The 72,089-nt window shown below is 43.1% G+C and overlaps 1 protein-coding gene and 1 long non-coding RNA gene across 2 annotated transcripts; both read right to left on the bottom strand.

The window, feature by feature from the left end:
- Window positions 1-505: 505 nt before the first annotated feature.
- LOC142498563 (uncharacterized) lies at window positions 506-1,978 on the bottom strand. The gene is made up of 3 exons (XR_012802477.1): window positions 1,879-1,978; window positions 1,034-1,079; window positions 506-884 (listed from the first exon to the last, which is right to left on the bottom strand). It is a non-coding gene; the product is annotated as an uncharacterized LOC142498563 (long non-coding RNA).
- Window positions 1,979-15,912: 13,934 nt separating this feature from the next.
- Window positions 15,913-34,126, bottom strand: LOC142499621 (pro-glucagon-like). The gene is made up of 4 exons (XM_075609230.1): window positions 34,011-34,126; window positions 29,891-30,019; window positions 17,420-17,568; window positions 15,913-16,494 (listed from the first exon to the last, which is right to left on the bottom strand). The coding sequence occupies exons 1-3, from the start codon at window positions 34,100-34,102 to the stop codon at window positions 17,451-17,453; spliced, it is 339 nt and encodes a 112-aa protein (XP_075465345.1). The 5' UTR covers window positions 34,103-34,126; the 3' UTR covers window positions 15,913-16,494; window positions 17,420-17,450.
- Between the last annotated feature and the right edge of the window lie 37,963 nt (window positions 34,127-72,089).

Genomic DNA, 72,089 nt, shown 5'->3' with positions numbered 1-72,089 from the left:
GAGCCGGAGGCGGGGCAGTTTCCCAGCTGCAACATGGACGCACCCCCGGCTATTTTTTCAGATTGAGCAGGGAAAATTAAACAGCAGCACATGCACTGCTTGGGACAATCGCTAGCGGGCAATTTCGGGTCGCTCCTGGCGACTGTCGACCACTGTATATAAGTGTCAAAAGGATTGCTACTGAATGTGGCACTGTATACTAAAAAAACAAAACACAAAGGGAGCCCAGAGCTACATCCAATACGACAGTGAAATATATATATATATATATATATATATATATATATATATATATATATATATATATATATATATATATATAATATATATATTTATATATAATATAATATATATATATACAACATTACCATTCTCTTGTCCAGTAAAGAAAGACTGCACTCGGTTCAGTAATCATGAAAATGTGTATTGGGCATCTGAATAGAAAAGATTAATCACCCAATCCGACATTTCGGTCATGGAATAGGACCTTTCTCAAGTGTGGCACTGTATACTACAAAAAACAACACAAAGGAGCCCAGAGCTACATCCATCTCTCTGTCTCCAGGTGGGACCCATAGGTGTCCGTGGCCTCCAGGTTGTGTTCACGGGTGTCTGGGGGCCTTCAGGTGGTCCAGACGGGTGGTCTAGGGGTCCTCAAGTGGTTCCCATGGGTGTCTGGGGGCCTCCATGTTGTTCCCGCAGATGTCCGAGGGCCTCCATGTGGTCCACGTGGGTGTCTGGAATTCCTCACGGGGTACCTACAGGTGTCCGGGGGCCTCCTGTGGTTCACACGGGTGTCTGTGGGTCCTTGATGGGTTCCCATGGGTGTCCTCGGGTGGTTCCTGCAGGTGTCCAGGGGTGTCCGCCAGCCTGCTGTATCAATCCTGTACATTAAAAAAATGCTATACATTCAAATAAATACACCACCCCCATACATACAGTACAGTAATGGGCAAACTTACTATTATCCAGATATGGATATTTAAAATAAAACATAAATCAGCAGCATAACTAAAATTAAACTGGCACTTACCCTTGCAAGGATGAAGGCTGTCCTCATCTTCATGACCGTCTTTGTCCTCGAAGGCAACAACAGCACAGTCAAAAAAATACAAAATAATGGCCTCAAACCCCAATATAATAAAATATCCCCACTCTGCATTGGCAGGGTAGCATTAGCATCTTAAGAGTGATGCATTTAAAGTGATCATTTAAGTGACAATATATAGTTAGACTATAGTTTATATATCTACTTTTCTTCATGCAAGACCTTTAACCTCAGCTGATATGACATGGATCTAATTGCATTCTCTCCACAGGTATGTCCCTGATCTGCAAGTCCTGTTTTAAAAGAATTACCCACCCGGCTTGTACTATTGATCTCTCTTTGTATGTTTGAATATCAAAAGGTGGATTTTTTTTCCCCTCTTAACTGTGTGCTGCTAATTGACCAACTGGAACAAGCTGATTTATGGTGGCGGGGGGAGGGTCATGTGACTGCTTTAGATGTATAAAACAAATATCCCCCTGCATTGGCAGGGTAGCATTGGCATCTTAAGAGTGAGGCTTTTAAAGTGATCATTTTAAGTGACAATATATAGTTAGACTATAGTTTGACTAGAGGTGACTGGGGACTTCATCTTTCTGCAAACTCTCTTACTCAAGGCAAAAAATGGTGAGCGTATATGACCACACTATGATCCCATGCTTGTTAGCCTGCATATTTTAACCCCCCACCTCTTTACAACTTATTTTACTTCAGCCTCTCCCAAAACTGACTGCACAAAATTACCTCCCACACCCACTCAGTCCACTGAAACCCTGAATTGACCTAGCATTACAATGCAGCAAAACATTTGACAAGGAACAGGCACATACCTGCTGTTTAGCCTGCACACACTCACTTTGCTCACAATAGCTCCATGCAGCACTGCCTGCCTCTGTCATAAGGAATCTGCTATGTATCTTAACTTCTTTCTTTCTCCTGTCCTCATGGAGATGTTACTCCCTCTATCCACTACAAGCTCCTCCCTCCTGGTCCACACCCAATATTACCATACACCCTGGACTACTCAAAAGCCTTGCACTATCTACTGAATGTTGGTGGAGAACTCTAAAAACCAGCATACCAACCACCTCTCACTCAAATGGCAAACATCACAAATTTACAACTTGCAAACAATTACCCAATTTTCTACTCATACTATTACTCTCTTTAGCAGGTGATATTGAACCTAACCCAGGTCCTACCATTTCAACTCTGTCCCATACCCTTGAGAATTCCACCTTTAAATTCCAAAAAGGGCTATCTGTCGTCCATATAAATATCCGGAGCCTGCTGCCCAAACTGGATGAACTAAGAGCATGGTGCCTTATGCATAAACCCAAAGCCGTCATTCTTACAGAAACTTGGCTAACACCTAAAACCCCTAATGCAAATATCACCATTCAGGGATACTCCATTTCTAGGAGAGATAGGTCAAAGAGAGGAGGAGGGGTGTTATTTTATATTGCAGACACCTTACAATTTACACTGTTAAATTGTCCCCCAAGCCACCCACTTTTGAAATTTTAGTTGGCAAAATCTGCCTCCCCTTTTCTAAGCCCATTTTGCTTCATGGCATATACCGCCCCCCTAAAGCCGCTCTACAATCCCTGACTGATATCACCCAGTTTCTTGGCTCCATTTCCTCTTTGAATGAGAAGAGTGAGCTGCTAGTTCTTGGGGATTTCAACTTCAATTGGCTTGACCCTAAAAAAACACAAAATCCAGATACAACTCAAGTCACTTAACCTGTCGCAATTCATTTCCCAACCCACACGGACAAACCTGAAATCGCATAACCATTCCTTGCTAGTCTGGATTCTCTCCCCAAACCCCAGCAGAATCCAATCCTCTGGCATCCTTCCTGATATTTTCAGTGACCATGCAATAGTGTACTGTGTAAGGAAAATTAAACCGCTCCATTCAAGCCCTAAAGTTCTCCTCACTAGAACATTTAGAAACTTTAACCCACAACAGTTTCTGGATGACCTTACCAACTGCCCATGGCACAGAATCGACTTTATTCCCGACCCTGATTCTACGCTCGACTATTTCCAATCCGAGTTCTTAAAACTCTGCGATACCCATGCTCCACTACGCAGAATAAGAGTACGGGGGCCCACCTTCCATGGGTTACAACTGACCTTATAGCACTCTACCAGTTCAGGGATACCTTGTGGAAAAGCTACAAAGTAACTGGCACTAACAAGGATCTCAATCACTACTGATGCCTGTGGAACATGTGCACAAGGCAAACAAGGCACGCAAAAGCACAATATTTCTCTGACAATCTCCACCAGAATACATCAAACCCAGCTAACTTCTGGAAGGTTATCAACAATATATTCCAGCATTCTAACCATCAACAACCAAGTAATATCACTAAGGGGGATATTACTCTGACAAACCACACTGACATTGCAAAGGCATTCATTGATTACTTTGTGGGGTGTGCCACTAACTTATTAGCGAAATGCAGCCCAAACCACAAACCTGAATCTCATCCTGGGAGTACCCACATAGCCCCACCACCTCCCAACACTGCCCACAATTTTCAATTTGGCCCAGTATCTGAAGAAGAGATTACACAAGCGCTCCTCAAATTAAAACTAAGCTGCCAATGTGGACCTGACTTACTAAAATCTAGGTTCCTACGACTTGGTACCCCAGCCATTGACAAACCAATTGCTTTCATAGTCAACTCTATCCTGTCTGCAGACATATCCATAAGATATGGAAAACTGCCAGAGTTGGCCCAATCTTCAAAAGTGGGGACAAAAACACTGTCTCAAACTACAGCCAATCTCACTTCTCCCAATTCTATCCAAAGTCATGGAAAAACGTGTCCACTCCCAATTAAGCGATTTCTATACCAAAAAAAACAGAAAAACAAATAAGGAAGCGATAATTTCTAGAAAATAATGGCTGGCTGCCTATGATATAACTCTGACCCCAGGTCAGAAAGATAGAGTGGAAAGAGTGTTACAGTATATCCCTGGCGCTCGGCACATATATCAAAACATATATAAAGGATATATACATTCAGAATCGACATCTGCAGATCTTTGGCTCCAACCACTGTAACACGAAACGCCTGTAAATGTATAACCACAGCTGCAGATTCGTTTCTCCAAAACCTAGTTTCTGTGTCTGCTCCTCCTTCAGCTGCTGCTTCAACACAACACTGAGCTCTGTACTCCTGCAGATGGCGGGGGCTCAGCTTTGCTATTACTATACCAAGACAAATTTCCCTTGCCAATTCCAATCTGGCTTTCGCCCCAAACACTCCACCGTAACTACCCTGCTAAAAGTTTGCAATGAAATCCAATGTGGAATGGAACGGGGACAACACACTGTTGCAGTATTCCTAGATTTTGCAAAGGCTTTTGATACTGGTGATCATGTTATCCTGCTTAACAAACTCCAGAGCTCTGGAATAGGGAAGCATGCTTTAAACTGGTTTCAGTCCTACCTATCAGGTAGATCCCAACATGTGTCCATCTCAGGCTCTAACACCAACCCCCTGGATATCACCTGTGATGTCCCGCAAGGCTCTGTTCAGGGGTCCCTACTCTTCTCAGTGTTCATCAATGATCTTCCCACAGCTTGTAAGTAAGCCTCAATACACATGTATGCAGATGACACAATCCTATATGCACACAGCCATAGCCTCTTTGACCTTCAATACATACTTCAGTCTGACGTTTTGAGACTCGAAAACTGGATTTCCCACAACAAACTGTTTTTAAACACTGACAAGACTGTAACAATGGTATTTGGGACCAAGAATAAATTTTTAAAGCTTCCAGTGACTGAGCTCCAGATTAGAACCAACGCTAACACCACCCTAATCCCTGTCACTAGTTGTAAATGGGGTAATACAATACCGTGGCTGATGCAGGTATTATAATAACATTTATATACAATACGTAGGATTAGCTAGCGGTCAAGCCCTTAGTATCAGTGCAACTTACTGACTCCAATATAGATTCTTAGATTGTACACATAGAAAATATAAAATAATAAATATACCATACAATATGGTCAAAGTCCAGTCCATTCACAAATTAGGAAATGCAACTCCTTCTTGTTGGATCCAACCCTCGGGTCCAAGATACTAAAAGGATAAGAACGAACAAAAAAAGGGTGCAAGATCCATAGTGCAACACGTAATATTTAATGATATAAAACAACTGTTAAAAACACTTGTAAAATGTAAGTAGGTTACAGGCACATCTAGAAGGAATCTAGTGCTGTGGACTGTGGACTAAATATCTCCATCATCAAGGCTATGGGACTGCATCCATTTTGCCAGGTTTAATATCTGACAGTGCGCCAAGGAAGTACTGTTTTGTTATATCTGTTTTTTTGTCATCTGTATTTTCACATCTAGAAGGTCACTTCAAAGTTTCAGCCAGCTGGGAGAACCTCAGTTTCCGTCTTCTTGAGGGGGAAAGCCTCTGCTCCAAACATCCTCCTCCTGGGTTTGGCGCTGCGCCACTCCTGCTTCCGCGTCACGTGGGCTCGTGACGACACCGCACTCGTATTCTCGCGATGTTACACCAGGGGGCCGGGCTAGGGGCCGATATGCTGTCTCCACCAGTCTTGTGCCACCTAGTGGTTTTTCAGACCAAGTACACCCTAGTTGTATTTAACAGCTAAGAGAGAATAAGGGAACTGTACTTATTGGTCAAACAAACGTTAGAATTTCTATAAATAGTTAGAGCAGCAGCCTTGTGGATACAGAGCCCTGACGACGAGATTGACTCTCGAAACGCGTAGGGCTGTATCCACTAAGCCTGCTGAATTACGGAGCACAGTAGGAGATCCAAAGTCTGATCTGTCAGACTGGTGGAGACTAGTTTTAAATACCTGGGCATATGGTTTGACTCCCACTTAATATTTGCGATTCACATTGATACCCTGACAATTAAGACCTATGCCAAACTAGGGGTACTTTACAGGAACAAATCCTCCCTACGTCTCCTGGTCAGAATGCGTATGCTAATGCCAATTATTGACTATGGAGACATAGTATATGGCTCGGCACCTCAAACTCACCTTAGCAAACTTGACACCCTCTACAATTCAATTTGTCATTTTGTTCTCCAATGCAACTACAACACACATCACTGCGAAATGCTCAAAGAACTAGATTGGTCATCACTCGAGTCTAGGCGCAAAGTTCACCTTTCCTGTCTTGCCTTTAAATTCTTTATGGGCAAGCTACCCAGCTATCTGAACAAGCTCCTCACCCCTACCACATGCAACACTTTCATCACTGATCTGACTCCAAAAGACTGTTCATGATTAGAAGGCTCAACAAAGTATCCGGCTGTTCCTCCTTCTCTTACCGTGCACCCCAAAACTGGAACAACCTACCAGAGACTCTCACATGCAGCTCCAGTTTAAGTTCTTTCAAATCTAAGACTGTCTCACATTTTAATCTGGTCTGTAACTGTTTCATACGCCCATAGTATATAAATATTTTCTTTAAATGTGCATGCAATGTCTTATATATAATATATACCCTGTTCATTTATGTAGCTGTATTTGTAACTATGTATTATTTGTCTTAACTCTGTGCCCAGGACATACTTGAAAACGAGAGGTAACTCTCAATGTATTACTTACTGGTAAAATATTTTATAAATAAATAAATAAAACCCCTTCATCAACTTAGCGGTTAGTTATCGCTACAGTAATTAAGGGGTTAACCCACCCTCCACCCTACCCGGGGACACAACCCCTGCTACCCATTGAGTGGCACAGTGTTAAAGAATGCCCATATACTATATATGTACCCCTTGTGATATGAATAAATGTGTTCTACTAATGTAAGTGTCAATAAATATAATTATCAAAAATACTAGTGTTACTATTTATATAGACAAATATAATAGGGGAAGTTAAAGTGATATAATATTAATTGAAATAAGGAGGAGAAGTATAGAGATATACTCCCAAGATAATTATAAATCAATAAACATAAATAACAAAGCAATTCAGTGTTACTCTTCAGTTTGTTGCAGGTTCATATTTTTTGTTGCTCTTCAACTTATTTACCCAGTTCTGGGTCTCTTTGAACCTAGCACAATTGATCATTATTTTCTCTGTTTATTCTATGGATTTTTCTAGTTGTGAGCAGAGCTGGATTCTCAACGCTGATGACATATTCTCAGCAACAAATATCATTGACGTAGAGGAAGAGATATCATCTTCCGCTCCACCGGGTGATCTCATTAAATCTCTCAAATTTATTTTAGAAGAGAGAGATAAAACCTGGTGGAACAGAATCTCTTTATTACGTTATTTGGAATTACATTTAATACCCAGAGGGCTGAGGATTCAAGTCTTCCCCTCATTTGAGTTTTGTGATTCTGCCCTTAAAATAAGATGGGAGGAGACCTTAAATCAGTGTTCAGCTGAGCTGATGCAGATTTTGATTGCCAATGACAGTACCACTATTCAGTCACTAACTAATCAAATTGATGCTCTAAAAACCACTCTTGATTCTACAGCTAATGCAAGTGTTATGCAAATTGAGCAGGATCTGGAGGCGTATACCACAGAATTGATTTCATTTAAAAAAAAGAAATTCTTTAGGGATTCACAAGATTTTAAACAAAATAAAGTCTATAGATGGACACATAACCGTCAAAATAGACGCAGAAAGAAGTTCACTAGAATCCCCACAAACGCCTCAGATCCTACATCGGGATTTTTAACATCTGATGTGGAATCTTCAGATGGTAACAGCAAAGGTCTGGAGATTAGTGATCAAGATCACCAGTCTTTTTTAGGACCAGATCACACAACAAGGGACATCGTGATGTGGACATCGCAAGCTCTTTGGTGATAACTGGGCTAATGCAGATCAAGCAAGGCTTTGTTTACATTCTGAATAGAAACCTCCCTTGGAAAAAAAATGCCATCGGGCATGTCGCGTATGGGATGCTATAAGGATGACGGCGACACTGGCACCCGATGCCCCATACCGGGCTCAGTAACTCGGGAACCAGGGGGTCCCTGAGCCAGAAATCAATGCGGTTCCGCTCAGGGGACCTTCTGCTCACAGTACACTATTATTAAAAATACATTAATGCTGCTTCATTACCATAGCAGATAGCCGCAAAGGTAAGGAATTATTCTTAATTGATATGTATGTTTTTCTCATAGTGTAGATGTGCAGAGCGTCTCTGGAGCTGAATTGCTTTGGTTTTAGGTCCGGGGACCCCCTGCCACCCGAGATACAGACCCCTTTATGGGGTGCCGGTATACCTCTGCTTTGTTTACATTCCGCGGTCACATAATCGGGACATTTAAATGCAGAGGGATACCGGCACCTCATAAAGGGGCCTGTATCTCGGGAAGCAGAGGGTCCCCGGACCTAAAACCAATGCGGTTCAGCTCCGGAGACCCCCTGCACATGTACACTATGAATAAAAATTGATTGCAAATATTTTTTATTTTACCGATGTTTGCACAGAGAAAGTGGCGGATCTCTCTCTGCTGCAGACACATCTCGGCAGGGGACGGCGTATCACCAGTTTATCGGCAGACAGACTGTCTCGCGACCGGCTACTCGGCGTGTTACTTTCGCAGTGATTCGCCAGGGATTCGGCCCTTCATGCATACTGCGAGAGCAACACGCCAAAATCATGACAATATTGAACCCCTGCCGAGAGTGCTTTTTCAGTGCTTACTGCATCAAGCCCATAGTGCATATATGCTGCTTGAATATACTGTTACGTTACTTAAGTTTAACTTATTCAATTGGACTTTTCCACACTGCAGCAAGTATGCGTTGCTGTCCGTGTGTGTTTCTCTATTTGTTATTGTTTTCTCCAGGTGGCCTAGCGACGTGCTGTCATTGCGTCATTGCGCCATGACGTCATCAGCGGCACATGACCTTGCGAAGCGCGATGACGTCAGATGTCAACCAGGAAATAATGAGGCTGCAGTAGCTGCCCGGCTGTGAACAGAGGAGATGGTATAAGGTTATTTTGTAACCCTTAGGGTTATATAATCTTGTTATTTTCACTTATGCAGTAAGGTGTATGGTCTGAGGAAAGGACTTGCCGGTCCTGAAATCCCACATTATGCTTATACATGCTCTGATGCTTTAAATACAGAGTAAGTTAACTTACAGAAAGTTGCACTAAAAAATATGGGAGTGAACCCAAAATAACTGATGCTGCCAAAGTCAAGTATATGAAGTGTAAAGAAAAAAACTCAATCCACTAGAAGTATGTGGCAATTCACCATTAGGACACAATGAAATCTTCAGATTATAAATTTTTGACTCACCCAGGGCGGGGGGCCCGTTGTGCCGATAGTGGCCGGGTGCAGGAAATGAAGTGTCCAGGGACACCTCACTCTTGAACCTCCTGAGGCCACTAGCTGCTGCCCTTACCCTGCCCGGTGTCTTCGGTATCCTGCGTGCGGTTGCGGTGAGCTGTTCCGCACTGCTGAAGATTTTCCTCTGTCTTGGCTTTCCCCGTGATACGGATGGCTGCAGCGTCTTCCTTCTTTGGTAACCACCGACGCGATGTCTGCGTAGGGGGACCGCTGCCTGCTCGTCCGTGCACGCCGTTTCCTGCAGTGAGGAGGAGCGGTGTTGCCTCTCAGCTGATGATGCGCTCCAGCGAGTCCACACGTGTGGAGGGGGGAAATGACGTCAGTCCTTCTTAGGAGTCCGTGGTGAATGCCTGCGTGCGCCAGCCATAGCAGATACAGGTATAGAAGGGGTGAAGGCGGTCACAGCAAGGGAAGTCCAGCCCAGGAACAAGTGAAATTAAAATCAGCTTTAATATTACATGCTGTACATCACAGAAGGGGCACTCTGACGCGTTTCGTCCTTCTCCAGAACTTTATCAAAGAGTATACTCTTTGATAAAGTTCTGGAGAAGGACGAAACGCGTCAGAGTGCCCCTTCTGTGATGTACAGCATGTAATATTAAAGCTGATTTTAATTTCACTTGTTCCTGGGCTGGACTTCCCTTGCTGTGACCGCCTTCACCCCTTCTATAACTTACAGAAAGGCTTCTGTGTGCTTCTTCCACCACTTAAATCTCTTCAATTAAAAAAAGTGTTAGAAAAGGCATAGATCCACTTCCGATTAGTACCCAGCCCCATTACCAAGGTGTTCCCCCAAATAGTCCTGTATATTGAGTGAAAATTTAACTTCTATTACTGCATATTTACAAGCCTATTTATGCTTTTTAAAACAATTTACAATGCTTTCTTTTTATGATATAGCATCTCAGAGTGATCTTCATGTACATAATACAAATAAGCTGCCATTTGTTGCATAAGAAAAAGTGCCAAGTTCTTGTAGCCATATGGTTCAGAGGAAGCATCTGTGAAACCTTTTAAGGCCTCGGACATGGTGCCGCAGACCACCAGACACGTCCGCACGCTGAGCAAACAGACTGCCTTAAGGCAGTGTTTTCGTCCATGCGGCATGTGGGTGCGTGCGCACGGAAGCGGGTTGGGGCGCGACAGACAGGTCACGTGAGAGGTTCGTCCAATGAGGGCGAACCAGCTCCGTGATGTCGTTAGAAACACCCCCAGGAACACCCCCCACGGCCCGTCTGGCATGGCCAGGGAAAGCATCCGCTTTCCCTCAGCCTCTGCGTGCCTCTGTATGGGAGAAGGCACTGTGATGGTGAAGGGGTCCCCAGGCCATTAATAAAGGCATGTGGCCCGGCTGGGTGCCCCTGAACAGGTTGGGAATTGTAGAGTGTCAGCTCTGCAACCCAACCAGGATAATAATACTGTCCATATATTTGAAATGCCTGTGTCCCTTCCCCAGGAATAAGGGGGTGAGATTAATATTGTGTAATAACTGTAATTATGTTAGAACAGTCTGTGTGTATCCCGTCAAGTATAAGGGGCACCCAAGTTTAGATTATGTGACAGGATTCCCCTGAGTCATAAAAGGTATTTTTAGAGTGTCAGTTCTGCAGCCCAGAACTGACTGTAGTCCAAAAAATATAGGTTAAACTGTGTAAAATGTTCCCAGGGTGAATAAGGGCCTGCTAGCCTGTGTTTAAGGGGTTAATTGGAGAAGTGCGCCTGTGGTTTGCGGTCAGCAGTGGAGGATACAACATTGTATCACTGACTCACCACAAGACAAGCAGGGAAAAAGCCTTAACTAACCACAAGTCAAGTATCCACTTGACTCTGTGGTTAAGTGTATCCGAATTGCAACAATGTATGCTGTGGTTTGTGGCAATTCAGTGCAATTGGATAAGTATGTCTGTGGTTGGATTGCTACATTGAGTTCCAACCGCAGACAGGGAAATGTAAGGTCTTAACACCTCCACTTCAAAGCCTTACACAAATAAAGGTATAACTTTAGTTAGGAATATCCTAGCTTTCTAATTTTTTGTATGAAAAGGGTTAGAAGGGAATCATGCAGATTGATATGATTTTATTAATTGTACCGTGTGTATAAATACATAAACGGACATTACCCTGGTGTAGATACATTTAAAACTACTGCACCGACACACTTTATTCGAGCAAATACCCAGTATGTACCTGGCAGATACCTGGAATGCGCCGCTCCTCACCTCTGACAAGCCCCGTTGCGTTTGCCTTCCCAGCCTGGGTTCATGCCTGGCTGACGGGCGGCTGATCTGTTAAATGATAATGATTAGGATTTAATAGGCTGCAATGCTTCGCGTGTCTACCAGATGGCATAAATTCATGAATTGTAATGCAGTATATATATATATACTGTGCAGTATTGCAGCCAGCGGGAATAAAATGCTTCAATCCCTGCCTGGAAAATACCTCAATGCACTCGGGCAGAAAACAGTCACAAACCTCAATACACCCGGGTATACCCGAATTCGTGGGACTAGCCGAGCTCGAATAAAGTGTGTCGCCAGTGTATGTGAGCTGGGGTAGTTACAGGGCATTCAAAGGGACAGTGGATACATTAAAGATTCACCCAGATAATTTGTGTTTAGCCAGTCCAGGGGAAGTCATAAATATAATGAATGTCCGGGCTTCTAAGAGACAGTGGGGAGAGGCCGCTCGAATGTCTATAGAAGTCCAGAGCTTCAAAGAATGTAACCCGATATAATGGTGAAGTGCCGGTAAATGAATTCAAGTCATTTGCCTAGCAAATGGTGGGGTATCTCAAGGCAGGTAGACTTTCTGTCACCGGGGCAAGGGGGTTTGGTCAGGTATGCTAAGCAGGTTAAGTGAGAAATTAGTGCATTACCCTTAGCTTGGCGTGACGCCCTTTGCCCGGCTACAGGAACTATTGGCAACCTTGTGATAGGGCAGAATTTGGCTCCCACACCAAAGATTGGTTGCCCATTGCCCAGATAGGCTTGTGAGGGTATTATACGCCCATGCATGCTGTCGGGAAGGTGTTCTCTACTTTTACATCAGAAAGGATAGCGTGCGGGACCAAGAGACGTTTTCATCATCACCATGGATTTGTGTCTCGCAAGGGCAGAACAAAATTATTTCATTTGATGAATATACTGTATAGGCTTGGCAAGTTGTACCCCTAGCCAAAGGACTGCATCTTGTTTCCTGCTTGCGTATCAACCCCGCTTCTGGGAAATGATACCTGGAGACCGGATTGCATGAACTTTTGTTCCAGAAACCTTTTATTTTGTTCCTGGGTTTATTTGTGATAATTTTGTAATTCAAGCTTTGTGTGTTCTTTATGTGAATAAATACAATTTATTTTATTTCATGCTTCATTCAATCAAAGGATCCAGATGGTAAAGTGTTAATAAACTTGGTCTCCTGTGACAGGCACCATGGCCCCAGCCTAATAGTCTAACTAGAGAGTTGTCCATAGATACAAATGTAGCTAACTAAACGGTCCTTGGTTGGCGCTTTCTCTCGTGGTCATACGACCACAATGGTCGCAGCACCAGAGGAGTAACACTGTGGGGGATCCCATTTGGAAGCAGGGAACCTCCCCCCTCCCCCTACGTAACGCGACAGATACAGTCTCTGGACTTCTACGTTTGAGGACGCATACTGGACACAACATCTGTATCATAATGCATGCACATTTTTCGAAAACTTAACAAGCCTCTTTGGCATGTGCATTCTCATGGGAAGTATTATTTCTATTAGCTGTTGATTAAATTCATGCCATGTAGAGATGGGCAATTTTATTTTACAGGTTTGGATCGCTGATTCCTTTGGTCAGTGGATTTTCATGTATTAGTCTCAAAAAGGCAAATCAGCCATTTCGGATATGTTTTTTCAAAGACAGAGAGAAATCCGAAATCCATTGCCGTATTGTTAAAAATCTGCACTCGGAAAGGAGGGGTGAAACGCTTTTAATTTAGTAGTGTCTCCAGTTGTATATATATATATATAACCTCAGACATCTCTCCAAAAAAATCAACGATATATGCCTGTGGTGAAAAAGGAGCACACCTAAGGTACCTGGCTGGGAGATATGCTAATGCATAGGCAAAATATATTTAAATGAGTTACATTCCACACTTCCTAAATGTATTTCCATACCAACTAAATAGAGATAGGCATCAACCTAATAACTGCAATAGTGTCAGACGCAACAGGACCTGAACCCACAACTACTGCTTTTTGAGGCCACAGCTCAGTAGTAGAGCACCACTGTCTACTACTACTATAGGGAGAACTATTTAGTTGGTTGTAACTTTGAAAGAACACACACACAAGTAAAAACAAGGGGAAGCACAGCAAATAAAGAAGATGCAGAGAGAAAGTAATATAAGAAAGTGAGCTGATGACTAGAGTTAATGTTACTTCTAATATTATAAAAGATAAAGACAGTGGGTCATATTTACTAAGCAGTGTTCTGCCATAGGGCACCTTCGATGCTGGAATACATTACCGCCTATTCAAATAAATGAACTGTAAGGTGTCTTCCCACGCCAGAAGGTGTGTCATGGCAGAAGAATGCTTTTTAGAAATGCTTCTCTAGCCCTGAAGAGGGTAACGTGCTTTGTAAAAGTTGGAGGACTCAATGAGAAGTAGAACTCAAAACTAATTATACATGGGTAGTGGTGCTGGCCATCAGCTGGTTTAGAGCTGTTAGAGCTGTTGTCCTGAATAACAGAGGTTGTGTGGGTTTGACTTCTGATCCTGTTGGGTCTGACACCATATCCTATTCCTCATAAGGTGGCTGAGACTTAGTCAACCCATAAATATTTGTGCGCTGTAGGAAGCCAGCGGACTCACTTCCTGCAGTTTGTAGAGTTGTATTTATATGACAATAAAGTATTTGGATTCAGTACATTATGTGTCTGGCTCTCTGGCAGATGGCACAGTGAATATTTATATCCCTGTTCTGTTATACTGCAGTCACCTTTGTGCATATCCATCATGTAGCACCAAAATGAGTGTATATACCTGTAGTAGCTCCCTCCCTCGGCTTCCTTTAAAAGCAAACAACTTTCACTTCCTGGTTGACAGTTTAATGTTCTTTGTGATTCTTCTGAGATACCTGTGAAATAAGCTAATAGCTAGAATAGCTACATGAGTGAGCAGTGATCAGTAATCAGCTCAAAAGTAAGTTGTGATTGTGATCGTGATCTTGATAATAACCAAAAGCTGGTTTAGCTCACATGGCTAGTGCTGTGGTCTAGAAAAGCAGTGATTATGGGCTCTAATCCTGGTGGGTCTGATACTTTCTTGAGATCTTCCTTAAAATAGGAAATAAAACGGTTTTGTAAATATTTTTTAACGTACGTCTTTATGAAATGAATGGGCACTGTAACTTTGAGTGTGTATATAAATGTGTTACAATTAGAACTCTATTTATAAATAAAGATATACAGTACATACATTTGATAAAGTTGCAGTTTGCTTATGAATACTGTAATGTCGTTTGTATGTCATCAATCTTATAGTATCCCGTGCTCTACTTTGAAATTACATTTATACTTTGTTGAAATTATTTGACCGTCTTGTCAGACATTTTATATAATTGTTTTAAAAATGTGAACTTTGATTGAAGATCTCCCAAAGTATTCCCAAACTTTTAAAATCTGCTCTTAATCTGCCACTGTCATGTTCTTCCTCGGTTATTTCAACTGAAATTCAAATGATAATTAAGATAAATGTAAAGATTAAAAGCAATGAATAATTAAGGCGAGATATGTAACCAGAACTGAACTGTATTGACACTTTGGATTACCCCCTTTGTGCTGGTTGGTCCAGCAATCTCCTACTTCATAGATGACATACTATAGCTACTAAAGGTTATATGACTTTTCCTCCATTGCTATCAAACTATTGTATACATTTTTTTTTTACGTAAATGGCCTGTGATTCCCTATTCTCTTTTGCTGTATAAATAAATGTTTCTGTAAATAAAGTCAGGAAAACTAACAATTCTTTCCTTTCGGTGAGTGGATACATTTGGTGAAAAGATTAAGACATGTATTTACTAAGCAGAGCTATTAAACAAGACATATGAAACAGTTTGTTTTCAATAGTGTTAGTGTTTTTACAGTGGCACGATGCCAGGCTAAATATTTAAATTGATTAAAAAAAATTTTTTACATTGGATATCATTGATTCTCTTTAATTTCATGAATCACAACACTATCCAAACCTTGTCAATTACCCATAGCTGGCTATAGAATATTGTATTGGTCGCATGTAAGAAATGTGGTAATACCTTGAAGTTAACCCTAGTCGCTTGGTCTCCCCAAAAAAATCCATTCTTCTAAGAATCTCAGAAGTTGTCTGCAGTTTAAATACTGTATGTAGCCAGTTCACTTAGCAGACACAATGTATTTCAGACACAGCAAGGCGTTTAGGGTGCAGTTAGCATCAAACATTCAGTGCAGATGGATTTTAAATTAGTCAACAGGCAACAATGATAATGAAGCTTGAAAAACTTTATTTAAGGCTACTAGTTAATATTCTGAAAGCTTAGCATATTTATACTAAATGTTTCAAACAGGGTGATCCGACCGTTATGTTTTTCTGACACCTTTAAAACAATATTGATTGGCATAACTTCTATGTACAATTCAACCTTAGAAAAATAAGTTATTTTCTCTTAAATTTAAACAAGTTATTCTTTATCGTACTTATACCCTTTTTTCATATTTTGCTCAAAATAATTGGGCGAGAAAATGGCACTTTTGGATTGAAGTCCTTTCAGTGCTGGAAGGACCCAGAATGCATTGTTCTACAATGTGTTGCGAGGCCTGTCATTACTGAAAGAGTTAAACCATCATGTTAGATGTGCATTTGAAAATAGTCAATTGTTTGTGTAATCCTCTGGCAAGTAAACACTATTGTAAATGTCATTGACTGTGCATGCAGAGCTATACTGTTTTGGCTTTATGATACACCTGCTGGAATTTACAGAACACAAATTCAACATTTCCAAGTGAGAGTCGGGGGATTCCTTGTAGAAGACATATTCTGTACTAGTTTGTTATTCCTCCAACAGGGACCTATAATAAAGAAAGAGATAAAACTCAGATACACAATTATGATATGGCTAGTCTAAGATAGGAAGCAGTTTTGATTTTACATTCTATTTTAATTCATTTGTCTCAATGCAAAATTCAATGTAATTGTCCAAATCTTGATATATAAGCATATATTTGGGGGGTCAAAGGATTGTTTATTTAAAGCTGCAGTTCAGTCAATATCCTGCATGTGTGTTTTTTTTAATAAATCAGTTCTGTAGTAAGAAAAAATACTTTTGCATTTTCTGTTTTAAAAAAAACAACTTTGAAAGACCAATTTTCTTGTATTCTATTTTAACAACCATTTGCTAAGGCACTGCCCCTTCATGTCCTGTCACAAGCTCTGGCACACCCCTTTGTCAGCCCTGCCCTCCCTCTAGCACATGTCAGTGCAGGAGTGCTCATGAATATTCATGAGCTTCCACTGAGAGAAAGAAGCAGAAGAAAAACAGATCCCTTCACTAATGATGTCACCAAATTTCGCCGATCAATACATGGAGAATGAATTGAGCTGCAGCTAAACAGTTCTTTAGTAATTAGAGATTGCACACATGAAACTATTGATGTAAAAAAATTAATAAAAAAAAAAAAACTGAACTGCAGCTTTAACTGCAAAAAACTGAACTGCAAACTTGAATTTTGTAGTAATTTCTAACTTTCTATAACAGGTATGGACATCTGCTATAGGTTGTAAATATTCACAACAATTAGATTCACATGTAGTCAAAGTCAGATCACAATGATTTCAATTTATTGAAGGATACATTCATTAGGATTAGGGTATCATATTAGTACAACTGCAAGATTCTCCATTTCCTATCAAAATTAAATTCATCTTGAATTGTTGGTTTTAAGAAAATGTTCTCAAATAATTTAAATTCAGAGCATTTCTATTACAACACTTTACCTCTCAGTAACCTTGGCATTAACTAACCAATCTACTGTAAGAACTCTTTAGCAGCCATAGTATCTAGGACTTTGTTCATATCATTGGTAAAACGGCCATCAGCGGGTCTTCTGTTCAATTTTTCAGCTGGCTTGGTCACTTCGTTGAATCTTTTAAAGGAAAAATGTTGCAACAGCGTCATACAAGCGTCCAAAGTGTCAACAGATATTTCAGAGAGCACCAAGGTGCCGTCCATATTCAGTATCATCGGGAGAGCTTAAAATCCAAAGATTTTGTAGCGGAGCACAGCTGAGGAATGGGGCCAGCACCAGCAGTAGAGAGGTAAAAAATATATTTATTTAAAGCATGGTTTTAACACAGAGGGGAGACAAAACAAACTCTGACGCGTTTCAGGCTATGCAGCCCTTTGTCAAAGAGTACAATCGCGTCTCACGCTCCCGCAGCTATGAAGGGGATTCCCCGCCTACATTACCCAGTGGTGCCGCGCGGTTTTGGCGCGAACACCATCGTGCATAGCTATGGGTTGAATTCAACTTCCAATCAGACTACTGATGCGGAAGGTGCGTCTGGGAAGAGGGGAGGAACCAGGGAGTCCCGTTCAGCTGCGAGAGTGGAAGAAATGACAGGGGATAAGACACAACAATAAAATAAACAGAGCAAAAAAACATATAACATAACTATTACAATTATATGCGCAATTGATTCGTAGCATTGATTCATTATCATCATCCGAAGAAAAGCAATCACTTTATAAAAAACTTTAAAACAGAAGTGCAGTCTCTCACTAGTATTATGACTGGGCACAGACTGGGTATAAAAAAACTTAAAATATAGTTAATGTCAATCATTATTTTAAAATGCATAAAATGTCAAATAAGGGCACTTGACTGTAAAAATTTTACCCTGACCTCGGATTGTACCTGACTTCTGCCTTCCCTGACCCTTGACTTCGGCTTGCATTTGGACTCCCACCTTCTCTACTCCTGGACCCCGGCTTAGCACAACGACCATCCGACTTCTCCTATCCTAGACAACGGCAAGTATCACGACCATCCTGACCTATATCACCCTGACGAATACCACTCTGCACACCGGACACAGTTTCGCAATTGTAGTTCGGTGTATACCAACATCCCCACTTCAGCCTCGTGGTCCCATCCTGTTTGTGGTGAGCACCCGTTATAATGATATGGGTATGATGTAGCACTATGCCAATCAATGGGTACCGGGTGGGTACAGTGGGTTCGAAGTGGGTGGTTAGACCTCCAGGGTGGCTACCAGGGGACAGTGGTTAACCCTTAATTACCATCGCGGTTATTAACCGCTACAGTGATTAAGTGGTTAGGGGCCATTAGATTGTATTGACGAGGACGCCCTTCATGATGGCAGGGGTAAGTAGAACGGTTTAGTTACTTTATTTATGCTGGCTGGCTAATTTTTGATTTACTAATGGGCAAATGAGCTATTATCCATTTCTGGATAATAGTTATTTCGCCCATTACTGTACTGTATGTGTTTAGTGGGGGGGGGGGAGTATTTATTGAAATGAATGTCATATTATTTTTTTTACAACAGGATTGGTGCTGCAGGCCAGCGGGGACATGTGAGGACCCCCGGCAACCCACGGGGACACCCAGGGATCTCTGTGGGGCTTCTGGACACCCATGGGAACCACCCAGGGCCCCCAGACACCTGTGGTACCACATGAGGGCCCCCGGACACCCGTCGGAACCACCCGAGGGCCTCCAGACACTTGCAGGGACAACCCGAGGTCCCACAGACACCTTCGGGGATGACCTGAGGACCCCCTGACACCCACCGGCCTCTGGGATCAAATATTTGTGTTAAAATAAATAAAAATGCTTTTTTGTGGGGGCACAGGGGGTGGGTTGTGTATTGGTCGTTATTACTTATTGTAATGTTTATTGGGGCAGAGGGGGTGAATGAAGGGACAAGTACTCGCTTCAATCACCCCCTCTGCCCTCAATAAAGCTACTATTGTGCCTTTACCCCTTTCATTGCCTCAGGCGGCTGTCCGCTAAGGTAATGAAGCTGCTTTAATATTATTTTTATTATTAGTGTACGGGAGCATGGGGTCTCCTGAGCTGAACCGCATTGATTTCTGCCTCGGGGACCCCCTGCTTCCCGAGATTTAGGCCCCGGGATGCCAGTATCTCCAATGCATTAAAATGTCCCACGTCATGTGAACGGGGGAATGAAATACATAGGAGATACTGGCACCCCATAACAGGGCCTGTATCTCAGGAAGCAGGGGGTCCCCGAACCTCAAATCAACGCGATTCTGCTCCAGAGACCCCATGCTTATCTAAACTAGTAATAAATTGTAAATTAAAAAACATTAATTGTAGACAAGATTTGTGCAGGGAGAGGCATCTCTCTCTCTCTGTAGCAGAAATAACTCATCAGGTGAGCCGTTTTCAGAGGGGCGATCATCTCGTTTCCAGCTACTCGCCATTTTTGCAAATGTTGCTATCAATGGTATTCAGGCCTATCTGGAGGGGGCATAGGCCCCTAAGTCTCAAAATTTATTCTACTGCGATCCTTGAAATGTGAAATCAGTGTGGTTTAAAGATTAGTTGTTTGTGATTTTTTTCTGGATATTTCTGCATTCTTTAAAGGGCTAAAACAAATTGCGATATCAGCCTTAGATCCTACAGGATTCTGCAAAACAGTGACAGATCCAGCCCCTAAACCAAAGCAAAAGTCCTATTTCAGGGTCTGGATCAATGTTGGAGGTGCTTACGAAATCTCACAAATCTCTACTGTGCTTCAATAGCTGCTTATAAGAAAAAAATGCATGGAAATATCATAGTTGAAACCTAAAAGAGATATCAATTATAACATGTCTAAAGATGGGCGAATATGTCCAAATCTATTTCCCAGAAATTCCAGAGTTTGTCATTCAAAATCCGTACCGCAGTGTCAAATGCGCTGATGGATTGTTACAGTTTCAATCCGCGTGAATTAATCCAAAACTGCCACTGGTTACATTCCGTTGGTGGATTTTCACAATCTACACGTGGATTCCACCCTCCACTGAGGGATTTTAATAATCCAATCCCCGTATTAAGCAATTCATGGATTGGATTCTTAAAACCTGTCAAGGGATTGCGGAATCCGTGAATGAATTGCAAAAGACGAATCACCATTTTTGATACTGATCCGCAGAAATCCACAGACCAAAGGAATTGGTCGATCTGAATCCGCAAAAAAAAATGTGTCCATCTCTATCAGTGATCACCATGATTCTCCTGTTCTCAGAAAGTAGTCTATTGCCATGAAACACCTTCTACTGGCAGAAGGTATATTATGGTAGATGGCTGCTTTTTTAATATGGGCCAATATATCTCAACCACGCTTTCACCACTTGGACTCAACATGAAATAGTGAACACTGTAGATTATTTTTTCTTAGACCTATAAAAATGGCATCAAACATAAATAATAATAATTATAAAAAGATTAATAATTTCAAAAAAGCACCCTTACTTCCTTTTTGGTCTTCCTTTAATTAACCAATCAATAAATTCCTTGACTGCCTGGGCTTCCAAGTAATTGCTAATGTCACTGGTGTAAGTGCCTTCTGCGTGTCTCTCAAAAACAGCATTGCGCCTTGAAACACTCATGTTCCAAGAAAGAGCATTTAAATGACAAAATCGTTTAAATTAGATAATAATAAATAATAAATAAAAATCTGTAAAGACGGATATCAGGCAGTATAGTGGGTTCCTGAGCCTGTGAGGGGACTGAGCACATACTGTAGTAAGGCTCCAAACTGCACCTTAACATTGAGGGTATAGCTGTCAATTACAGCAGGAGCTTCTGAAGTGTGTTCTCCCCCAAACATGCTCAGGACGCTGCCTGGGATCAGTCACACAGTTTTGTTAGCAATAGTCTGATGAGTAGGCAATAAGGTTTATTAATTAGGGGCTCGAAGAAAAAATATTTTCTAGCAAGGGGTGGACATTGAGTTTGGGAACCACTGCTATATTCAAACTTTAAATAATATTTAAATATAAAATAATATTATAAATAAATATAATGAAATCAAATGTCTACTTAACTCAAGAGTGAGTGCACTGGATTATCTTTCTCTCTATTTCATTAATTATTATGAGTGAATGGATCACCCCATACCTCCTTTCTGTACTGGAGCATCAGACAAATAAAAATATAAAGTCCTATATAAAGAATATATTCAAACGTTCCCATCTATGCGGAACATGCGGAACATGGTTTTATACACAGTCCAAAAGAATATACCCCACATTGTCTCAGTTTAAAGGAACTTTGGTGTTGTAGTTTGTGTTCAGTTGTTTGAATAATACAGAATTCTTGTAAAAGGTCATTGCAATGTAGCCCCCTGTAAACAGCATGGGCTATAACATCTTCCTACTTCTGTGATAAGTCCTGTTAATGACAGGCCCCAGTAGTAATCATGGGTTTTCCCCCCTTGTAAGCCCTGCCTGATTGATAGATACAAGCCTGACTCTGCTGTAGGCCTGATGCAGAGGGGAGGTTCTGTTGATGTCATGAGGGGCGGGCTGACCAAACTTAGTTGCAGTGCCTGTGCGCTCTCAGTCAGAGTCGGTCTGTTGGTGTTGGAGTGTCTGACTGGACAGTCAGACGGTGTGAGCTAGATCATAGGTTCCAGAGGAGTAGGGGCTAGTGAGTTATAGGTGGACCAGTGCCCCTCGCCCAGCTTAGGGGGTGAGGGAAGAGCTAGCCCCACCCTGAGTGCCCTGGGCTGAGGGTGGAGGCAGGGAGCAAAGACCCCCCCTTCAGACCATCCTGAGGAGAACTATTTTGAGGGAAGGAGAGGAGAAGGAGACAGATCCGGTACACTGTGAAGGAAGTGTTTTGCTGTATGCTATTACTGCTGTGTGCTGTTCTAACAAGCTGTGAGTACAATAAAGACCTTGTAGCTTTTACCAAAGACTGTGTGATTTGGAGCATTCACCCCTGGACCAGGGTGGTTCTTCTATACGGGTCCTCTCCCATATCCCTGGGAGCTATAGAAGATGGAGGCGCTGCACCCCCACTAAGATACCATGGAGGCCAACACCCAGAAGCCTGGTCCTGTCTCCCCCATAACACCGCGGGAAGCTCAGGCCCTCCTGTTCCACGCATGTATGCACCACCACTATGCATGTAATCTGCCCTCACGCACCCTAGACACCGCAGATGAGTCTGGGGGGGGGGGGGGGAGGTGGGGAACAAGCGTTACAGCAATATTAGATTCCGCCAATTTTTTATAATGCTATTGTTGGTAGATTTACAATTTGTGTAATCCTGAAAACAGGAAGTAGCTTTAGTTTGTCAAAGCTAAAAGCTTCCAAATAAAATAAATTGTATTAGCACAGTCCATTTTAGCAGCGACCAAATGAGTTGCATTGTAGTTTAAAACATTCAACCATGTAACACCCTCTTTATCATTTTACCTGCACATATAATTGTAGAAATATTATTGAAATAGGATCAACAACAATGAGAAGTTTGTACCGTGTAGAAGAGCGGTAATCAACTCCAGTCATCAAGAGACACCAATAGGTCAAGTTTTTCAGGATATCCCTGCTTCAGCACAGGTGGCTCAATCAGTGGCTCAGTATTTGACTGTGCCACTGATTGAGCCACCTGTGCTGAAGCAGGAATATCCTGAAAACTTAACCAGTTATTGGCTCTTGAGGACAGGAGTTGGCTACCCCGGTGTAGAATAGCTGCTAAACTGAATTTGTTCTCACTAAAGGGGTAATTTAATATGCTCTAAAAGGGCTGATTGCCATTTGAAATATTAAGTGGAGCTCAACAGAGCCCAGCACTTTGGCTGCTTAAGCTTCCAAGTTAGTGGTTCGTTCACAGGTGTATGTACCTTCTACATGTGTCTCATAGTTAGCATTGTGCCTTGAAACTCAAAACAAATACAGCTGTTAAAACTCAAGTGTTACTTAGAATCCCTTTGCTGTCAAAGGACCTGGCAATGTTAGAAAAGCCTTAAGTATCACTTCATTATATCAATACAAATGCTGCTACTCACTTCTTTGGCCTATGCTTCAAGCTCCTGGCAAGTGCAACTAGATGGTGGCGTAGAAGGGGTGAAGAGCTATAGCTGTTCGAGTCCCTTGAGGCAGATAGCGTGAGGCAACTGGGGGGGGGGGGTGAGCCTGTTAACTAGTCCAGGGACCATGGCCCAGGGCCCGTGCCAAAAGTAGGAGACGCCCGTACCTAGGGAGATGCCCGGTACACTAGCTGTCATCCACACAAACGCACCACAGAGCACTTGCACCGTAGACACCGAGTACAGTGCATGGAGGAGAGGAGTTCCGCTGAGCCTGGGGTAAAGCCACCTCATATTAGTGGGATACAGAAACAGAATGCAGAGCACACATTTGGAGGTTAGTCAGTGTTTAGGTACGAGATACCCAGTAGACACTGAGAATAGGGCACGTGTACATTTGGAGGGCTCATCCAAGATGGCGTCCATCCCGACATATGCCCCGCGGAGCAATAGAGCCGATCTAAAATGGTGGTTCCCGCCAATCCTGGAGCAAGCACGTGAATCGTGCAAAGAGACAGTGAGAACAATGTGGCGGGAAATGTGCAAGAGTCTTGCGCCAAACCCAGATTCCTTGCAAGAGGAGCGGAGCGGAGCGGCATGAAAGCCCATCCACCTGTGCAGTGGCTGGTCAGAAAGCCAGGCCACGTCACACTGATGGAGAGAAGGCCCCGCCTCTGGATTCCACCAGAGGGAAGAGGCACCAGGAGAGCCAATCAGGAGAGTCCTCTCCAGCGAAGGGAGGGACCGGAAGCCAGAGCGAAGAGCTTCACTTTTGTCTGGCATTCGAGGAGCAAGGAGCTGAGACACTGACCTGTTCCAACCCTGAGCGAACCATGATCGATCTTCCAAGTACCAGGCGGCTTGCTGGTAATAGAGATCGTGGAGCAAGAATACCTGAGGTGCCTGTGCGTCCACTGCGGGGTACCCGGTGAGGTACCCAGCACCAAGGAACGATGCTTACAGTGTGGCACGTTCTACTTGTGGCCTAACGAGCCGGGGCCACTGACCGAGACCCCATGGAGTGCCTCTCCAGGAACGATAGCGGAGGTGGCGGAAAGCACCGAGAGAACGGCCTTGGTTCCCCGTTACAAGCAGGCAGGGAGAACCCAGGCCAGACCGGCTGTCGAGCCAAAAGAGCCATCGACGGAGAAGAGCGCGACCCCAGTAGAGGTACCAGAGCCCGCCAGCTTCGTACCTATACCCACTGGTTGTATCGCAGAAGCACCCGGTGACTCCCGAGTGGAGGATCCGATTATGATATCCTCAGAAAAAGAGGCGGGTTTACCAATGGTAGCGATGCGCCTAACGGCGAACCACCAACGCAGCATCAAGGAGGAACAGACGAGCGCGGACACCATCCGATAGCAAGCGCTGGTGTGACCTGAGGCTCATAAAAGTCCCACGGCCGTGGTGACTCCCAGTGCGGAGGAGATGGCGATCGAGACGACCCAAGAGGAACCCGATATCATCAAACAGCAGCGGAGCGGTAAGGAGACTCTGCCATCCCCTTTCTCCCGCCAGGCGAAGACCGTAACTACGGAGGACGAGAAGGAGAGGCTTGAGGCCTACTTGTCTGGCCGTGCACCGGTTGCTGCGCCACCGCCCATGCCGGTCCTCGACGAACTTCCGGTGCGTGACCACGGAGCGGATGGAGATTCTGCGGGCAACCCTGATGACGTCGTTTCCGGTCCCACCGGAAAGAGAAGGCCGGGAGCGCTGTTCTCCGCACGAAGCATAGATACGGCCCTTGCCCTTGCTACCCTAAGGAGTCAAGGCCCCACCAGAGAAGCCAGAAGCATGGCGGAGAGCAAGTCTAAGAAAGCATTCATTGGTCACGGAATTGCCTGCTTACTGGACATTGAGTTGGACGTTCCCCCAGCCCCAGCCCATAGCTCCATTGCCCCGGCCACTGCCCTTGCTCCGTCATGAGTGGTGCCACCGGGACCTACTAGGGATAAGTTATGTAAATACCCCAAATACTCCAAGGACTTGCAGGATTGGGAGTTGAGCGATGAGGGGTCTGATGGGGAGATACCGTATTCAAGTGTTATACCTGTGCCTAACCTTGTGCTGTTTTCTCCTGCAGCTAGAGGGAGGGACCGTGTGTCGCACACTCCAGTAGAGGCTGGGCCTACCAGCAATGTGGTTCATAAGATGAACCCTACCAGGTACTATAATGCCAAAGGGAGGAGAGATTGCTCGCGATCTACTGATGCGGGTACGTCTGGTGTATCATCTCAGGTAGAATCCGAGGTAGAACGCACTAGTCATTCGACCGAGTACGAGCACCGTGGTGAGCACCCCTATTCACCGGATACCACGAGGGGATGGACTGTACGCGGTTTCTATTAATTAAGAATAATATTGTTGACCATTGGTGGGCAGCTGGTTTTTTCACTCAACAAGAGGTGGAGGATGAATTAGATCATAGATACCGGGAGATAGAGCAGAAACTTGTTGTACCCCGAGGCCCCAGTATCTTATATGATGAAGTAGCTCCGAAGGAGCCTGTGTATTGGGTACTGCCAAGCAGGGCGGGTAACAGGAAGCTCACCAAACTGAGTAGGGCTGACAGGGCCATAGTGGCTAGATACCGGCAGTCCCACGGATATGAATACCCGTATGTACCTGAGCCTATCATGAGGGAAATTGAAGAGAACCGAGACAGTTGGCTTAGAGAGGCAGTCCAGGAATATCTTCGGACCAAGTTTGGTCAAGGGGGTTACAATAATGAAGACAAGATAAGTGAATTGGTCCACATATGGAGCATAGGTAGATGTATCTACATGCATGGTGTAAGCTATCGGTCAGAGCATGGGTCGGTCCAATCTTTCGCTGTGACGGTCACGGATCATAATGGCAGGAGAGTGAGGAAGCCAGATCCCAAACATTTTCACTAGGTGCTCCACGTTGGGAGTAACTGGTGTTCAGTTGTCGAATATCTACCTCATACAAATGTTATGATAACATGTGTAACCTGTGTTTGTTCCCAGGTTTTTCACTGCAGGGTGGTACTGCCAAAGCTAGGTCCAAGTGTGGACCATTGGATTCCACCATAGGGAGAGTGTAGCCCCCTGTAAACAGCGTGGGCTATAACATCTTCCTACTACTGTGATAAGTCCTGTTAATGACAGGCCCCAGTAGTAATCATGGGTTTTCCCCCCTTGTAAGCCCTGCCTGATTGATAGATACAAGCCTGACTCTGCTGTAGGCCTGATGCAGAGGGGAGGTTCTGTTGATGTCATGAGGCTGACCAAACTTAGTTGCAGTGCCTGTGCGCTCTCAGTCAGAGTCGGTCTGTTGGTGTTGGAGTGTCTGACTGGACAGTCAGACGGTGTGAGCTAGATCATAGGTTCCAGAGGAGTAGGGCCTAGTGAGTTATAGGTGGACCAGTACCCCTCGCCCTGCTTAGGGGGTGAGGGAAGAGCTAGCCCCACCCTGAGTGCCCTGGGCTGAGGGTGGAGGCAGGGAGCAAAGACCCCCCTTCAGACCATCCTGAGGAGAACTATTTGGAGGGAAGGAGAGGAGAAGGAGACAGATCCGGTACACTGTGAAGGAAGTGTTTTGCTGTGTACTATTGCTGCTGTGTGCTGTTCTAACAAGCTGTGAGTACAATAAAGACCTTGTAGCTTTTACCAAAGACTGTGTGATTTGGAGCATTCACCCCTGGACCAGGGTGGTTCTTCTATACGGGTCCTCTCCCATATCCCTGGGAGCTATAGAAGATGGAGGCGCTGCACCACCACTAAGATACCATGGAGGCCAACACACCAGAAGCCTGGTCCTGTCTCCCCCATAACACTGCGGGAAGCTCAGGCCCTCCTGTTCCACGCATGTATGCACCACCACTATGCATGTAATCTGCCCTCACGCACCCTAGACACCGCAGATGAGTCTGGGGGGACGGGCGGGAGGGGGGGGGACAAGGGTTACAGCAATTTTAGATTCAGCCAATTTTTTATAATGCTATTGTTGGTAGATTTACAATTTGTATAATCCTGAAAACAGCAAGTAGCTTTAGTTTGTCAAAGATAAATGCTTCCAAATAAAATAAATTGTATTAGCACAGTCCATTTTAGCAGCGACCAAATGAGTTGCATTGTAGTTTAAAACATTCAACCATGTAACACCCTATTTATCATTTTACCTGCACATATAATTGTAGAAATATTATTGAAATAGGATCAACAACAATGAGAAGTATGTGCCGTGTAGAAGAGCGGTAATCAACTCCAGTCATCAAGAGACACCAATAGGTCAAGTTTTCAGGATATTCCTGCTTCAGCACAGGTGGCTAAATCAGTGGCTCAGTCTTTGACTGTGCCACTGATTGAGCCACCTGTGCTGAAGCAGGAATATCATGAAAACCTAACCAGTTATTGGCTCTTGAGGACAGGTGTTGGCTACCCCCGGTGTAGAATAGCTGCTAAACTGATTTTGTTCTCACTAAAGGGGTAATTTAATATGCTCTGAAAGGGCTGATTGCCATTGAAATATTAAGTGGAGCTCAACAGAACCCAGCACTTTGGCTGCTTGAGCTTCCAAGTTATTGGTTCGTTCACAGGTGTATGTACCTTCCCCATGTGTCTCATAGTTAGCATTGTGCCTTGAAACTCAAAACAAATGCAGCTGTTAAAACTCAAGTGTTACTTAGAATCCCTTTGCTGTTAAGGACCTGGCAATGTTAGAAAAGCCTTAAGTACCACTTCATTATATCAATACAAATGCTGATACTCACTTCTTTGGCCTATGCTTCAAGCTCCTGGCAAGTGCAACTAGATGCACAATATATTTTTAATTTTTTTTTATTTATGGCAGCCGTGTCAAATGTTAAAATTGTTGCTTATCAAGTTTCTTACGTTTGGCGCAGATCTGATTATACTAACGTTTGTCTTCTGAAAAAAGTGATGGGCCCACACGGAAAAGTTGATACGGATCATTATAATATGGAAGCATGTAGCTCCTTCCATAGCTCCACATATTCACTCCCCAAATAGTAAACAAGAACAAGGAGAGTAAACAAGGGACCAACCAGCTTGATGCAAAGCTGTGGGCCACAAGCTGCACTTATTATGGGCCATGCCTAATGCATGGGATGGGTGTCGCGCCATATGCGATGGGAAAAGAACATTTGACGTACTGTACTGTTTGCCACTCGTTAAATTAACTACCTGTATTTTGATTTACTGGAGACCATGAAATCAAACTGTATTGAATGCTGCAAACAACATCACAACTGGTTTGATGTTAATAAAAAAACTGAATTGTAAAGAGACTGGAGCTGAAAAGGAAGCATAGACTTTGGGGTTTATCTACAACGGTCTCTCAGCTGCAAACCTGTGGGGGGAGAAACAGTGCAAGTAACAGCGCTATATCTATTAGAAAAAGAATTCCATTAAAAGCAAGAGGTTTTCCTTTGATAAATCTGGTTCATTTATTTTGCACTATTTTTGCAGTCTGTAGAATTATAAATAATCGCCATGGGAACTAATTCTATATGCTAGTGTAAAAAAATAACACTGGGAGTATTTATTTTGCATCAGTTTTGTTGCTGGGAAATGTTAGCTCCAAAAGAAGAACAGAATTCATACCATTATAGGATTGCCTCCTAAACATTATGATAGGCTGAGTTAATGCACATATCCTTCTGGGAAAACTATTTATTAGAAAACACCCAAGAAAATATGTTTTAGGTGTATCTTGCATGGTATTGTTCTTGTTGTTTTGCTTTCTAGTAATATAATTAGAAAGGTCAAATAATTTAAAAAAAATGGGTAGAATAAATCAATTGATATAATGGAATTTTATCGAGAAACCACTGGAAGAGAAGAAAGTTCCAGTAATCTCCTTCTCAAGTGAGCGAACATAGGGGGTTATTGAGTAGAGTTGAGACTGTGAGGATGCGAATTGTGGCACTTTCACATGGAAACTCCCACTGAAGTCAGTCGATGCTTTCATGCAATAGTCAACCAATGAACCAATCGGCACTATGAAGATAAATGGAAATGTTTTATTTTTTATTTACAGTAAGATATTGCTATGCACAAGTACAAAAGACAGTCCAAAGCAGAAAACCATATTTTCCATCAGGGCTTCAAATTCACCCATAAGTCGATAAAATGTGAAGGACCAAACACCATGTATCCACATTGATATTCAATATGCTGTGTCTTAGTCCCACTGGTTTTTCTTTGAATCAAGCACAACTCTTCCACAGCACAGGAAAGATGTGCATAGCGAAGAAGAGGCCTACAGTACTGTATGTGCCAAAATGGAAAATAAAAACTTTTTTTTAGTGGATTATATGAATCATTAACTCATTTGAATGAATGAGTTTGTCAAACAACAGCAGAGGCTGCTAAAAGAAAATTAATAAGGATAATAGTAGATTCTTACCCTGGTTTTTTCCCTTCTGCCTTCAACCAATGGACAGATTCTTTAACTGCTTGAGCTTCCAAGTACTTGTTCATATCCTTGGTGTCTTCTATATTATTCTGAAAATCAGCATTGCGCCTGGAAACTCCACTGTACCAAGAAAAGCAGTGGTTAAATTAACAACCATAGTGCTAAGCTACAACAAAGTTACATTCACTAAGCAATCTAATGTTATTTTCACATCTTTAGTGCTAATAGTGATTGGTTAAACAAAATATGGCATTGAGAATCTTTACAAAGCTTTCATTATATAGAATACTGAGTGCAGCATTGAATAGATAGTCAACAAGAATTACCTGATTAAGGGGGTCATGCACTAAGCTCTATTAAGTCACTTTTAGAGCGCAAAGTGCTCTTAGAAGGTGATGTTGTGCTCAACCCGATGCACTAAGCAACGCAAACAGGCACCTTGCGCTCTAAAACTGACTTTTATCAGGATTTTTTTCTAAGTCCAACTTTGCTTGTTCGTAACCCTGTTTTCATTAAATTCTGCCCTTAACCGGGATGCACTAAGCAACGCAACCTTAGCGTATGTCCCCGGTGAGTCTCCGGTGGACCTGACGGGTCACCTCACAGACATACAGGTTACCAGCAACATGTTTCACACAGGGTCTGGAGGCCTGTTGGTGGGTCCCGCCAGGCACCATGGCCCACCATGGGGACCCCCTGCTCCTGCACACTATTATTAAAAATACATTAAAGCAGCTTCATTACCATAGCGGCTATCCGCTACGGTAATGAATTATGGTTTATTGTTATGTGTGTTTTAATACCAGTGTAGATATGCAGGAGGTCTACTGAGCTGAACTGCATTGGTTTCAGCCTTGGGGACCCCCTACTTCAGGAGTTACAGGCCCCTTTATGGGGTGCCGGTATCCCCTGCAGAATTGAAATGTCCCGGTCACGTGACGCTTGAAAGTGCAGGGGATACCGGCACCCCATAACGGGGCCTGTATCTCCTGAAGTAGGGGGTCCTCGGACCTGAAACCAATGCGGTTCAGCTCTGGAGACCTGTACGTTAAAAAATGGGCTCAAGGCCTTAGTGAATCGCGTCCCCAACCTCACTTTTTAACGAACCTGCTTTTTTTTGAAAATCAGAACGCAAAGCCATTGAGCTTAGTGCATAGCCCCCTAAGTGTTTTATTTCTGGCTCCACATAGACTACAACAGTAATGCATATTTATACAGAAAACACTTGATTGGAGAAGGTATTTCAACTGACCAATGTTTGCATCTGTGTGTATGTGTTCTAAGGCTGCGCTTATAGTTCCGGCGACAGCGACATTGTGTCAAAACAAATGCATTGCCGCCTTCGCGTGCGCTTATAGCAAGCGCGATGCGATGGTGCAACGGAGCAACGGCTTGGTCGTGATCGCTGGAAGTCACCTCAATTTGCTGTTGCGTCGCCGCCGCCGGCACTATAAGCGTAGTGTTAGTAGGGACTGTTGAAGTTATTAGCATGTTCCAATGATGTGGAAATATAGCAGGAAGTCTTTGTGCATACAGAATAGCCCATTTGTACTATATTTAATTATAAACTTGTATGTATATACTGTAACAGTCAAGCACTAGGGAATCATATTTTAGAATGAAATCACAGCACACACTGGCCACCAAGCTGCATACACAATCCTTTCATTATAATAATACACTAGGAAGGTGGGGATATAATAATGTTCGATATTGGCCTACTGCAAATTGTAACATATATATGATTTCCAATAAGAAATGTGAAAACATTCTGAAAAGGGTAGCGAATAGAAAAATTTACCATGTTTGCAAATAGTTTTCATACAAAACAATGGCAAGTTTCACCCCCAAAATACCTTAGTAAAAATGGTGAGATTTAAAATTTCAAAGAGAAGTTGTGAAATTTGTAGGGGAAAAAATCATTAAGATTTTGCTAAATTAGGATTTAAAAAAAATATATATATATATATTTTATAATTTAGACAAAGCCTCACGCTTAACAGCCTGAATACTAATATTTCCAATTGCTTTTGTAACCCTGGATAACACAATAACATATATCTTAATAGATCTTTGCTAATACAATACTCCTGTAATTATTGCTAACTTAATATTAACACTGATTGAAACAAATAAGGGGAAATTATAAGTTACTAATGGGAATTCGGGGTAAAATGATTAAGTAGAATTTATAAAACTGTTCTTTTAAGAGGGATTCTAAAAACAAATAAGATTAAATCAAGTGCATGTAGCTGGTGAGACCTACAGTATAGCAGGTTGCATTATCTGAAACAAAGGTAAACTCAGTTTTTGACTTTAGAATTCTTATCCTCTTCTTTTAGTAATCATTAACCATTGGACAAAGTCTTGAGTCTAAGTACTTGCTGTAATCACTATTAAATGTGCCTTGTGACTAATGTTTGACTTCATTGAGCTGTTTTGATTCACCCAGCACTTCATCCTGTGCAGCATTGACTGATCATTGTACATAATGTTTTAATTTGTGACACTGGCGACACACTTTATTCGAGCTCGGCTAGTCCCACGAATTCGGGTATACCCGGGTGTATTGAGGTTTGTGACTGTTTTCTGCCCGAGTGCATTGAGGTATTTTCCAGGCAGGGATTGAAGCATTTTATTCCCGCTGGCTGCAATACTGCACAGTATATATATATATAAACTGCATTACAATTCATGAATTTATGCCATCTGGTAGACACGCGAAGCATTGCAGCCTATTAAATCCTAATCATTATCATTTAACAGATCAGCCGCCCGTCAGCCAGGCATGAACCCAGGCTGGGAAGGCAAACGCAACGGGGCTTGTCAGAGGTGAGGAGCGGCGCATTCCAGGTATCTGCCAGGTACATACTGGGTATTTGCTCGAATAAAGTGTGTCGGTGCAGTGATGTAACAATTAGCGAGCCAATTGAATATTCCCCCAAACTTCCAATTAAGATTGCAGTGCAGTTGCTAAACAACAATCTCCAAATGACCACATTTTTTTTATCACGCGCAACAAATCTCAACATTAATTTACCTGTATACTGTACCTACAGTATGTGTGAAGAATACATATCTTTAAATTCAGAGGGGGGAGGGTGTTAGAAATGCGCCCATTTGGGGATTTCATTTTTTTTAACTTTAATATTCTCATTTTTATCTGTTCCATTCTTGGTGGTAGAAGCACAATTTCAAATGCACATTTCCAACAGGGATTTTCTACATGTCCATCACATGTAAAGAAGATGTTACATCTATTTCTAAGAATATAATGATTTATTTTCTCAAGTTGAAACAGAATTCGGGATGCTGAAGTGTGAACCTATTGTTTAATGATATTGTGCCATTGTTACAGAACTGACGCATTGATACAGTGGATCCCAGAGACACATACTTTATCTGGGAGCTTAAAATCCTTTCGCTATAGGCTACTGTATCCATCAGAAATCCAGAAAACAATACAAAAATGGAGCACAGCCAAGATTCACAAAAAGGTGGTAAAGTGCGTCCAGCACGAAACGCGGGTGCGTTTGTCTCCCTGTTTGTGAGCTGTACAACTAATTAAATACATCCAGTTACCCAGGATCCTGACTTTTCCGGTGAATCTTGGCTGTGCTCCATTTTCTCTGCTTTTCTGGATTTCACACTTCAACAGGCTGCACACCCGGGGAATGCTGGATGGTCCTGTGTAAGCTGACAGGTAATGGGCATAGTCCCTTTATATCTCCTGGCTCTGCATTTGTATATCTTGCCTTATTGAGAGGCTGATTAAGTTCCACATACTGTGGACGATATATGTATACTAGTAGGCATCTTCACTATCTCAGTGGCACTTTTATTATGGACTGCAATATTGAGGACATTAACATGTTTACCTGAATCTTAAAGTCTTATGTAAAGACACTATTTTGTGACAGTTCACATGTGATTTTGAGCACCATATCTCACTCTACACCACTATCCATTAGAAAATTGTCTTCTTATCACCTAGTTCCTCTTTTCAACTTCCTATTATTTTATTGTACTACAAAAATCTACTTTGACATATTTTTAAATATTCTATCTTTAGAAAGCGGTATGTTTCCTTATTTCTGTGCATTAAACATACCTGGACTTGTCTCCTGTTTCTTGAAGAGGATTTTGCCAGCTGCCTTGTAGTAGCATAAAAAGAATTCCGACCATACAATAAATGCTCTTCATGTTTATTCTATAATAGATGAGGAGCTAAACATGTTATTTCTAGCAAAATATATATTTTTTTCATGACCACAATGTATTGTAAATCATTTTCATGATATCTGAAAGAGATTATTTGTCAATGAGCCAAATAGAAAACATAGAGATGAAGGAACATATACAAGCTTCCCTTCAATTTCCTCTGGGTATAAAGCACCAGCTGGGTTATATTATTAATAATTAATATATCCTGTTACTTTTCAATAGAGTGCTGCATATTACCAGGGGTGGGCAACTCCAGTCCTTAAGGGCCAGCAACAGGTCAGGTTTTCAGGAAATCGCTACTTCAGCACAGGTGGCTCAATCAGTGGCTCACTTTGATCTGTGCTGGGATATCCTGAAAACCTAGAAAGGGAGAAGGGAGAAGGAGTGGCTCAGTGAGTAAAGACACTGACTGGCACTGGTTCAATTCCCAGTGTAGCCTCCTTGTGACCTTTTGCAAGTCACTTTATCTCCCTGGCATCAAAAACATAGATTGCACAGGGCAGGGATATGTGCCTGCAAAATGTCTCTGTAAAGCAGGCCTGCACAACATACGGCATGCAGCCCACCTGGCCGCGATGACTTTGGCCGGGTGCCAGTTAATTAAATAAATTTTTTTTTTAAAAAGTTTAAAAAAATGGCGGCGATTCACCCCCCCCCCCCTGGGTTTTGCGGTGCGCGGGGGCAGGAGGAGGATGCGGCAGCCATGAGTATTTTTTTTTTCAATAGCAGGATGCCGGGGGGGTGGGTTGGAGGTCAGAGCATGCCGGGGGCGGGGCTTAGGTGTGTGTGTGTGTGTGTGTGTGTGTGTGTGTGTGTGTGTGTGTGTGTGTGTGTGTGTGTGTGTGTGTGTGTGTGTGTGTGTGTGTGTGTGTGTGTGTGTGTGTGTGTGTGTGTGTGTGTGTGTGTGTGTGTGTGTGTAAAACAGGCTGGTGGGGGGTGGGTGTGAAAAATGGGCTGGTGGGGGCGGTTGTGAAAAACAGGCTGGTGGGGGGTGGGTGTGAAAAACGGGCTAGTGGGGGCGGTTGTGAAAAACAGGCTGGTGGGTGTGAAAAACGGGCTGGTGGGGGGTGGGTGTGAAATATGGGCTGGTGGGGGGGAGTGCTGCTGACATGTGAAGGGGGGGCTGCTGACATGTGAGGTGCAGGGGGGGAGAGAGTGATGTGAGTTGCAGGGGGAGGGTGTGATGTGAGTTGCAGGGGCGGGAGAGAGTGTCATATTGAGAGGAGGGGGAGAGTGTCATATTGAGGGGAGGGGGAGAGAGTGTCATATTGAGAGGAGGGGGTGAGAGTGTCATATTGAGGGGAGGGGAAGAGAGTGTCATTTAGGGGAGGGGGAGAGTGTCATATTGAGGGGAGGGGGAGAGTGTCATATTGAGGGGAGGGGGAGAGAGAGTGTCATATTGAGGGGAGGGAGAGAGAGTATCATATTGAGGGGAGGGAGAGAGAGTATCATATTGAGGGGAGGGGATAGAGTATCATATTGAGGGGAGGGGGAGAGTGTCATATTCAGGGGAGGGAGAGAGAGTGTCATATTGAGGGGACGAGAGAGTGTCATATTGAGGGGAGGGAGAGAGAGTGTCATATTGAGGGGATGGGGAGAGTGTGTCATATTGAGGGGAGGGGGAGAGTGTGTCATATTGGGTGTAGGGGTGAGTGTCATATAGAGGGGATTGGGAGAGAGTGTCATATTGAGGGGAGGGGGATGAGGATGATGATGATGAGAGGTGCTGGAGGAGAGATGATGATGATGATGATGATGATGATGATGATGATGATGATGATGATGATGATGATGATGATCATGATGATTAATGCTAATGGAGACATGCTCATTGATCTTGCATAGTAAATCATAACTCCAAACTATACACATATACATATAGACACACCACGCATTAGTTAAGTTATGGTACCCTCCACCATAAAGCATAAAAAAATGGAAATATTACAGTGTGCTCATTTGCATGTCTTAAGTCTATAACCCTGCCTTTCACCCTTATCGCCCAATATACAGTGCTTCCACTGCAGCAAGGGATTCTGGGAAATGACATGCAAATGAGCCCATAGTGCCACCTCTTGCTTAAAATCCATTTTGACATAGACCCCTATAAGCTTATGCTTGCTGCATTGCACAGCTTTGTTAGCACAGCCTGGGGTAAGATGCATAGCCAGTAAACATACCCATAGACAGTTATTTCGAACTTTTGGGTCTCATTAGGGTGAGGCTGTGTATACTGGCTTTGCAATATGAATCTTGGATAGATATCCACCACACATTAGTTAATTTATGGTGGGTAAAAAAAACCTCCACCATAAAGCATGTAGCAATGGAAATATTACTGTGTATATATATATATATACATATATAACATTTATTAAAGTTTCTACCAAACAACGCTAAAATAACTCTAGTTTTGCATCAGCTTTATTCCTGCTAAAAGTAAATAGGTTTTGATTAATACATCTGCAACCTAGCCCTCAAAAGCAGGGCTATACAGCACATGGAAATTAGGGTTGTGGTTAAAAAAAACATTACAAATAGACTCATTGCTCCAAAAAAAGGTAGTAACAGTATCAGTAAATAACACTACATTTTAGTTTTACAGTTAGAGGATAATTCAATAAAAATGTACACATGTGGGTCATTTATTCATAATTATTCATTATAACTATCTTACTTAGTGCCTAAAATATATGACAGTAAGTTTCTGACTCACAGAGCTTACAATTTTATTTGGGCTTTCTAAGGCACAGGGTGATAACATGGCTTCCCCACAGGCACAAGAAGAGATTAATTTAAATCAAATGACTTTGACCCTACGCTATTCCTTCAAAATTTCTCCACTACAAAGACGGAGGCAATACTAGTGCAAAAAAACAACACTGGGCTTCAGATGTTCTCAGTTGGACTTTTTCTTTGGTAAATTAGGTTCTTGTAGCACTTTTTGAGTCAATTTTGCACTCTTTGTTAATTACTCCTTACTGCAGTTGATATGCAATAGTAGTGACAATTGCTTTTATAGCACCAATCCTAAAAGGCCGAGTGATTAAAGTTAAGTTATTATTGGTGGGTAAACTCTGTATTAAATAAAAATGTGATTTAGAATGTTGTGGCTGTTTACAGAACACAAATTCAGTATATGGCAGACTGGACAGTGGTTTGCGTCTCAGAGCTTTAATAAAGGGTATCTTTAAATGATATTGATTTTAAACAGAAAGTAGCCAATTCCATGCAATGCTAAATAGCATGTTCTTATATCAAAGGAGTGCAACATTGAACATAAACTGCCTATTTAAATGGAAACAAATATCAAATATGTACAGTACACAGCCCAAATATGAAATGCACTATAAGTGGATTAAAAAAACCTTTCCTAAAACAACAAAATAAGAAGTAAGTTTAAGAAAAATGCTTCTTTCCTGTATGGTCAGTTTTGTTGAAGTCCAGTGGAAACTACTCACCTTGTGACCACGTTAAGTGTACTTCTGAAGATGAATAAAATATTGCTACTGTCCCTTCAGCAACTTTGGGTTTCTTCCTTATCCTGATGATGAGATGTTTTGCTTATCCACATACAGTAGCTTTTTATAGTGTTTTCAGCTTCATTGAGCACTGTGAGAATGCATTACGTACATTAATTCTGACACAGCTGATCATGTGATTGGCTCTGTTTTAAATGTTTCACATTTGATCGCTTTTTATTTAATTGAAAAATTAGAGAATGGCTGGAAAATCATTTTGAAACAATTGTACACATACTGTACAAATAGTTCCTTTAAAGAATGATGTAAACACTGTAGCCCCCATCCTTTTTTATCACTGAAAGTTACACTGACAGTTACAAAACATTAACTCAGGAAGAAGTTTGCTAGAATTCTAAAAAAAAGTTGTTTTCAATTATTTTTTCAAACAATTAATGCATATTATAAAATTATTCAGATTAGTTATGATTATAAGAATGAAAAAGGAAATTCTTATTCAAATATTTTTTTGTGCAGGAATAAGAATCAGGCGGTTTTGGTTTTGTTTATAACATAATTGTAAATAAACACAATTATTTAATGTAGATTTTGGTATCAATTTCATATTTAATTATTTGTCTACAAATCAGAAGTTTATGATTTCTAGTTGTCTTATAATTTCTATGTTCTGAGTTGAAAAAAAAGGACATCCTTATAAATGTTGTTTGTTAGTTTTTGTTTTAGAAAGACTATGGGAAATAGTGTTAAGGAATAATTATTATATGTTGTGGAGTAAAGTGTTTTTATCTCCCTCTAACCTTTAATGATTTACAATAGTATTTTAATTCTATTCAAGTAATATTTTAAATGAAAATGTTTGCAATTTGGCAGTTATGCAAAGATATTGTCTGTGTTCTTACGGGTCAACACAGTGTATGAAATACCTATTACAGGTATTCTTTTGCACCCAATTAAAATTTTTGTATTGTATAGCTCATCAGTATATTTTTATCAGATATTAGTATGGGGTCTGGTATCCTTGGGTTTGGGAGAACCTACAGTATGTTATAATATATGGATGATCTATGAACAAATTTTGTTTTACTTTGCTGTTATAGAGAAGTTCAAAGCCAATTGCCAATATTCCCATATTGTATGCCAATGTTTTATTTTTTTTAACAAGATGGGGGTTGGTGGTCCCTGCTCAGCTCAAAAATGTACATACTGGAGGGGTGCTATCGGGGCTGCATTACCATAAACCACTCTCAGGAATCTGATGAAGGAAGTGATTCCCGAAACGCGTTATTCCTAATCTGTTGCGTGCTGGAGGACTATACATGGATAGCTACCGTAGCCGTCTCTTGCCTGCCTGTTTGCGGTCCTGCAGTCGGACGCAGAAGCAGGAGGAGAACGCACCAGAGCTCACAAGACGGCTGTTCGGAGCTGAAGTGTTTCTTTTACTATGTAAGTTTCTACTTATCTTTTATTGTAATAAAGTGTATATCGTTTTCATTTGCCTCCTATATCATCTTTGGTGGGATGGTACGTGGGACAAGGGACAGCTGTTTTGATCGAAGACAACACTCTATACATAGAAGACACTACAAAGATACCATTTATTATGAAGGGGCTCACACATGGCCATGTGAATATAGCTATATATAGATATTCCCTTCTCTTACGCATCAGTGAGATTTTGTTGTGTTTAATTGTGTGATATTGATACACTTTTTCTATAAACCTTCTATTTGCGCTCACCACTCTTCCCATTCTACTACCGTTTGATGATCAAGGGATGATCATCTCCAGGTTGAGCTGCAGAATCTATGAAGGGCCAGAATAATTATCATCACTTGGTTTTTCCTTTATCTTTGGTTTACAGTGTGTATGTAGGCGAAATGCTCACAGAGGTATGCCAGGGAGACTGGTTATGGTGAAATTAAATAAGGCTTTTATTGCGCCTGTTTCTTTAACATCAGGAAACCATCCAAACAATGGGTAAACAAAGCTTCTATTCACTTGGGAGTATTTCTAGTGAAATAATATGCAGTCTACCACTCCCTTTAGATAAGCATGTCTCCCAGCCCCAAACATATATCATGAAATGAGCAGATATAAAAAGTCTTATAAATGAAAGTCTTATCTGTTCCTTGTGGTTGGAGGGAAAGTCTTCTCTGTTCCTGCGTTGCTACCTTTTCCTCAGGTTTGGTCAGCATTCAGGTTTAGAAGTTTCCCCTGTGTCTTGAAAGCAGCACTGCTGTTTCTTCTGGCAGGCTCAAGACATCTGTCCCCATGCTCAGTCTCACAAGTTGTGTGAGATTCAGGCACAATCTCCCTTTCTGTTTCAAGGGCAGGCTTTTCTAAGCAACCTAATCAGGCAGGTGGTGTTTGTTAATTGACTACCAGCAGTTAACCACCACACTTATGGATTCGAGGCATATTTCCTGAACAGGGATAACTCCCCTGTTACATACCTCCCCTGTTTGTGGGAAGCTCGGGTTTGCCACGGCCAAAGCCCATCCTTCCACTCTCATTCTAGATATCTCTGTGACTTGAATGAGAGTGGATGGAGGAAGAGAACCCTCAGTTCCGCTGGGATTGGAGCCCTTTCTCCTGTTCATTCGTGTCTCCTCCCGAAGGTGCATGAGATCAGCACTCCTCAGTCGCTTGAGGAGGACTTTTTCTAAGTATAGTCTTTTTGCTACGTGCGCGCTCATGAGATTTCCCTCGCGTCGGGTGCTCATTTTATTGCTGGTAGATTGTATGGCCGCAGTTGCGGAGCATTTAAAAACAGCCCTTTGAGTTTTCCGCTCTTGAAGCTGTCTCTCTGCACTTTTTCCACTTAATGGCATTGCTGGTTCAGCCCCTTTGGGATTAAGTTGCAAATCCATATCCACTTCCAGAGAATGTCCCATCTTTTCAGCTTCATCAGCTAAGGATTCTTCTGGTTTTGATTCAGCACGTGTACCTTCTTTTGTTGCCTGTTGAGTGGCTGAAGGTTTTGCTAGTGCTTGTTTAGGTGGTTCAAATTTTGCAACCTTGTTTTTCAGACTAGCGGTATTCCAAGTTCTCACAGCACCCTTGTCTTCATGGGATTTTGTGGCTGTGGGATACTGACGCTTAGTCAGGGTCAATACTTGTCCTTGTAGAACTGTAATCTCATCCGCGAGAGATCCCTGTTTTTTGAGTGCGTCTTGCAAGTCTCTTCTCAGGGATTTTATCTGTACACTTTGTTTTTTCTGAGCTTGCTTCCACATTTTCACTGCATTGTGAAGCACTATGAACTTCTTTGCTTGGGCCACAGTTACTTGTTTCAGTTTCTGGACCTTGTTGTGCTCCCTTTTGTGCCGAGTCACCTGTGTTCTAAGCTTGGCCTTTAGCGATGCTTTGGTGATTTTCAAGGTAACCTTCAGTTTCTCATGCTGCTTTGCGGTGATATACTGGGTAATCAGACGTTCCTGCAGTACAAGTATTTCTTTAACAGCCTGCAGATTGTCTTCCTGCAGAGTTCGCTGCTTCTCCTTGGACATCTGGAGGTGTGTACGCAGACCTTGCAGTTGGTTCTGCAGTCGGTGCTCTTCTTCAAGCTTCTCACCTTCCAACAGTCTATTTATTTCCTTAAGCTCGTGCAGCTTTTCATTCTTTTCCTTTACTTCGTCTGTCAAATGAAAATTTTCTTCTTCCAGTTTTAAGTTTTCTTTTTTTAATCTTACATTTTCTCCTTTTTCAGTCTCTGTACTATTCAGGGCCTCCTTGCAGTCCTCCTTCCATTTACACACATCTGCTTTGAGAATGACAGTCTCCTGGCGTGAGACTACCTTCTCTAGGTTTAGGGTCTGAAGCTCCTTCTGAGAGACTTTGAGATCTGTATTAAGATTGACAATCGTTTCTTTAGAAATGTTCAGCTCCTCAGTGATACTGTGTGGTTCCTTTCTGGAGACTTCCAGGTCTGTGCGGCAGCTGTTCTTCTCATGATGTGAGGCATCCAGTGCTCTGCGGAGTGTCTGAACCTCTTTCTGAGATACGTCCACCTCGTTCCGGACATTGTTGACTTTCTGTTGTGAGGCGTTCAGCTCTACGCGGAGTGTGAACCTCTTGCTGAAAGACTGTCATCTGCTTTAGTGCCTCCTCAAACTTCCGCTTCAGCTTAGTCATCATTTTATCAGATTGGCTTTGCTTTTCATCCATGGCGGAAATAGTAGCATTTGCAGTATCTAGCTCAGTCTTGAGATCGTCCAATTCTGTTCCAGATTCAGAGTACATTGCGAGCACCGTCTTCTGTAACTCAGCATTATCTTCTCTCTGATGTTTCAATTGTTCCCGAAGTATATCACAGTCCCGCCTGGCAATTTTCAGGGCATCTTCAGGGCTGGTCAAGGGATCGTCACTCACTGGTTCCGGATCTGCTTCCCTGGGATGACTGGCTGAGGGTTCCTCACTGTTGGCACCGGACAGACACTTCTTTGGGGTACACGACTTCTGCCTTGGGCCGTCTGGATATTCGGTTATCCGCAGGACGAATTCTCAATTTTCTCTAGGCTGCAGGGCATCTCGGTCCCCCTTTTTCTCCACAGGATTTGCGGACATGTCTGTTCCTTCCACGGTAAGTGAAGAACCGCTTTTCTTTTTTCGCCTTTTTGTTTTTGATGACACCGTGCTCTCAGGGATACTGGGGTCTCCATCTTCATTTGAAATTTTAGCAGCGTCACTGGATAAACCCGGCTTTTCTTGCAACTGTAATAGCTGATGGAAATATTCGGTGATCCACTGCTCCCGCTCTTTCTCCTGCTGATCATATTCGTAATCATAGGGAGCGGTCATTTCGGTTCGTGCCGAGTTCAGGCACCCCCACCATTCTTGGGGTGTTTTGTGGGTGTGACTCAGTTCGGGTTCCCCGTAAGAGATGTCTTCATCTTTATTTTACTGGAAGGGCCACTCTTCCGTGGGGTAGGGTTCATTAAAGGACCGCTGCATCTTGTCCTCCATTTTGGGGCTTTCAGGTGTAATTTTCTTCCTGACCTCAAGAGGCACTATTGCAGCTGTTGCCACTGTATTTGCTAGAACTCCCAATTGTGGTAGTCCTACAGGTGGGCATATTTTGCTTCCAAAGGTCGTAGCTCTCACAGGCATCTCTGTAGGCTTTTCTTTCTTTGGTAAGTTTTACAATATCAGCAGTACTGTGCACGCATTTTCTCTCATTAGGTATAAGGGATGTGCAGTTGCTAGGTAAAAAGTCTATTTGCTTTACACCATTTACTTGCTAGGTTTAATCTCTCATTAGGTATGCTGGATGTGCAGTTGCTAGGTAAAAACTTCTGTTTGCTTTACACCATTTACTTGCTAGGTCCAATCTCTCTGGTTCAGCCAAATAATGTGGTTTTCTGCTTGAGTTCAGTCTCAACTTTGGGTATTATGACATTCAATCTTCACACTTTGGGATACCTTTTACACAGTTCAGCAATTCCTTTTTTCTGGTAGGCAATTTTACCCTCAGCACTTGTTAATTGAAAATTCCCCTGCTTCAGCACAGTCTTGCATTAATTTTCACACTTTTCTGCATATACTCCATTCAAAACTGGTAGTCCTTTGCAGTGTGGCAGCCTTTACTTGCAGAATCAGTACCACTCGTGGGTCACCATCTGTATTCACTGCTTCAGCGAAACATTTGAAAACAACAAACACCTATCCCTTTTAAGGGCTAACTTACTTCTTGAACCCTGACTACAGCTGGAAGGAAAAACCCCTATTTAAATGACCATATTACACTTTATTTGTGATAGGCAAATAAGGTTAACCTGCTTCAGCACGGTCTCTCTCTCTCTCCTCTTGGAATCGGGGAAAAGAGTTCATCTGTGGTTTTGCAAGTTTCAATGCAGTGTTGATTTCCTGCCTGGGTGTGTCCCATTAACTCTGGATCTGCTGCATGAGATTTTTGTTTATGTTGCTCAGACTGTTTGAAGGCAAAAAGCACAAAAAAAATTCACAGGAAATCTCTGGGTCCCTTCTAACTTCAAAGACCACCTCTCATCCCACTTCTGACACCATATGTAGGCGGACGCTCACAGAGGTATGCAAGGGAGACTGGTTATGGTGAAATTAAATAAGGCTTTTATTGCACCTGTTTCCTTAACATCAGGAAACCATCCAAACAAGGGGTAAACAAAGCTTCTATTCACTTGGGAGTATTTCTAGTGAAATAATATGCAGTCTACCACTCCCTTTAGATAAGCATGTCTCCCAGCCCCAAACATATATCATGAAATGAGCAGATATAAAAAGTCTTATAAGTGAAAGTCTTATCTGTTCCTTGTGGTTGGAGGGAAAGTCTTCTCTGTTCCTGCATTGCTACCTTTTCCTCAGGTTTGGTCAGCATTCAGGTTTAGAAGTTTCCCCTGTATCTTGAAAGCAGCACTGCTGTTTCTTCTGGCAGGCTCAAGACATCTGTCCCCATGCTCAGTCTCACAAGTTGTGTGAGATTCAGGCACAATCTCCCTTTCTGTTTCAAGGGCAGGCTTTTCTAAGCAACCTAATCAGGCAGGTGGTGTTTGTTAATTGACTACCAGCAGTAAACCACCACACTTCTGGATTAGAGGCATATTTCCTGAACAGGGATAACTTCCCTGTTACAGTGTATATACTATCTGATTCGCTATTTATGTAAGGACACACTAGTTGTCCTACAACATTGTAAGGGAGCGCTGTAGTTATCCCCATTTTGCATCAAAAACGAATGCCAGATGTTATATAGTTCTTCAGAAATAATGCTGTCAGAAATAACAGGAGCAAGGCTTATAACAAATTATATTGAAGTAAGTTTTCGGCAACAATTAATAGTTACCCATGGCATTCATCTGGCAGGTTTCCAAATTTCTATACCCATCCCCAAGATATAGGGTATAGAATGAAATATGATGAATCAAGATGGTCACCAGAAGTAGAAATCAAACTGATCGGAATGATTGGTTAAAATGGAAAATTCAAGGGATGTATTTGTTAATACAGTTATATATATGGAAGTATTACTATACTATTGTGATACATTTGGAAATACAAAAAGATGTGACAATCCTTGAGGTATGAAATTCCACTCAGGAATGTATAGTAATATAAGGAGAAGGATCTCAGCTTTAAGTAGAATTAACGGTAAATATTGGAACACAATGTAGATTTTTAGAAGATAAAACTGTTATTAGTCCTTTTACCAGAAATCCTATGATAATGGAAGCAGAAATAGAACATGGTGAACCATGCTATATTAAGTATTAAAGCTATCACTGGCACTCTAAAGGTAGGATTAAAGGCAAATTGTTCAAAACACAGTACCTAGGGTATGATGCAAAGTTAAACAGGTAATTGACTGGTGCTGGCAAAGCCAGAATACTTGTTTATTACATGTAGATCCTATTCCTAATTAGTTGAGTTGGATACTCAATGATGGAAAGGTACAGTATGCTGGAATTATTTTATGAGTGATTTCACAATATATAGTGCAAATTGTTCGATGACCATGCATTTTTCAAGGAAACTACTGTACTAAGATATCTGTTATTGAAGTAAAAATATATATGCACAATGGTGTTATGTATTCAGTAAAACAAATGATACCTATTACCAGTGGTCGACAAATCTCCAAAAAATCTACTCGCCGAGCAAAAAAATCTACTCGCCACCTATTACCACAGGTGTGCTGCTTGGGCCAATAGGAGCTCGCCACGATTTTTAATCCCCTTGCCCGGGGCGTGCAAATGTATAGGTTTGTCGAACACTGCGGCTATTACTGTAAATGTCACATCGACAAACTAACAGAGGAATGTATATCGAGTGATATTGGGATATGTAGAATAATTTTATAATGAACTGAGAAATCATACAAAATTACAAAAGATAATTACAGAATTATCCAAATCATCTCATACTGTAAGGATCCGCACTGCGGGTATACCCGCGTCTAACGCCTCCTTACCTTCATTACAGGCTGTTCAAGTTCCACGGCGGCGTTCCCCGCTACTGGCCACTGTCCCCACACCTCCAGGCAGAGCGCGTCACCCCTACGGGCGCGCGCGGACCCAGGCCACCATTAGTTGGCGCCGGACACCTGACTCCACCGCCGCTGACACGGCGCACACACCTTGCGTGTCACTGCCCCTGCCCCGTCAGCTCCGCCACCCAGGTTCCTCTTTCTCACCTGACCCTTCCCCTGTCCGTCCCTCTGCTCCTCCCCTTCTTCTGTCTACTCCCAAACCCTCCGGTATGGCTCTCCTATTCTCTGTCTCCTCTGACGCGGCGCACGTACCTTGCACGCCCCTTCCCCATCAGCTACGCCTCCCAGGTCCTTCTTCTCTTTCTGTTCCTTCCATTTTCCGTCCCTCCGCTCCTCCCCTTACTCAGACCACTCCCAAAGCCTCTGGTAATTCTCCCCTATCTGGGTCTTACTTAGGCCACTCCTCTGTTTCTCCCCTCACTCCGATTGGTCCCAAACTTTCACACTCTGCTCTCCTATCAGGCCCTACTTCGGGCCGCTCCTCCGTCACTCCCCTTCCCCTGATTGGTCCCAGCCCTCTATTTAATCCCCCTTCACCATTTCCTCTTTGCTCTGCATAGCTTCTGTACCTTGGTGCTGTCTGCTGTTGCCTGGCCTCTCTTGTCTTTCAGTGTCTGTTCCTCTCCCTGGAAATTCTGCTGACCTCACTGGATTTGACCTTTTGCTTTGGACTCTACTACGCTGCTCTCTGGAACCCTTTGGACTTCGCTTTGGACTTTCTACGCTGCAGACTTCTATAACCCTTGGACACGGCTCACGGACAATCTACTATGCTGCTCTCTCCACTCCACGACCAAAGCTTACGGACAATCGACTATGCTGCTCTCTCCAATCCATGACCCTTGGCTTACGAACTTTTCCCTTCTTCGCCGGAGCTGTCAAGTATGGTATCATTTATATTCTTTTTTCCCGGACCATCTACGCTACTTCCACACTCCGGCCGTGCCCCCGTTTACTGTTAGGTGTGTGGTATTACTCCTTTCCACCTCAGTCCCGGGGTCTCGTCTGGCTTGTGGGCAGGCTGAGCGTTACACATACTTCATTTATGCAGTTAGAGATTGTAGATAAGAAATTAACTACTGTATGATCAAAAAGGACTGTTATGAAAAAAATGCATCTTAGTGGCAGAGATGTTTTGGAGTAAAAATGCATTCTCTTGCCTAGGGGTGATACACTGGATGACACATCCTCTGTTAATAATTGCTATTTTAATCTTAGTACTCATATGTTGTATTATTCTGTTTCGAAGAATGAGAAAATTGAATGCAGATATAGAAAATGCTGAGTATAGATTTAATTTTTAAATTACAAGATCAGATTATCAGTTATTAAAATGACACTTCAAAGTAGCAAAGAGGGGATTGATATATTATTGTACACCTACAATATAAATTATCCATATTTACTAGGATAGCAATCAATATATAATCAAAATATATATATTCAGCACTCAATAGTTTAAGATGTTTTAAATTGTTTTTCTCATAAGTAATGTTGTGCGCAGTTTGAAACTAATAGTATACGATGTTATTGGTATCAGGGACAACTTGAAACCAAGTAGAGAAGAACAGCCTCTAGAGAGGAAAGTGGAGCACAGCGCAGGGACAAACAGCAGGAACCAGCACACCATAGGTTAAAACTAATTTATTGGTATATAGGGGGAGACACCATAAAACCAGACAATCACTCACTCTGACACGTTTCGGGCTAAGCCCTTTGTCAAAGAGTATGCCCCAATCACAGCAAACACATACTTATATACACATATTTTAATTACCTTAATTGATCGCGTGTACTGGTGTCGATGATGTCAGCAGACCCAGTGAACCTCTCGCGAGACCCTTAGAATAACCAGAGCCCCAAGAGATTACTCCCTGGAATGCATTGCGCCATCTAGTCAGGAGGACGCGTCAATGCAGGAAAAGACAAAACAGATACATCCTACAGTGTCTAAACCGGAAGTGACGTGGTGGGAGTAAATCCCTAATCTCGCGAGACACCCAGACTCACTGGTGTCTCAGAGAGACGAGAACAAACCCCGCAGCGCCATCCTCCATGGTGGAGAATTGGAGAATACCTAACTCTTATTGACCTGGGTAAGGAATTGCGGGATTTAAACGACAACGAGATCTCCTTTCTTAACATCTCACATCCCATCGTGCCTTTTTTTCACCATCTCCCAAAGATCCACAAATCCATTATTAATCCACCTGGTAGACCTATTGTCTCTAGTATTGGATCTTTGGGAGATGGTTTATCTAGGTACGTGGATTCTTTTCTACAACCACTTGTTCATCAACTCCCATCAGATTTAATTAACACTCTTTCCACTTTCACTTGGTGTACACAATACACATGGGTTACTTTAGATGTCACGTCACTCTATGCTAGTATTTGTCATGCACAATGGATTCAAGCTACATAATTTTTTTCTAGATAAATCTTCACTTTCACCAGCACAAATTATCTTCATTATGGAAGCAATTACGTTCTTGTTGCATCACAATTATTTTCTTTTCGATAACACTTATTTTCTTCAGACACGGGGCACAGCCATGGGCACTTCATTTGCCCCATCATATGCTAACCTTTATATGGGTCTTTGGGAGACTTTATTTATTTTTGGGGACAACAATCCATATCGTACAAATATTATATTCTACCGTCGTTTCATCGACGATTTGATTCTGATTTGGAGAGGTAGCAATATGGAATTGGTTTTGTTTATTGACTACCTCAACAAAAATATATACAATCTTAAATTTACATTTGAATCAAATAAACACCGTATTAATTACCTTGATGCCTGTTTTCATGTCGATATGAATGGTAATGTCCAAACTGATCTATACCGTAAGATTAATTCTCGCAATTCCTTTCTCCAGGCTAAGAGTGCACATCCGATTGCATTAATTAATGGAATACCTATAGCACAATTTTTGCGTTTACGCAGAATATATTTGACTGAACAAGCCTTTATTAACAGATCTATTGATCTAAAAAATAGATTCCTCCTGAGGGGCTATAATAGGTCTAACATAGATTGTGGATACGCAAATGCTCTACAAATGGATCTAAAGGTTTTGTTAAAATCCAATAAGAGAAGAAAAAATGCATTCTCTAAAGACTCTACACCTTTATTCATATCTACTTATAGTAGACAATCCAGACAAATTCGTAACATTATTCTGAAACACTGGGATGTACTTAAGCTTGATGAATAACTTAAAATCCATGTGGATACACCACCTAGATTTGTCTTTAGAAGGGCTAAGACCCTGGGACATTACTTATCTCCAAGCTTATTGCAAACCAGTGCAAAGATTAATGTTACGTCTAAGATTACAGGGTTTAAGAAATGTGGGAATTGCAATATGTGCAGATATGCAGTTCCACTTAAAAGTATAAAAAAATCTATACTAAGAAAAAGTTAAAGATTCAATCACTGATTACATGTAATTCTAACTTTGTTATCTACATGTTGCAATGCGGCTGCGGCAGTAAATATATAGGTAGGACGATACATCCTTGTGGCAGGACGGCCTGTAGCCGAGGTCAGGGAACAGTCCACACGTATAGTTTCAGGATAATGAAAATGTTCAGTGGCTTTATTTCTCCACAGCATACATAACATGCGGGTACACTGTCCCTTTAAACAAAACAAATCCTGATCCACATTGGGAGGACTGACTAACACACCAGGCCTATATAGCAGGCTGGCTGGCTAAACCATAACCAAACCGTAAGTGTCTTTTAAGCAGTCAGGAAAAAACAAATGAACAAGTCTCTTAGTTTGTTTGCAGTAGTTAGCTTGATGTATCCGTCTGGCTAGCAGCACATATAGCCATGTGCTCTGGTCTAGGGCAGGCAGCTACTGCCAGTAACAACATCATCTTATACCTTGCTGTTTCTCAGGTGTTAGCTTACAACCTGATTACCTAGTTCCACCTGAGTTAACCCTTATGAGTGCTGGATGAAGCTCTCAGACATATGTCTCCCAGGCATAACTGATAGGGGTTGACTTCACCCTGTCACATACCTCCCCTGTTTGTGTGTGGCTAGTGTCCCACACGGCTGAAGCCCGACCCTCCACTCCTTCTCTTGACAAAAAATCAGCATTTCCATGGTCCTTTCCAGGTCTATGCTGAATATCAAAAGAGAAGGGTTGGAGGGCCATGTACCTTGAGTTTGTGTCCTTCATGGTGTTTAACGACTTCAAGGGCGCATGGTCAGTGACCAGGGTGAAGTGTACTCCGGTGACATAATGTCTCAAGGCCTCAATTGCCCATTTTACAGCGAGGCACTCCTTCTCAATGACGGAATACCTCACTTCCCTTGGGAACAGCTTCCGGCTGATGAACAGTATGGGGTGTTCAACACCATCAAATTGCTGGGACAGCACTGCTCCCAGTACTACCTCTGAGGCATCCGTCTGGATGATGAAGGGCTCTTTAAAATCAGGGCTCCGAAGAGCGGGGCCCTCTCACAGGCACTTTTTAAGCATGTCAAATGCGTCTTAGCACTCCCAAGACCATTTAACTTGGGTCGGGGCACTCTTTTTTGTCAGATCTGTTAGGGGTGCAGAAATTTCTGAAAAATTGGGGATAAACCGCCTGTAATACCCTGCTAACCCCAAAAGGGAGTGGACCTGTGTCTTTGTCTGTGGGGTGGGGACTTCCGTTATGGCGGCCACCTTGCTAGCTAGTGGCCTTACTATCCCTCCCCCAACGGCATAGCCCAAGTATTTTGTAGTGGATTTACCCAGGGCACATTTTTTTGGATTTGCAGTGAGCCCTGCAGTGAGCCCTTAAGGACGTTAGGACTGCCCTTATCCTTTTTATATGAGACTGCCAGTGTCTGCTATAGATGACAATCTGATCCAAGTATGCCGTGGCATATGCCCTAAGGGGTCGTAGTACCTTGTCCATTAATCTTTGGAACGTGGCTGGAGCCCCATGTAACCCAAATGGCATAGTGACGAATTGGTATAAACCGAGAGGGGTGGCGAAGGCAGTTTTGCATTTGGATTCTTCCGCTAGAGGTATCTGCCAATTTCCTTTCGTGAGATCTAGGGTGGAGATATACTCTGCTTTACCAAGCGAGTCAAGCAATTCATCCACCCTAGGGATTGGGTATGCATCAAATCTGGATACAGAATTTACCTTTCGCAGATCCACGCAAAACCTCACCTTCCCATCTGGTTTAGGAACCAACACTATAGGGCTACACCATTCGCTGTGGGACTCCTCGATCACGCCCAATTCCAACATGTCTATTATCTCCCTCTCTACCAGGTCTTTTGAGCCGTCTGGCAATCTATAGGGACGGAACCGTACTTTTACGCCAGGTTCTGTCTCAATCCTATTGGACACTAAATCAGTCTGCCCTGGCAGTTCAGAAAAAAGATCTGGAAACTGGTCACATAATTCTAGTAGGTCTGACCTTTGTTCCGTTGTTAACTGCCCTCCCATGGGAACCTGATGGTCATTGTACGTACTACCCTTTGGAAGCTGTGGACCCAAATCTGTCTCTCCTTCCCGAGGGTGGATGAACAGCAATCTCATCGTTGTCCAGGGTTTCAGGAGGTTTACGTGGTAGATTTGTTTACCCTTCCTGGACCCTGGTTGAGAGATCTCATAGTTCACCTCCCCGGTGCGGCGGAGAACTTGGAATGGACCCTGCCACTTCGCAAGGAGTTTTCTCTCGGATGTCGGTAGTAGTAGCATCACTTGGTTCCCCATTTTGGAAGACCCCCAAGTGAGCATTTTGGTTGTACTCCCTTTCTTGACGTTCTTGAGAAGATTGCGGTTTCTAAGGTCCATGACATACTGAAGGGTATTCTTGGAGGGGGAGGACTCCTCCTCCCAGGATTCCTTCAGTAGGTCGAGAATACCCCGAGGTTGGCGTCCATATAGGAGCTAAAATGGGGAGAAGCCTGTGGATGATTGGGGAACTTCTTGTACCGCAAACAACAGGAAAGGGAGAAGTTCATCCCAAACTCGCTTTTCAGTGTCCACAAACTTTCTAAGCATGGTTTTTAAAGTACGGTTAAACCTCTCTACCAATCCATCAGTCTGAGGATGGTAGACTGAGGTCCTGATGGATTTTACCTCCAATAACTTCAGGACATCCTGCATTAACTTTGCCATGAAATTTGTTCCCTGGTCAGTTAACATTACTTGGGGCAGTCCTACCCTAGAGAACAGTTCTAACAGCCTGTGATCAACCTGTTTAGCAGTGGCTGATCTCAGAGGGAAGGCCTCAGGATATCTGGTTGCATAATCTACAACAACGAGTATAAATTTATGTCCCTTCGCAGAGGGTTCTAAAGGTCTGACCAGATCTACCCCAATTCTCTCGAATGGGACAGCTACCAAGGGCAGAGGGACCAAGGGCCAGCTTCTGTCCTTTTTGGCTAGTTAACTGGCATTCAGGACATGTCTCACATAGTTTCATGATGTCACCATGTATGCCTTGCCAGTAAAACCGGGACGAGATGCGGTCCGTGGTCTTATGTCTGCCCAAATGACCACCCCATGGGAGAGTATGGGCTAGGGTGAACACTGTTTTATTCAACCCTTTAGGGACTAGCATCTGTCGAATGACCTCCCCTGTTTGTGTAACCTTATTCACACGATATAGAATGTCATTTAACAGTTCAAAATGTGGAAACACTCTTACACCTTGTTCGTCCATTATCTTGTTGTTGACCTGTACCACCTTCTCATATTGTCTAGCCAGAGCTGGGTCTTCCCTCTGCCTCTGACGAAAGTCAGGAAGATGCAGGTCTGGCAAAATTCCCGTATCTATCTGTTCCCCACCCTGGTCATCTCCAACCATGACCTGCAGTCTTTTGGGCTGACTAATGTTACCAAGAGTCCCAGCCTTTCTTAACCAGTCCTCTTTTCCGCACGTCTCTGTTTACGTGTCTTTGGGACGTGGTGTCTACGGGGAAAAATCTCTGGGGAAAAAGGAAACAAGTCTCCGGGCTTCTCCGGAACTAGAGAAGTAGGCTCCGTAGGAGTAGGGGCCAACAATGTTTCGAAGTAGGGCCAGTCTCGGCCAAGTAGAACAGGAGCAGTTAGCCAGGGAGCAACTCCCACTGGTAGGCTAGCCTCTTGATCCTTGATACGCAGTAGAACGTTCACGGTCGGGTATCTCTTTGTATCCCCATGGATACATTCGATATTCCAAGGAGAGTCATAGGATAGTCTGTTGCTTGGAATAAGGCCCTCTAGGATCAGGGTTTTTCCAGATCTCGAGTCCAGCATGGCTTTTACTATTTTCTCCTCCAAAGATGCTGGGACTAACCATGGATTGTGGTCCCCTCGGAGAGAAGCTGTGGCAGTGGTTCTGCCATATGAACAGTCCATCTCATCATCTCCTGAGTCCACAAACTCGGTCGTCAGCGGAAGCTCTCGACGGGGCGCGGTGTTTGGACCTCTCCGCTGTTGGATGGGATCCTCCCTTCTGGTTGGTGGAGGTATCCTTGCCACCGGCTGGGTGACGGAAGTCCAGGTTCTCGGGGAATACTGTGCGTGGCGGGCTCCCTTGAGTGATCCAATGGCCTCGGTCCCGGGACGGGCATCTCTGCGGGAGCTTGTACCAGGAACCCTCCGAGAGGGGCAAGGGTCTTCCGATCGGGTTGACTGGACCTCCCGAGATGGCGGGTTGTAGACCCCTCGATTGTCTGCTCGCCTGCCTCTGGTATCACTGGAAGCAACTGGTGTTTGCACGGACCGTTCCCAGCTATCCTGTTGGGTGTCGTCGCCAAGGAAGTTTTCCTCCAAGCGGACCGCTGAATCCAGGGAATATGCAGCGTGTCTTTTTACCCAGGAGCGGGAGGAGGGGGGGCATTATCTGTATGAACTGCTCAAGCACAAACTGTTCAAGGATCTCTGCCTTGGTATGCTTTTCCGGTTGTATCCACCTGGTACATAAGTCTACTAAGTGGTGGGCTACGACCCGGGGTCTGTCTCTGTTTGTATATTTGACGGTCCGGAACCGCTGACGGTAGGTCTCTGGAGTAAGGCCTAGGCGATCCAGAATAACAGCCTTTAGTTGCTGATAGTCCATGGCCTCATCTGCTGGAAGAGCTTGATAGGCTGCCTGAGCTTCTCCTATGAGGAGTGGAGCCAGAGTCGTTACCCAGCGTTCAACTGTCCAGCCGTGGGCCGTGGCTACCCTTTCAAAAGTGAGGAGAAATGCCTCTGGGTCGTCGGTTGGCTTCATTTTAGGCAGCATCACCGGTGGGTTATTTGGAATCCCTGGTCTGCCAGGGGCTGGGCCTTCGGCCAGCAGTTGGAGTAGCTTTTCCTCTCACCGGGCCTGTTGCTCATCTTGCTGGGCTTGTCGCTCAGCTTGCTGAGCTTGATGTTCAGCTTGCTTCTCTGCTAGCTGGAGCTGTTGCTCAAGGAACTGAGAAAAAATTGTCTCCATTTTTTTTTTCTTCTGTGTGGCCCTTCAGATACAGGGGCCATCCAACATCCCACTTCTGACGCCACCTGTGGCAGGACGGCTTGTAGCCGAGGTCAGGGAACAGTCCACACGTATAGTTTCAGGATAATGAAAACGTTCAGTGGCTTTATTTCTCCACAGCATACATAACATGCGGGTACACTGTCCCTTTAAACAAAACAAATCCTGCTCCACATTGGGAGGACTGACTAACACACCAGGCCTATCTAGCAGGCTGGCTGGCTAAACCATAACCAAACCGTAAGTGTCTTTTAAGCAGTCAGGAAAAAACAAATGAACAAGTCTCTTAGTTTGGTTGCAGTAGTTAGCTTGATGTATCCGTCTGGCTAGCAGCACATATAGCCATGTGCTCTGGTCTAGGGCAGGCAGCTACTGCCAGTAACAACATCATCTTATAGCTTGCTGCTTCTCAGGTGTCAGCTTACAACCTGATTACCTAGCTTCCACCTGAGTTAACCCTTATGAGTGCTGGATGAAGCACTCAGATATATGTCTCCCAGGCATAACTGATAGGGGGTTGACTTCACCCTGTCACAGTCCTCTAAAGCAGAGGATATCTGAACATTTGCGATCCATTAAACAGAAGGACGATAAATATCCCATTTCCAGACATTTCTCTGCATGCACCTCTGGTAAGATTAACAACTTCAAGTTCTCTGCTCTTGAAATTATTAAAACACCAGTTAGAGGTGGAAATAAGGAAATTATTCTTAACCGCAGAGAAATGTTCTGGATACATTCTTTGGGATCTATGGCTCCGTGAGGGATGAACACAGACTGGGAATTAAAACATTTCTTGTCCTAATAGTTATGATGTTCACCCCTGGCTGGGTATATTTCTATCCAAGTGCTTATTCTTTCTCCTTAATGAGTGCGGTCCCTGAATATTTGCTACTATACTAAGCTGTTACTACATGAATTATTATATGAGGTTCTTTTACTACCAGTGTTTCTAGATCATATACACTGCTATATTATAGTTATGATTATTATATAACTATTCATAGTTTATTACATAATTTTATAGTCGTGAATTAAATGGTCATAATCGTTCTCTATATTGACATACAGTGAGAATATATGTTACATATTATTAATAGAATTAAAATATATGTTTAATAAGTTTTTAATGGAATTATATCTTTCTGTCAATCACTAATTCTATTCCCCCCTTTTCATTTTTATTTGTTTTATTTATCTAATTCGAGCAATTAGTGTTTGATATAGCCTATATGCATATTTAGTCAGATTCATTGTTACATTGTGTTTACAATGTCTAATGTTTTCTCTGATGTCTTGTATATTTTTGGTGATTTCGTCATGTTATAACATACTGCTATGATGCAAGACTGCTGGCTTTAATTTATGTATGAGGTTAGCTGATGTCCCCGTGTCTCCACCATGGAGGATGGCGCTGCGTGGTTTGTTCTCGTCTCTCTGAGACACCAGTGAGTCTGGGTGTCTCGCGAGATTAGGGATTTACTCCCGCGACGTCACTTCCGGTTTAGACACTGTAGGACGTATCTGTTTTGTCTTTGCCTGCATTGATGCGTCCTCCTGGCTAGATGGCGCAATGCATTCCAGGGAGTAATCTCTTGGGGCTCTGGTTATTCTAAGGGTCTCGCGAGAGGTTCACTGGGTCTGCTGACGTCATCGACACCGGTACACGCGATCAATTAAGGTAATTAAAATATGTGTATATAAGTATGTGTTTGCTGTGATTGGGATCCAGGGCAGGAAGGGAGCGATGTCATCAGGAACACCCAGAAAAAAACACATAAAATATCATAGTGCAGTAGGTTAAATAAACGTGATTGTCAATAGGATAACTTGGCTCTTATAGATGACCTACTTACAAAAAGTAAGGTAAAAAACAGCAAGTGGTTCTTGGAAACTTCAGCTTGTAGTGGCAGGTGGGTATGACCGCAGCACGCAACAGTAAACACTGATAACAGGCTGGATGGTGTATTCACGAAGACCTCAGCTCCCAGTCAGATACACGCAATCATACAGGAATAGAGGGAAACCATAGTGTTTACCAGATAACACCAAAATTTATAGATAAAAGGTATAAGACATGTACTCACAATGTGGTATACGAACACAATCACATAAGGTTTTACTTGAGGCAGTAGGTATGGTAAATCGGCAGATGGAAAACTCCAATCCCTTCAGTATCCCTCCTCGAGGGTGCCCCCTCATCCGGTAGCGGATGGAGAGCGTCTGTCGTCACGTCCGGGCCTGGGGGTGACGACTTCCGGTTGGAGCGGATGGGTGAAGGGATGATAGGATTGCCGCACCGACACTGTGCCTCCGGGGGATGAAACAGGTAGCCAGACTGCAATTCAGCTGTAATGCTACTCTGCTAACTCGGCTCAACGCGTTTCGCTGTGTATCACAGCTTCCTCAGGCCCGGACGTGACGACAGACGCTCTCCATCCACTACCGGACAAGGGGGCACCCTCGAGGAGGGATACTGAAGGGATTGGAGTTTTCCATCTGCCGATTTACCATACCTACTGCCTCAAGTAAAACCTTATGTGATTGTGTTCGTATACCACATTGTGAGTACATGTCTTATACCTTTTATCTATAAAGTTTGGTGTTATCTGGTAAACACTATGGTTTCCCTCTATTCCTGTATGATTGCGTGTATCTGACTGGGAGCTGAGGTCTTCGTGAATACACCATCCAGCCTGTTATCAGTGTTTACTGTTGCGTGCTGCGGTCATACCCAGCTGCCACTACAAGCTGAAGTTTCGAAGAACCATCTTTAAACCACTTGCTGTTTTTTACCTTACTTTTTGTAAGTAGGTCATCTATACGAGCCAAGTTATCCTATTGACAATCACGTTTATTTAACCTACTGCACTATGATATTTTATGTGTTTTTTTCTGGGTGTTCCTGATGACATCGCTCCCTTCCTGCCCTGGATCCTAACTACTTGTAAGGGAATCAGTGAATATTCCCTGGAAGGTTGAGAATATTTCAGCAACACCTTATAATTTATCCTTATTTATTTATTTTTTCACATTAACTGTTGTTATACAGTAGCGCCGTTCCAAGTCACTGGGTTTCACATTGTTTGTTGTGATTGGGGCATACTCTTTGACAAAGGGCTTAGCCCGAAACACGTCAGAGTGAGTGATTGTCCGGTTTTATGGTGTCTCCCCCTATATACCAATAAATTAGTTTTAACCTATGGTGTGCTGGTTCCTGCTGTTTGTCCCTGCGCTGTGCTCCACTTTCCTCTCTAGAGGCAGTTCTTCTCTGCTCTGCAATCAAGTTGGAGGCACGCCTGCATGGATTTTTTGCTGATTTACATCACTCTACAATTCAACAAGTGAGTGCACTATGATATTTAATACTGTTCTCTGACTGCGTCACCATTACTGTTCTGTGACTTATTTGAGTGTGGTAGGGGAAAGGGAACTCTTAGCCTTTGGTGTTATGTTCCCCCAATGCCCTATAAATCCCACTCTAAGATTGGAAGCCCTATGGCAGTCACATATTTATGAACAGTTTAATAGGTTGACTATGGATATCAATCCTCACGGAGCAGTCTTACTTCACTAACACTTCAAGGCAAAAGAATATATATATCCGTGGCAGATTGGACCTGTTACAAAATACCTGTGAATATACTGTATCTGTTGCACCATATTTGGACTCAAGTCCTGTTTTCTTGAAACCTAGTAGTATGATGCACATTTTAGTGATGAGACTTGTTGTTGTATGCACATTTTAATGATAAGACTTGTTTTTGTAAGTTCCTAATGTTCTTAAAATAAGGTACTTGACACAATAACAGAAAAACAAGTACGAAAACAAGTACACAATTTAGTTGGCAAAAGCGAGTTAGCGGAGACAGTGATTTATATCTCTTTAATCAATGGGTATAAAAAGTAGCGGTTGTAGCCATAAGATACTGCCTTCTAGATTCTTGCTACACTGAATAGAAGTATCTAATATGTATCACTGCTAAAAAGGCTGAGCGGATTGAAGAAATAAAGATTTGAACTGCAAACCTGATTCCTGAGTATTACATTGTCGAAGTTTTTCTAACAAAGAACAGTCCAGGTATATTGCAATGTCAGATAAAGAATTCAATAAACTCTGCATTGTACAGTAATTAGCACAGGACTTTCTCACGAGTTCCTATAGGTCTTTTATCTTAAAATGAATTGAGATAGAAAATTAAGTGTTTGATTTTAAAATTTATTAAAACACACTAGTTATGTGCAGCTTTGTGTAATGCAAATAAATGTAATAAACCATGCGAAAAGTGTCACCACTTGGTACCCTGGCACATGAAAGATAAATACATGGCGTATTACACATGGCATTCCCTGTGACAACAATGTGATATGCAATTTAGGAAAGATCCTTTTAAACTCTTGTCTGCTAGTGCAATTTAATCGTAGGGGGGTGGATATAACATTGGTCTTAAAATGCTTTGAAAAATAATAATATAAATTAAGACCATTTCTTAAAATCATAATCAGTTTTAAGCTGTTATGGCTACTAGAAAAAAAGAAGATAGTATGCTGCACACCACAATAAACAATGCATTCAATATTACCGGTGCTGCTGGCTGAAGGAGTACCTGTCCTGGTAATCCTGATCTGAACTGTAGATAAGGGAGATCCAACGCACAATGGATTTGCTAAATAGAAAATTTAACGGTCGAAATGTTGTGTGTGGCACAATAAATTTTCTATTTAGCAAATCTGTTGTACTAGAAAAAAAAGCAGCAGAATAAATAACTAAATACCGGTAATCCCTCTTCTTATATGGACTGTTGCATTGTACTTATAGATTTTTCATATGTGGCTTCTTAGTATACCAACTTTACACCCATACAAGCTAATATATAGAAGATTTGTTAGCTAAAAAAAACATGCAAATATGTATTTCAAATGGCCCTAACAGTATCCATAACAATGCGGAAAATAGCTTGTACTAACTTTACAGAAAGTCCATACAAACTTTCTAATATCGGCGACTATTAGTGATTAGAATGCTGCTTTGTCAGCAAATATTTGCCTGCAATGTTTTTTGTCAATGTATGGAGAGGGAGGAAGAAGAGATTCCCAAGTGCTCTATATACAATATATCCCCTCAAATACACCTTCAGATGTGAAGAGACACCTGTGCCAAAAATGGGCACAGCTGAGATACCTGAAAATACCTGTCTAGGGTACAGATCAATACATTATTATGACAATATTTGGGGGGCATTTTTGGCTTCGTATTGCTGATGTTTTTTTAAATTACAGTTTATTATGTGGATGTCATTGTTTGGTCCGTTTTGCTTGATTGAAATCAAATGTTTGCGATTGTTTTTTTTTTTAGTTAATGATGTATTTTGTTAGCTAATGCGTTTAATGGTTATTTCAGATATTTTTTAATTTATTTCTTTGTAGTTTAATGTTTCAATTAATTCATTAATGTTGTATAAATTAATTGGTTTCATTGGTTAATGTGACTATTAATTTCGAGTTGGTTTAGTAATTAATTGGTTTGATTGGTTACTGTTTAAAATAATTCCGAGTTGTTTGAGGAATGAATTGGTTTGATTGGTTAATGATTTAATTAATTCATTGTTGATGTTGTTATTGCGTGTATTCATTGGATTAGCTGACTACTGTTTTTATTAAGTGAAGTGTGTTTTTTTGGAGGTTTGTTATGTTTTATTATTGTGTGTCTGGTGCATGAATGTATTGTGATTAGGGTGGCCATTGCATTCTATAGAGGCTAATCATGCCCATATTATTAATATATGGGTATGATGTACTGTACCACTATACTACTCAATGGGTTCAGGGTGGGTATAGTCAGTCCGGGGTGGGTGCTTAGGCCTCCCGTGTGGGTAGCGGGGGTGGGTAAAGGGGTATTAGCCCTAAGGATGGGTGTCTAGACCTTGTGGGTGGGTAGCGGTTGGGTTAACCCCTTCATTACCTTAGCGGTATTACCCACTAATGAAATTAAGGGGTTAAGTCCCCCCGCAACCCCCTCGCAAGGCCTAAAAAGCCACTAAGGGCCAAATACCCCCTTCACCCACCCTCGCTAGCCACAATAAGCCTGGCACTGGTGGTGAACCCCTTCATTGCCTTAGCGGTTAGCCGCTAAGGTAATGAAGTTGCTGTAAAAGCATTTTTCCTGCATCGGAGGCATGCCGGGGGGCTCCGGTGCTGGTATTAATGGGTATCAGCTCTGTAGACCCCCGCATCAATCCTATGCTGGAAAAAGACCAAATTTTTTCTAAGTCCCCCCTTATCGCCGCTCATCGATGCATTTCCCCACCAATCTGCCAACATTTTGAGGCGTATTGCTTTGGGGATACGATCGCTTTTTTAGGGCAGTGATAGGCGGCGATTCACGGCGATAGGCGAATCGCGGCTGCTAGAATCACGTGAGTTTATGATTCTTCCGAAAATTGTCGATAAGTGGCTTATCGCCGCTCAATTGGAGATTTTATTTTGGTCATAAGATTTTGCGGCGATGCAGGCCATTATCGCCCACTTATCGAGGCTTACTGAATATGTATAGCCATTTTGGTCGATAAGTGGTCGATAAGTGCCTTTTCAACTCTTAGAGAATGAGGCGCATAGTGTACAAAAAAAAAACATTTTTTAAAAACACTACACAAACAGGACCTGACAAACTCACAATGAAATGACAACTACACTAAAGCAGAAACTGCACCTAATTACTGAACCAATGGCTAATTTCATAGATAATAAAATATAATTATAAAATGCAATAATAGCACACACATGGGAAAAGGACTAATATGTGACTGCTGCGATGGGTTAAAATTTAATCCTACTTACTTATATATAAGTTTTAGGTTTCACCATTAGTGTGTTATATCACACCATATATTTATTTTTGTTCTGTAGCGCTGGTCACACATTTTTTTCTTTTTTCGCAGGAGGAAGCCACAACCTCCATATTAATGAACAATTGGTTAACTCAGGAAGAAGTTCATAGGCTGCTTGAAAAAATTTAAGTAAATAAGAACACCTGGCACCGATGGCATACTGCTGCGGCACAGTTTATTCGAGCATTTGCCCGTTCTGTGCCGCAGCAGTAGCCTGGCGCGCGCCCGAGTGTGACGGGCGCGCGCCGAAGCAGCGGAAGAGCGCCCTCCGATCGGGGCGCTCTCCCTCCCGCTGCCGGGTCCGCCGGGTCCCCCGGAACCCCCTGCCGCCGTCCCGCAGATCGCGGGACACCAGGGCTCCCTCGGGGAGCCCTGGACGCGCGTGCAGGGGGCGCAGGCTCCCGAAGACGCGTGACCGCGCGTCTATGACGCGCGGCACGCCGAGGGGCGGCCACTAGCAAGCCGGGAAATCTCCCGGCTTGCGGATCTGGCCACACTGCGATAAAGTGTGTCGCCAGTGTACATCCAAAAGTTCTCAAGGAGTTAATTTCAGTAATAGCCAAACCATTACATTTAATATTCAAAGACTCCATTTCCACAGGCTCAGTACCAAAAGATTGGTGTAAAGCAGATATGGTGCCTATATTTAAAAAGGGAGCTAGATCACAACTGTGGAATTACAGACCTGTATGCCTGACTTCAATAGTGGGGAATCAACTTGAAGGTTTAATACAGGATAATATTCAGGAATACCTAATGGAAAACACAATTATTAGTAATTGTAAGCATGGATTTATGAAGGTTAGATCATGCCAAACTAACCTTATTTGTTTCTTTGAGGAGGTAAGTAGGAATTTAGACCAGGGTAATGCAGTTGATGTGGTCTACTTAGATTTTTCAAAGGCTTTTGATACGGTTCCACACAAATTGTTGGTGTACAAAATAAAAAAAATTGGACTCAGTAATAATATATGCACCTGGATTGAAAACTGGTTTAAGGATAGACAACAGAGGGTTGTCATAAATGGAACTTTTTCAAGTTGGGCTTAAGGCGGGAGTGGAGTACCTCAGGGTTCGGTACTGGGACCCCTGCTTTTTAACTTGTTTATTAATGACCTTGAGGTTGGCATCGAGAGCAAAGTCTCCATCTTTGCTGATGATACTAAATTATGTAAGGTTGTAGAATCAGAGCAGGATGTAATTTCTCTCCAAAAGGACTTGAAGAGACTGGAACGTGGGCATGTACATACAGATGAGGTTTAATACAGATAAATGTAAGGTTATGCATTTGGGATCCAAGAATAAACAGGCGACTTACAAATGAAATGGAGATAAATTGGGGGAATCCTTGATGGAGAAGGATTTAGGAGAGCTTGTAGACAACAGGCTTAGCAATAGTGTCCAAAGTCAAAGGCAAAATAGATCATATCTTGCAGTAAACAGGCAATGGATGGAATGGAAATTAACATAATTATGCCCCTTTACAAAGCATTAGTAAGACCACACCTTGAATATGGAGTACAATTTTGGGCACCACTCCTTTGAAAAGACATTATGGAATTAGAGATAGTGCAGAGAAGAGCCACCAAATTAATAAAGGGGATGGACAATCTAATTTATGAGGAGAGGCTAGCTAAGTTAGATTTATTTACATTAGAAAAGAGGCGTCTAAGAGGGGATATGATAACTATATACAAATATATTCGGGAACAGTACAAGGATATTTCAAATGGACTATTCATCCCAAGGGCAGTACAAAGGACTTGGGGGCATCCCTATAGTTTGGAGGAAAGGAGATTTCACCAGCAACAAAGGAAAGGGTTCTTTACAGTAAGGGCAGTTAAAATGTGGAATTCATTACCCATGGAGACTGTGATGGCAGATACAATAAATGTGTTAATAAAAAGTTTGGACATCTTTTTAGAAAGGAAAGGTATAGAGGGATATACCAAATAAATATACATGGCAAGGATGTTGATCCAGGGATTAATCTATTGCCAATTCTTGGAGTCAGGAAGGAATTTATTTTTCCTTGTGTGAGATATCATTTGATGATATGACACTGGGGTTTTTTGTTTGCCTTCCCCTGGATCAATAAGTAAGTATAGATATAGGATAAATTATCTGTTGTCTAAATAAAGCATAGGTTGAACTTGATGGACGTACGTCTTTTTTCAACCTCATCTACTATGTAACTATGTAACTATGTATATATATATATATGTATATATATATATATATATATATATATATATATATATATATATATATATATATAAACATAATACTGAGTTAAGTTATGGTGCGTAAAAAAAGTGACAAAAACCCTCCACAGGAAAGCAAATATGCAAATATAACTGTATGCTCATCTGCATGTCTTAGGCAGGTCTGCAACCCCGCCTTTCCCCATTATCACCCAGCATACAGCACTTCCACTGCAGCAAGGGATTCTGGGAAATGACATGCAAATGAGCACTCAGTGTCACTTTTTGTCTCAATAACCATTTTTAACATGGTTCCCTATAGGCTTAAGCTTGCTGCATGGTCACAGCTTTGAGCACAGCCAGGGTTAAGGTGCATACCCAGAAAACCACCCACAGACAGCTGTTTCGACCTTGATGGGTCTCATCAGTGTGGGGTTGCAGACCTGCCTAAGACATGCAGATGAGCATACAGTTATATTTGCATATATATATATATATATATATATATATATATATATATATATATATATATATATTCAGCACTCAGTAGGTTAAGATGTTTTAAGATGTTTTTGTCATAATGAATCTTGTGGTCAGTTTGAAACTAATAGTATTCAATGTTATTGGTATCAGGGACAACTTGAAACCAAGTAGTATGACACACATTTTAGTGATAAGACTTGTTATATGCACATTTTAATGATAAAACTTGTTTTTGTAAGTTCCTAACGTACTTAAAATAAGGTACTTGACACAATAACAGAAAAACAAGTACGAAAACAAGTACGCAATTTAGTTGGCAATAGCGAGTTAGCTGAGACAGTGATTTATATCTCTTAGATCTATGGGTATAAAAAGTAGCGGTTGTAGGCATAAGATACTGCCTTCTAGATTTTTGCACATTGAATAGAAGTATCTAATATGTATCCCTGCTAAAAATGCTGAGCTGACTGAAGAAATAAAGATTTGAACTGCAAACCTGATTCCTGAGTATTACATTGTATACATATGTGCAGCGGTGTATAATGCATATAAATTTAATAAATAAATGTGAAAATTGTCAACACTTGGTACCCTGCCACATGAAAGATATATGCATTGCGTATTACACATGGCATTCCCTGTGACATGGGATTCCCTGTATGAACTGGATTCTACTATCAATTGCTACGGATTGAAAAATGTATTAATATTGGTATGTGTGAACTGGATTCTACTTTCAATTTGCAAGATCCTAAAATTTAATTAACAGTTTGGTGTGTCTGTTGATTAGGCAGACCCTTCCCTTAATTATTAGTCAATGTGGCTGTGTTTTAGAATACTAAAGACAGGATACCTTGGCTGTGAGCCATATGGCTGTGTAACATCAAAGTGTAACATTTAAGTGTGTGGCAGAGTTAGTCTTGGAGTAAACATTGGACTGAGAAAGATCTGGACTCTAAACAACAACTTTACAACTGTGAGAACTTTACTTGACCAGGGAGGCGCGAGCTCCCCACCTCACCTAGCATTATTTCTATGTAACATACCAAATAAAGAGAGGACACAGTCTGGAGGTAAAATGGCAGCGGCTTTGTTTATTAATAATAAACATAATCATAACTGAGGTAGCGTGCTGCCCGTCCGCGCCAGAGAGTGCTCGGTGCTGGGCAATGCAAGAGGGGGCACCCGGAAGTACGTCCCGGTGACCTGCCCCCTCGCTTCAACCTGCTTTACCAGCCCCAAGCCCCTTCTGGCAGGACATGCACCTACCCCCCCCCCCCCAACTGCCGCCACTGACGGGCCTGTTTAACCCCCCCTTAAATCAGGCCCGTACCTCCATAACCTCGCTCGCTGCCTCCCGACCCCTTCTGCCAAACTTGGCTGCCGCTTTATTGGGGTGCCTTTCCCGCCGAGGCGCCATATTCTTTACCGAAATTGGCGTTCGCGCCCTCCCCCTTCAACCCTTTACTGTCCTTCTTATAACATTTAGACTTGGGGTGCTGGCCCCCGCACCCGGCGCAGCTATGCTGGAAATGACAATTGGGGAATCTGCATTTTGACTCGTTAAAACCCCAGCATATGCCCGACTGTTTACCGACTGTGCGTCCCCTTCCTGCTGGCCGCGCGAACCATTCCGAACCCTCCTATGAATTGTTACTGCCAGTGTCCCCTTGTGCGCCTGCCCCGCGAGAGGTTGAACCTCCTCCCCCCGAAATGTGATCTAAGTATAAGTCGACGTCCTTACGGTCCCACGTAACCACCCCTTTATTCTTCTGCATACTTTGCCTGAATTCCACGTCGTATGTCCACCATCCAATCCCCCCATGTTTTGAAAAGCCTTCCTGATGATGTCCTGATATTTAAACAGCGCGGTGCATAAATGTGGCTGCTTCTCCCCCACTACACCTGCCAATATCCCAAACGCTTGCACCCAGTTACCAAAAGTGCGTGGGTACAACCGTCTCTCTACATCGTCCTTCTTAGCTTCCCCTTTCTTTTCGGATCTCGCTACTGCATCGTTGTACCCAGGCAGCAACGTCAATAACACAACAAAGTCACCTGCCCAAATTCTTTCCTTCACCTCGTCTGCCAGGTGCGCGCCCAGGGACCAGGTGACCGCTGTATATGAATCACCATCTCCTACCCTCTTTGATTTTGCCGTTGCTACTGGCACCCTGGTCCCCGCCCCCTCCGCTGCTCCTCCTACTGCGCTAGCCACTGCTGTTACTCCCGCTCCCTGCCCTGCCGCTACCTGGCTAGCTGCTGACCCCGCGCCCCGCTAGCGCCTTCCTCCCCTGCCGCAGCCTGCTCCTGAGTCGCCCTAGCTGACGCGCTTGCTGCTCCGGGGTTCGCGCCTGCTGCTGTTCCCCCTTGTGCCTCGCTAGCCTTGCCTACGCCTGCCGCTAGTAATGCCGCCTGAACGGCCTTCTCCACTATGCTGATGATTCTCGCCTCGGCATTGCCCGCCGCCCCCGCTACCAAACTCTCCGGTATTGGGGAACCGCGGATGCCCGGCAAGGTAGCCCCCCCTATATGCGTAGCTCTCTTACGTTTACCCTTTGGTGTCCCCGTCCCCGTCGGCGATGTGAACCGCCAGTTGGGACCAACTTCGAGGCCCTTGCCCCTCTGAGTTCTGTTCGCAGGCCCGCCAGGGCGCTCCGTCCATTTTCGAGTCGTGGACGACGTACCAGCGCCGCGAAGCGAGGTCGAACGTGTCCCGACCGGTCCAGCCTTTCCTGTAAGAGAAACAATGTTGAAACCCCCCCGCAGGATTCATTCGACCTAACCGGAAGCCGCCATCCAGGGCTCCAGCCCACCCCCGCATGCGCCCCTTGTGGGCCCCACGTGCTCCTCTCCTCCACTTTGGGCGCCGTTCGCCCCTATCATGGCCCGTCTGTCGATCAGCTCGCGGCCCGACCCGCACCGCTCTCCCAGCGCCCGGCGGTGGGGTCTTCCCTCCGTGTTGGCCTCAACCCTATGCTCATACCTACGTATACATGTATACATATACATAATTATGCGCATTTTTTTTTTTTTTTAGACCAACTGCCACCTTCCGTTCGCTTGCCCTCCAGGCTGCCTCCCTTTCCCCATGGCCTCTCCCGTGACAGGCTGTGGCTTTTCCCCCAGTCACCACTGACTTACCCTTTTGCTTCCCTGTAAGCAACCTGACCGGATGTCGTTCTCCGCCGCTAGGACCGACTTCGTTGCTTGATGACGGCCATGCCCCGGCGCACGTGGCCTCCCGGTCCACTTGAGCGTCCTCCCGGCTGCTCGACCCTCCTTGGTTGCTTCCGGACCCCTGCGTCAATGCCCGCAATTGCTGGTGCAGCCACCCCTCGTCGTGGTCCTGTGCCTCCACCAAGATCCGCATCATACTGGCCTGTAAAGACATTCCCAAAAGCACTGCATGCCAGTGCTTTGACTTCCTGCGCAACTGCTGTAATAACAAAATTACACGTTACCCCTTGCCTAACCATTTATTTATTTATTTTTTATATGTATATATGTCTATATGTATATACCTATATATCCTACGTGACTTCCGGCGGTAAAGAACCATGAAATACCGTATGGTGAACTGTTTAACATTGACGACATGATCGATTGATTGACGTACCGTTTATAACCATATGCATAACCCCACTGGTTCATATATTATTAACGCCTGGTGGCTTTCCTGCATCCCCTGAAATAGCCCCCTTTTTTTTTTTTTTTTTTTTTTTTTTATTATATATGACCTGTGCTCCTGACGTACTGTATACGACCTATTTTCTCATAACACCCAGTGTGCTAACAACGTACAGTACATACCGCATATCTGGCCCATGTTTTTTTTTTTAAATTTAATGACATGCTCTCTAGCCCCGCGCGTCTGGCGTATACTTATGCCCTAAGCAATTGGCCACCCCCCAATCCCAGTGCCGCATAAGCCCTTAAAGGAGGGGGGGCCCGCATACTACTTATCTGGCTTCCGATAATCCATGAAATAAAGCGTCTGGCCCCCAAACACAAATCTTCTTTATTGGCAACCCCTCACTCCCAGCACTGCTGCACAGTTCCTTGAAGGAGAGGGGGGTGATGCCACGTGCTTCGCCCCCACCCCCCCCCCGTGGGGGGGGGCCCGACGCCAGGCGTTGACCCACCAATATTAACCCTTCCCCCAGCATCACGTGGTACTATTCTTAAGACCTGTACGTGCCCCCCCACCCCAACCAAAGGCATGCATACTTCTGTCCCCAAACCCAAACAATCTTTATTGGCAACCCAGCACTGCACAATTCATTGATTGGAGAGGGGGGGGGGGGAAATAAAGCATCTGACCCAAAACCCAAACAATCTTTATTGCTGGTCATTAAAGGAGAGGGGGGGAGCTGCCACGTGCTCGCCCCCCCTCCTCCCCCCAAGGTATCCACCTTTCCCCCAGCGTCGCGCTGTACGTTTCTTGTGCCCCTTGATTCCCCCACCCCCCCTGTTGCGGGGGGGGGGGAACCGCGCGACTAAAGGGTGATTGCTGCCCAGGCCGCCCCGGGACAGCTGCCCGAACTCTCGCGGGAGCATCACGTGAGCCCCAAGGAAGAGGCTGGCTCCTCCCCTCCCCCCTCGCCGCCATTTTACACAGCGCGGCCCTCGTGGGGCCAGCGCATGCTACTGGGGGGAGTCCCGGGGATCGAGGTGGCCTGGGGCGTCTCCTGACCTCTGCAATGACAAAGGGGGGGGGGCGTCTTCCGCCACCCCCCCTTGCCAAGGCGCCACATGTACATCCTGCCCCCCCCCCGGGAAGGACCACCGGGCATGTAAGCCGCGCACTCCCTAGACCAGGGCCGCGTGCGCTGCATATCTCCCCTGATACTGCGCATGGAAGCCCCGTTGCGGCCTAACTACTTCCACCTAAGGTGGAGCCACGCGGGGAAGCTGGGATCCCCCCTATCCACGGGCCGCGGGCACCATGCACCGCCCCCGCATGGATCGCTCCATGCGCTATGGGGTCCCTCTCCTCCCTGCGTCCTGCCTCCCCCCTCGCCGTCGATTCAAATATCGCGGCTATACTGGAGGGGGGAGTGCCCAGGATTGACCCCCCTTTCGGGGCCTTACCTTACTTTAACTTGCAGGGGAGGAGAGGGACGTCCGAATCCTTAGCCAGCCAGGAGCAAGAGGCCGGAACTCCCTCCTGGCTGCTGGCTATATCCCTGCAGCCCCTCCCCCGGGGTTTTAGTAATTAATTTGTTTGATTGGTTACTGTTTGATTGGTTACAAATTAATAAAGGGGGTGGACAATCTAATTTATGAGGAGAGGCTAGCTAAGTTAGATTTATTTACATTAGAAAAGAGGCGTCTAAGAGGGGATATGATAACTATATACAAATATATTCGGGAACAGTACAAAGATATTTCAAATGGACTATTCATCAAAAGGGCAGTACAAAGGACTCGGGGGCATACCTATAGTTTGGAGGAAAGGAGATTTCACCAGCAACAAAGGAAAGGGTTCTTTACAGTAAGGGCAGTTAAAATGTGGAATTCATTACCCATGGAGACTGTGATGGCAGATGCAATAAATTTGTTAAAAAAAAAGGTTGGACATCTTTTTAGAAAGGAAAGGTATACAGGGATATACCAAATAAATATACATGGCAAGGATGTTGATCCAGGGATTAATCCAATTGCCAATTCTTGGAGTCAGGAAGGAATTTATTTTTCCTTGTGTGAGATATCATTTGATGATATGACACTGGGGTTTTCCCCCTGGATCAATAAGTAAGTATAGATATAGGATAAAGTATCTGTTGTCTAAATTAAGCATAGGTTGAACTTGATGGACGTACGTCTTTTTTCAACCTCATCTACTATGTAACTATGTAACTATGTATATATATATATATTCAGCACTCAATAGGTTAAGATGTTTTAAATTGTTTTTGTCATAATGAATCTTGTGGGCAGTTTGAAAATAGTATTCAATGTTATTGGTATCAGGGACAACTTGAAACCAAGTAGTATGACACACATTTTAGTGATAAGACTTGTTATATGCACATTTTAATGATAAAACTTGGTTTTGTAAGTTCCTAATGTTCTTAAAATAAGGTACTTGACACAATAACAGAAAAACAAGTACGAAAACAAGTACGCACTTTAGTTGGCAATAGCGAGTTAGCTGAGACAGTGATTTATATCTCTTAGATCTATGGGTATAAAAAGTAGCGGTTGTAGGCATAAGATTCTGCCTTCTAGATTTTTGCACATTGAATAGAAGTATCTAATATGTATCCCTGCTAAAAATGCTGAGCTGACTGAAGAAATAAAGATTTGAACTGCAAACCTGATTCCTGAGTATTACATTGTATACATATGTGCAGCGGTGTATAATGCATATAAATGTAATAAATAAATGTGAAAATTGTCAACACTTGTTACCCTGCCACATGAAAGATAAATGCATTGCGTATTACACATGGCATTCCCTGTGGCATGGGATTCCCTTTGTGAACTGGATTCTACTATCAATTGCTACGGATTGAAAAATGTATTAATATTGGTATGTGTGAACTGGATTCTACTATCAATTTGCAGCTGTGGAGGTTAGTGGCTCCTCCTTCCCAGGTTTTAAGCCCGCCCCTCCCCACTTCCCTAGTTTGCAAGTGCCTCATTGTGCTGGATATAGACTCACTGTGGTCTTTCTCCCTCCTAATAGAGGTAAATGAGAATTTTTATCCTAATAGAGGTATATTAGTATTTTATCTGGTAGTGTTAGGACTTGCGAACAGGTGTCTGCCTTGACGTGGCTCGCAAGCTTACAACGCTTTGGCCAAAGGGTTAAACTAAATGACCCTACTTCAAGAGAATATATAAGTATTTTACTGTGTATTTCTGTCATGTTGGATGTAGCATTGGGCTTCTCTGTCGCCCCCCCATAAATACCTGATTTATTATTTTACATACAGGGCTAATACCCAAGGCCCACGGGAGTCCCTTGACAGATGTGGGGCCCCTGATTCTTCCCCGAAGGTGTCCCCCATGGACCCGGCAGCCTTTTACCCGTGAGCATCCGAGGAATCCTCAAGTGGTCTCCAGAGGTCCCCACAGAACTAAGGAACCAACCCTGTATTTAAATTAAATAAACCTCGTCCAAAAGAAATAAATACCCCCCCCCCAAACACATACAGTACAGTAATGTGCAAAAAAACTATTATCCAGATATGGATAATAGATTATTTGCCCATTAATAAACACATAAAACAGCATCAATCAAGTAAATACATATATATATTGTATTCTTCTGTCTTCTTCTGGGACTTCTTTCGGGTCTTCTTATCTTCATCTGCCACGCCCTGGTCTTATCCTTTAGGAGGTCCGTCCTTCTCGGCGTCTGGCTTCAAAATGAGACGACATAGGCTTTAATAGGCCTATGACGTCACATTTTCGTCAAATGGTTCACACGGCCGTGTAAACCATGTGATTTAGTAAAAAAAAAAATGATGATGTCATTTAAAGGGAATGAAGCCAGCCAATCAGAATGGCTGAGCTTCATTTACTTTTAAGATGACGTCATCAAAACATAGATGGGTGGCGACACGGTATGTTAGCCAATCAGAGCGTGGGAATGAAATCCCAACACTGATTGGCTGAAGCAAAGCCTCTCTCACATGGTCTACTAGAGCCAATCAGAGTTGGGATGGAGTTCCCACGCTCTGATTGGCTACCGTACCATGTGTCGCCGGCCACCTTTGTTTTGATGACTTCATCTTAAAGGCAAATGAAGCTCAGCCATTCTGATTAACTGGCTTCATTCAAATGTAAATGCCGTCATCATTTTTTTTTAACTAAATCACATGGTTTACACGGCCCAATCAGGGCCGTGTGAACCATTTGACGAAAATGGTAGAAAGGGGGGGTGATAGACAGCACTCTGATACAATGACTCAGCAAGGTTGCAGGGTGCACGGAACAGGAAGGGACCCTAATTCCCTTCAGAAGTACTAACAAACCAAAAGATAGTACCAGCACTCTCTGTCTCACAGCTACAGATATAAGCAAATACCAGTGTAGGGAATATGTATAATTTAATGACACTAATAATAAACTGAAAATATAGCAACAATAGCCAATACGCCAATGCAAGAATAAATATCACCATAGAGAAAATCAAAAATTAAAGGGGGTAGAGGGGAAAGAAGGAGAAGGGGAAAAAACACAAAAGAAAAGCAAAAAATCACAAAAATGGAAAAAGGAAAGCAAACGAGGGGGGCGACATTTCGAGGGGTGACCTCTTCATCTGGCCCATTCCCCCTGGTCCCAAAGGGTCCCAGAGGTACTTCCCTAAGCCTTCCCTCCCCACTGTCAAATAATCCCACACTCAGCTAATGATATAAATCTAAAGTCTAAAGAGGGCAAAGCACATAAGCAGATATC

Source organism: Ascaphus truei, chromosome 7, assembly GCF_040206685.1.
Source record: "Ascaphus truei isolate aAscTru1 chromosome 7, aAscTru1.hap1, whole genome shotgun sequence".
Classification (NCBI taxonomy): Eukaryota; Metazoa; Chordata; class Amphibia; order Anura; family Ascaphidae; genus Ascaphus; species Ascaphus truei.
This window is presented reverse-complemented; position numbering and strand designations above follow the sequence as displayed.

Excerpts from the sequence above, each read along its gene's own strand:
- LOC142499621 (XM_075609230.1), bottom strand. The coding sequence starts at position 34,102 with ATGAAGAGCATTTATTGTATGGTCGGAATTCTTTTTATGCTACTACAA. Across the intron at positions 30,020-34,010 it reads GAAACAGGAGACAAGTCCAG|TGGAGTTTCCAGGCGCAATG; the intron begins GTATGTTTAATG and ends TTCTTGGTACAG. Across the intron at positions 17,569-29,890 it reads GCAGAAGGGAAAAAACCAGG|ATTCAACGAAGTGACCAAGC; the intron begins GTAAGAATCTAC and ends TTCCTTTAAAAG.